Raw genomic sequence first — 72,089 nt, forward strand, 5'->3', positions numbered from 1 at the left:
TTCACTTTTTTTCTGGTCAACTGGTTTTTCTTGTTAACCCCTCAAGGCAGTGTCTTTTCCAGACGTTTCCAACGGCGAGCGACACAAACACTCCCAGAGCCTGCTTTTGCTTACTGAGAGACTGTCTGCTACCAGCATGTAGATTGTGCTGTTCCGGTGGATCAGCACGTCTTGCTGGATTCTTTTTATAGGCTAACTCAGATGCACCTGAATGTCTTCCTGGTGGGAGTAGGCTAAAGCACAGTGTCTAAAATGTCCAAATATCTGACTGCCAACGTGTGTGCAACGCTTCTCTGAGCCAAAAGCCCCTCATAAACAACCATCTAACTTGTCTACCGCCGCCTACCCTCTTCTTTTTCTTCCTAATTTGGGTTCATTCGCGGCTGGCAAACCATCATGGAAGTGCATTACTGACACCTAAATTTCCGCTTCCCTCTGCAACTTATGAGAATGTGATGTTGCATTGCCATAAAGTGGTGTGCACAGTATCAGGCAGGACACCAATACTGATACAGGTACTGGTATGCTACTACTCCCACACATCCTTTCGTGGAAGCGTTTATCTGAGGAGGTTTGTACCCTGCATAATTACAACGATGGGTCTATCTTTTATTGCCCCATTTCAAACATGTACATATTGTTTACATACTGCACTGAACCATAAAAGCTGCCAGACTGTCCCATGAAAGTGGGTCAAAAAGTGAGAATTGGAGTGATGATATGAAATCTGATTAGATGCTTTATGGGCTCTTTAGAGAACTGCCCCTGCTGCTCCTTGAATTCATCTGTTGAACTGTCAATATGTTATCATAACCCAGGAGAGACCACACAGCAAGGACACGAGCGGGCTATCTAATCATGGACAAGCACATAAAGGTTTACAGTAGAAAGAAACTGCAAAAGAAATGCCGGCTATCGATTATCTTCTCTGTTGTTTACTTGATACTGTTGTGTCGCTAAATACATACTGTACAGTGTGGAACTAGCCCAATGAAAATATAGATATTGGGAGTGGGGTTGTCACTGATTTAACTCCCAACAGCATGGTGCAAACTGTTCTATGCTACTGAATAAAATTAACACGACAACACAGGGCAATGTGGACCAAGTGCTCTTCAGGGTCATCTGGCTAAATTCTTATCATGTTAAATCCTTCCTCTGGTAACAGATTGGATTAAGGCACGCAGGGTAAACATGCTGTTCAAGTGTCGTATACAATGATAAGCCTGATCAAGTCAGCAGAAATAGCTTAGACAATCCTGTCACCTTGCTTGCTCCTGCTATAATATCAAAGGCTGCCAAGATTAGCCATTGACCATGTTAAGTACAACAAAAGAGATCAAGAAGTCACTTTTGTGGTCAAGTCTTCTGAGGTTATATGTCCACATAGCCACATAAGATAAGATAAAATAATCCTTTAATTTATGCCACAATGGGGAAATTTTCAGTGTTACAGTAGCATATAGTTAAAGGACAGAGCACACAGAACATGCAAACTCCACACACAAAGGCCCCAGTCGGCCTTTGTCGGCCTGGATTTCGAACGCGGAACCTTCTTGCTGTGAGGCATCAGTGCTAACCACTGTATGACTGATCAACTAGGCATTTGGACATTTTGGGAAATACAGTTATTTATATACTAGTAAATCATTGGTTTTCACCAGGATTTAAACATTCAATGGGTCTATGTTTTTTCATGTTGAACCACTGTGCAGTAGGGGTTGTGCAGAGTAGTCGAGTAGTCGGTTTGGCGACTTCACTGCTGGGCCGTGACGCTTTAAGCATCATGTCGACTCGTCGCCGATCACTTGACAATAACAACATGGACGCCTCTGAGAAGACAGGTAAGGTGCCCAGTGGGTCATTGCAGCAAACTAGCATTGGCTCATCAAGTGTGTGGAAACACTCCATTAAAGATGAAGCTCATACTACCGTGCCAGCAGGGAAACTACTACTGCAATGCACTCAACTGAAAAGGCATCCGCTAGGGTAGTTTTACAGAACTCAGTCATTTTAAACTATACCAATGCTTGAAGTTATGCATCATTTACAACGTGGTCATTTTGAGTGACAGATGGGTGCCATCACAGGTCACTGGGTGTCTGTCATTCACTGACGACCAAAACCTTCAAAACTGCTCTTCGTGAATTCAAAGGCTGACATCTTGGAGGGTTTGTCCTTCTGTATGTAAACCGTATGGTCAATGAGCAGTAGAGAAAAGCAAAATTCTTTGTACAGCTAATGGCATGTCAAACTAAGTTGTCTTAGGCAGTTTATCTGGCAACAATGGTGGTTCAGTGAAGCACACAAAACAGAAATAGAAGTGTCTGACATGTGACTGCCCCTACCACAGTTACAGTTCCATAATCATGACCTCTTGCTTATAAATGGAACCAAAACAGACCTCATAAGCGGTTCTTTGTGTGTTTGAACCTCCCGTAACCTTTATCATAGCATTTTCACATCATAATCAGATCAGGAGCAATTTTAAACAGTTCATGTGAGGCATGTCCTGCTGCTGGTACCCTCCTACGGGTTGTACCACAAGATAGGTGCAAATGACTTTGTGAGGTCATCTAGGTTGGAGGACTCGCTGTGTTTTTCATACTAGCACCTTCACAGTTAGAGGAAGGCAGAGTCACGCTGATTAGTAGCGCCTACAAACAGATTTATTGAGATTTCCTCAGGTAATAAGCTACACGTGACTGGGATGGCCCATTTTTAGCCTTGACCTGGTTCAACTAAGGTGTGAATCCCAGGCTAAATCCCGTGGCATCAGTCACATCAACATTTTACAACAATATTTCCACTGCAACACATATGAGCAATGAAATTCTTAACTTGATAAAAGCCAAACATCCTATTTAAAGAGCCTAGACAATCTGGAAACATGATACCTGAATATAAGTTGACCATTGCCTTTTTTTTGCAAGCACATGGTCTAAAGTGAAAAGTACATTTTTGCTGTCATGTGCGATACAGGGTTTCCGCGGAGTCTTAAAAAGTCTTAAATTTGATAATGCCAATTTAAGGCCTTAAAAAGTCTTAAATACGAGCATATTTTGCATTGTAGGTCTTAAATTACATTTCTTAAATCCTTACGTCCATTTATCGCTTCATTCGCATTTTGTGCAATGCGTCGGTGGCATTCACAGTTAGTTCCGTGTGTTCTGTGTAGTTCTTTATTAAATGTAACTATTAGTAGTACGTTGAAATTAAACTACAAATGAGACCTGGAAGTGGAATCCAGTGTTCAGCCCGGTTTGGAATGTGTTGCGGGTATGGCACGGCGCGGGCGAAACGGGGAGATTTTTTTCGTTACGTCACGTTTGTTTGCGTTATGGATTTTGGCCTCCTTTTGGATTCGAGACTTATTCTGTCACATGAACCTCATTGTCAACTTGGGAAATGGGCAAAATGTAAGTTTAAAGATGGCTTTGTAACATGAAGTTGGAGAGAAGCTTAGCCATGTTTGCTACTAGTAGTATGCTTCAACATGAAGTAATAAGGCAGGAGACAAAGTGGAGGGATTTATAAAGCGAGGTCTCACGGCATATTACAAAATATAATAACAGATAATAAAACGTTCGTGGCTTGTAGCCTTCACCAGCGTCCACATTACGGAGATTGAGGAAGTCAAAAAAAAAGAGACGATCCAAGAGTGACACCTGCTGAACTAAGCGATGAAAACAAAGGAGGCGTCGCCATGTGGCGTAAACTGGTAATGCTCCATGTAATACTCTGGCTGTTAGAGCTTGAACGAAATGATTTCGTTGATTAGCTGAAACGTGTGCCGAACAATCCTTATGAGGCGAACTGCAGACTCTGCCGATTCTGCTGCCCACCCCTCCCAGGCTGTTTCAATGCTCGAAAATAGCACACCTGGGGCATGATAAGGGTCTGTGATATATAATCTGTTTAAAGTGCGCAGTAAATTCTGATGGCCTGAAATCACCACTGGCTCTATAAAATTTTCCAGCCAATATGGCGGTGTCAACAAAAAAAGTCACTATAGAGCCCGGAGCTCTATAGCGGTCTACAGCGATGTGTGTCAAAGCCATTTAATTCCACTGAAATGCATTACAAAACTATGCATGGCACATTGGATGGAGGAAGTTGGAACATGTCTCAATGCATGTTAAATCACATTTAGAGAGTTGACAATACATTTTGTTATTCTGAAAGTAATTCTGGGTCTCTGATTTTCCTTATTTTTTGTACTTTGAATAGGTCTTAAATTTAACCTATAATGGCCTTAAAAAGGTCTTAAAAAGTCTTAACTTTCACTTGCTCAAACCTGCAGAAACCCTGGCAATAGTATCAACTGTTGGTAGGCAAGTATGTTATGGGAATTGTAATCAGAGAATATATACAGCACACACATATGCAGCATTTCAAGATATACGGTAGGTCAGATAGAATGACTTAAACACAAAGTGAAAACAGAAAGCATTTCAGAGAATGAGGTAATACTAAGTTCATCTAAGGTAAGTGTTGAAAGGGTAAATGCAGTGAGCCACACACTGCCCCAGATTCCCCTACTGAAATGCTGCCAGACCTATCAGACATTCGAGTCTGTCATGATTGTAATAATAATGCCTGTGGGTGAGTGTACACAGTTCCTATAAGTTTACACAAGTTCTTTGATTCAAGCCAGTCAGTGAGGAGTCATATGATTCCCTCCATAATTTCACTTTCGAGATCAGTGTGTGTGCGTGTGTGTCTGTCTGTGCATGTTTGTGCCTGTGCCTTGTTTGCCAATTCGGAACACCCCCTCCTGTGTTTCGACAACCTCAGCCGGTACATTTTGTATTTGTTGACGTCTGTTATGCAACCTCTATCAACCGGTAACTCAACCTCTTCTGGAGTTGCACCGTCGTTCACTATCTGCATACCATAGTGTTTGCTTGCCTTAGCTCACTGTACTAGGCTTGCCTGGAAAGGCTGTCAGACATCATGAGTGTGACATTACAGTAAGACAGGAAAAGCCCTGCATCTGACAAAACATGGTGGTTACGTTTCAGTCCTTTAAAAAAAAAAAAAATGTGTGCCTGTTTTTTTTTTCTTCTTAATATTTTTCAATTCCCTTTGAAGACTGACTGACTTAAATTATACTTTTGACAGTTGGCTCCCTGAGTGCTATGTTCCACTTTGGTTCAGTTCACTGATCATGTAAATATGTATGAAGTAGAATGACTTATCAAACTAAATACTTGTTTTAAAATGTCCACAGTAGCTCGCGGTGTTCTCTTGAGGGCAATAAACTTGCATAAAAACTGGACAAATCCTCCAGACAGAATCTCTCCAGGTGTGACTGCCCTATCTATAGCTCATGACACAGTTTTTGGAGTCTAGCTGAGGGACTTTAATGACCATGGTAAAACCTTTATTCAGTATGCACGCCAATCTTTGTGTAGATTCTCAGGGTTGCTTTGGATCATTGTCCTGTTGGACAATGGTCCATTTCAAGTTTCCTGGCAGAAGCTCTTGGATTTCTCTTTAATATTTTTGGTAGTAAACCAAGTCCATGACACCATGTATTCTAACAATATTTCCATGGCATTTGGAAGCAAAACACTCTCATGCCTCTAAAGAGCCAGACTCAAGGTTTATTGGAATATGAGTCCAGAAACAACGCATTTGGATTTCATAGTGTTACAGATAAAAAAAACAACAACAACAAAAAAAAACTTTACACGCAACTGGATAATCCTACAACCAGTCAGAGTCACTTCAACTCCACAGTGCTCAGATGACGTGTATAACTACTTGGAGTTATTATTCTGTCCATTGTCCATAAAGTCTGAACAAATGATTTGATTGCCCTGGCAACTCTTTCCTGGAACTTCTCAAAGAAGCAGTTGCAGATCAACTTTCCGCCACTGGCTTCTAGGTTATCACCAAAACACTTCACAGAGGTTGGATGTGCTTTTCTGCGAGGTTATCTTTTTGCCTACACCATTTGACGATGGTTGCCAAAAAGGTCTATTGTGGTCTCATCATAACGTTTAGTAAATTGTAGGTGCTTTTTGGTTGCCATCAGAGGTTGCCTAAAAAACTCGGAGTGGGGTCGATGGTGTCTGATGACAGTTTTGGAGATTTTTTGATCCCAGGACGGAGCTAAACTCTGCAATTCTACAATTTCCTGCTTTTGAAAGTTGGAGATTTTTTTGCCAGTTGAACATCCTTTTTCAGACTGCTTCTTCTTCTGTCACTTTAAAGTTAAGTTTAGTTAAGAGATTTCATTATCCATTTATCCAGAGAAAAAAATACATTTTATTTATTTATTATTTTAATACCATACATATCATCGCTTCATTGGCTAGTGTCTGATGACTTAGCCTCTGTTGGGCGACTGTGGCTCAGCAGGGTTAATGGTTCGAGCCCCGGGATCCCCACTCCAACTATAAATGCATAACTTTTTGCGCTTGTTCACTGAGAGTGCTAATATGTCCAGACAGGACTGCAAATTTGCATTTTGCTAATTTGCTAATGCTGTCTGTGCTTTTCTCTGACAGATGCCATACAGTATTTACAGTTTAGCCTGTTTGTCCAGCTCTGTTACCCTTTGAAAAAATAGATTAAACAATTTTTAGTTTAATGCACTCACAAACATTTCATTGTGTACGCTGGGCACTGTTCATTCATTATCTATAGGATGCTCATTACCTGGGCGTATCTCTGTTTGACCTTTTGTTAACCCAACATGTTTTCAAATTCTGTATCTTATCAGCGTGCTGTACAAACCACTATCTTAACGAGCAGAACGGGCAAAACACATATCTGGATTGTGGAAAGTTCCAAATCAGTCAAGAAAAGAAATAAAAGCAATAACAGTTCACTCACAGAGTCAGAGCTCAAGATAGAGCTGAGATGAAAGGAAGGAGTGTGACAAATGAAGTCTGTTTTGTTGGACTAAGGGACAAGTTGGAGCCAATAAGGAGTCACCTTTGACATTTGTTCTTATCTCTATTGAGTTACACACTTCAAATTGCTCTTGTGCAAGCCGTTGCCTGCGTCCATAAACAGACAAAAACACATGGTCCAGCAAAGTCTGCCACATCAGCAGCCTCCTTATTGAGACCTGTATGGTCAGGAAACAATAAATAGGTCTTGGATTTTATGAATGACTTTAAAGTAATCCAATCAATTGAAGACAACAGCTTGACAATTCAGGAAATGCACTAAGGCTGATACCACAGTAACATGCATCTGTTCCGTATGAAGCCAGAACTAGCAGTCAGTTTTAAAGACTTGCATGTTATATCTTTTGTTTAATCAATCAATCATTTGTGGATATTACTTTAAATTTAGTCAGGAGGACCCCCTGTCTTTACAGTATGCTAACCAGCCGCTGTCTGGCTGCTGTCTTCCAGACAAATATGGAACCAGTCTTTCTTTGACCAACTGGAAAGCAACATATTCCCCAAAAGGATCCCTTTCAGAGCAATTCATACAAATTTAAACCAAGCAGTAACCTCCTGGACTGAAAGTTCCTTGTAGTTCCTTGAAAGGCCACTTGAGGCTGGCTCCAAAAACGAATCAATCCCTACTGGTATAAAATGTGTTTTTCATCTCTATAGCTAATCTTGTTTAAACTAGGCATGGTCACTTTATGTGGCAGTTGTAACTAGGTGTCACTTGCCTCGGTGGCTTAGACCCAGTGAGTAGAACTGGTCTTTTGTAGTAATGCCTTGTCCCTTCATTGAGTAAGGATGGCCTTGAAGCTTCCCACACCCTTTGCACATGATTCAACTGATGCTGAATACTGCATGACATCTGGCTAGAGGCACTCTCTTGGGATGAGCCAGCCTCCCGGATTTCTGTGTAACTCGGAGTCCGGCTCAGACCAACGTTTTTGTGAGCAGCAGTCTTTGATGGAAAGTTTAAAGGAGAATGTAAAGGCTTCTTCACCTTTTATATAGACAGAAACTGATGCATGCATGCACCATAAACAACACACTGTGTGTTTCTTATACAAATACTCTGTTTATGTTACCTGTTTGGCAGCACTGTGACCTGTTAGCGAGGTAAAATTCAAATTTGTCACAATTTTTGTTGCTTGTCTGTTTAAGAGGAATTCAGGCTGTAGGGAAAACAGATCTCCATGTGCCAAATGAAGAGCACGTACAGCACTGTATAATTATAACCACTTTGAATGAGACGGACGGTAAACAGTGAGACGTTAAAATTTTCCAGCGGTGTTCAAAAAAGGTGTTTTGGAGATAAGGCAGCCAGTGAGTCATGGCATGCTTCAGACACACATTACAACACCCTCTGCCCCTGTTTTGTTGTGATCTTTATGAGAGCAGACGGTCCTGGCTTTGAGGACGTGAGATGTGTGCTTATTCATTATCACCGTTTGACCTCAGCTCACTCCACCTGCTGGAAGTAACTCTCTCACCCCGGTTGAACTTTATGGATCCCCTGAGCTCGAGCCCCCTCCCTGAATAATGGTGTGATCTGTAGCCTTGAACACAAAAAGGCTGTTAATGAACTGTGACATGAAGTGTCAATTTGTTGTTGCTCGACTACTCTAACAACTAATTAACAGCTGAGTTTGGGTGCATGTGAAATTCTCTCATATTACGTAATAGTCCTTTCTTGGGTGGGGGGTGGATGGGGGGTACCAGGTGGTTTGCATTGCACCAGAAAATTACTCAGCTGCAACAGCTATGGACAGTGTGGACATGCCTTTGCTTTTCTTGTAATTGTTTCTTATCCTCTGTCCTCTCTTCACCTCTCCTCCTTCTCCTCCTTCAATAATTAGCACCTCCACATACAGTCCTTTTCTGTCTTGTCCTTTTTTGCGCTTTCCTTTCTTATTTTGTCCTAACCTCCCGTTCTCTCCTTCAAGCTCCAGATGGTTAAACCTTTCCCCCTTTCTTGGGAACATAAATTTTGGCGCATGAATAATGGATTCATTCAAATGGAATATGTGCATTATACCGCATATAGTTCATTTTCTGGATACTTTGCATTTGACTGCTGTTCAAACAAGAGCCATTAAAATACGTGATGTTCTTTTGCAAATGAGATGAGGACTTGCACACGTTTTCTCATCATCTGCTGCCTCCCATGCCCTCTCTCTGCTGATGTTTCCCCACTTTCTCTTGAATCTCACAAACAGGCAATAGTTTTTGGACCCAAAAAGTACTCTTTGAGCCAATGGAGGGGACACGACCCCGGTGCTAATTCCTTTGTGGATGGTTATTGATGCGGTTTTCAAGCAGTGTCACCACAGCGGGCAAACAATTCACCTGAACTGACCCTGAAAACCACACAAACAAGCGAAGTGGGAAAACACTCAGATATCTGATGTAACACTGTTCTAAGGCAAAGACGTCATTGAAATATTTTGCACGGAGACAAGTCATTTAGAAATGATTTGCAGTGACACTACTGTGAATTAAACTCAGGGGCCGAGCCAAGTGTTGACTGAATTGTTAACCAGCAATGTGTAACAGATTATACTGCTGTCTGGGACATGATGATGTGACACTGGGTGCACTGTACTGGCTGGTAAGTGGTGACTGCCCCCTGCTGCAACGAAAGAAGAGTGCGACAAATTGTGTCGATAACCATTTCGCAAAAGTTTGCAACACAACTTTACGGCCATCCCCCTCTAATTGGAATCACTAACTGACCCAGAGTTTTACGTGATTCAAATTTGTGTGGGAACACGGACGATCTTGAATGGAATGACGACTTCAAGTGACTTGCTTATTTCCCAGTCTGTTGGACTGGGGTTTTCAGACATGCAGTTGTGTCAGTTTTGCACTTACCTTGAGAATATTCCTAAATTCACAAATTCTCCCAGTTTAAAGTTGCGGTTAACCGGGCCCTGCCAAGTCATTTTTTTGCCAAAGGGTCAGCAGCAAGTTTAATTGTTTACGCTTTCAATACTCTTTTAATATACTTGGGCACTAAATTGAGATTTCTGAGTTTTGCAACGATAAGTTTCTGCACAGCACTGATCATCCTGATTTGAGGATTTTTTGGTGTTTAATTAAAAACTGTACATGTAGCGGAAATTTATGGACTCTCAAATAAAATATAGAGCACTATATGTGAAATTGAGATGCCTTTGAGAAATCTTGACATTTTTCAAAGTCCCTACAGTTCAGCAAACTGTATACATGTAGCTTGTGTAGTGACGACTCAATGACACATACAGCCTACAGTATACGTCTGAGTATGTGAACTCCAAGTCAAGTATCTGTATAAAATACAATGTAGTAGAGTGTGTGTTTTCCATGCGAGTCAGTGAAGTGTATTTTGACAGCTGCAGCCTGCACAGTTTTGAAGCCATGATCCACCTCTGTTTCTTTCTGTTTCTTTTTTCCCCAGAACTACAGAGAAAAAGAAATACAACAAGATTGATGGAACTGATCATGAACATTTAAGCTGTAGTCACTAGCACTAATCAGAGGCATGGGAAGTTGTTCCACGTGTATTGATATGGACTGGGAGCTCTAACTTCAGACTGGAACTTGCAAACTTTGTTTATGCTTTTGCATAGTTCCTTTCTGGAGCAGATGGTTTGGGTTTATTTTTAAGATTGTGGAAATCAGGAGAAGTCTCCACACAGGAAGGAATCAAGCACAGGAACAAGACGGAATCAACACACGGAAGTAATTGATCCCTGGGCTTAGTGCAGATTCCTACATTGCCACAGCAACATGACAGTTTTACAACTTTTTAAACTGTCACCACTTGTAGCTCAAATTAGGTCTCAGTCATAAGCAGTGACCTAATTTTTGTATGCAAGCAAGTAAACCTTGCAACAAACCCTATTATTTCCACAGTAAGCAATTTGAATAGTTTCCCTATGTTGCCAACAACGGGAAATTTGGGGGTTTTAGGCCAGATTTGAAAGCAAGACAGGATTAGAAAAATACAGAAGGTCTACTGTACACAGGAACTTATTTTACAGACTCTCGATGGCTAATAACCTTATCTTTAATTCCCTTGTGTAAATCTGTCTGTGGTTGAGCAGCATTTGATCTGGGAGTCTGTGACATTTACTGACAAGCCATCAACGACCGCAGACAGGTTATACTTTCAACGTCTTCAAGCTACAGCTCTTTTTAGCATTTTACTGCTGTCGATGGAAGTTTTCTGTGCATTTTTCAAATGTTCAGACAGAATCCAGATATAATAATAATAATTGAAGGGCTTCTTGTATCAGCATTATATGTCAAATTAATGCTTCAGAGGAAATCTGTTTGGCCACACTCACATTGTTGAGTCAATCAATGGTGTTTGTATTTGGCAAAAGCCCAGCCTTCTTGTTAGTGTCCTTAATGACCTCTCTCACATGCACACACAAACACACAAGCAGAGAGAGAGAAAGGGAGAGGGAGAGAGTTAGAGAGAGTCACATTAAGGTTATTCTAACCTTTACATGACAGTGTAAACAGACTCTGGTCCCCATAACATAAGAAATACCCAGACCACACACACACACATACACACACATGTTTGTTTGTATATCTTTGTAATGACATTCATTGACATAATGCATGCCCTAGCCCCTTACCCTAACCCTAACCAGCTCAACTAAGTACTCATACCCTTACTCACACCCTAGTCCTAACCATAATCTGATTGTAACCTTTACCCTAAAACCAAGTCTTAACCCTCAAACAGTAACAAAGTGAGGACTGGCCAAAGTGTCCTCACTCCGCACAAATGTCCTCACTTTGATGGTGTAAAAGTCAAACTGGTCCTCAGAAAGTTAGCTGCACAAGAGCACACACACACGTGCACTACAACAAGAAAAATGTAGGCTATGCTTCAGTAAGTAATAGTTACATATTTAGACGAGTGATGCAAGCTTGAACTGCACGTAATACTGATTACAGATGGTTAATTAAAAAAAATGTTGGTCTGTCATTTGGACTGGTCAGAGTGTGTTGGCAATGTGCTCCCCACAGGGAAAGAATGGTTTTAAAGCTTACGGTTAGATTGGGAAAAGTGCGGTTGTTATAATAACATTTTTGTCATAGTTAAATGATCATCAGAAGCATCAGTGAGCCTTCAACTCTCCCAGCACCCACATGGTTGTTTTCTCATTTCCATTCCTCCGCATAATCAGCGGTTGTGATGTAAAGTTTTCTCTCTTTCTATGTGAAACATTTCAGACCGAAAAAAAAAAAGGATCAAAGAAAGAGATCCAGATCTTTCAAATTATGACAGCACCTCATGTGCATGGCCCTCCTAGGGTTACCCCTGCAGATTTTCTACAGGATCCAGGTCTGGGTTCTGTCTGGGCCCTTCCAAAACATGAATCTTTTATTGCTGTATCCATTCCTTTGTTGATTAGGATGTGTGCTTTGGATCATTGTCATGCTGAAAGGTCGCCAGAAAGTTCCATGCCAAAATTGAGTGGTACTTGGAGCTATTTGTGATTCCCTCCAACTTCGCTAAAGCCCCAGCTCCCGCTGAAGAAAAGCAACTTCAAATTAGGATGCAGTGACCACCATGTTTCACCGTGGGCATGGTGTTTTTTTGCTGATATAGAGAGACAAAAGCCAGTACTTACAAGAAAGAACTGCAGCTCTTTAATGTTGTTGCCAGCATCCTGACAGCCTCCCTGCACTTGTTTTCTCTTCGTTCTCCCTTCTCATCAATTTTGGACAGATGTCCTGTTCTTGGTGTAATAGTTATGCGGTATTTTTTACCACTTGTTTATGACCGTCTTCATTATGTTTCAGAGTATATCTGCAGTCTTGTTTTTTTTTTTTTTTTTTTTTGGTAGCCCTCGCCTCAGCTACACCGTTCCCATTGGTGCTTTGCGTGCTTTTTGTGGCTCAGTAGTTGAACGCAACCAAGACGATGTCACACAAATCCTTCAAGAGCGGCTGTGATTTATTTTAAGTTAATCGCAGTCACTTCAGGTGAGGGGAAGGAGGAGGAGCTTTTATGAGAATTAGGTTTTGACCCCATTAAGGCAGCTATTTTCTTTTTTTTAATCTTTTTTTTTATCAGAGTTGTTTCACAGTGGTTTTAGGTGTTACTGCATAGGATGTAATTGTTAAAATAAAGGTAAAAAAGTTCTGATATGATTGATCTTTGTTAGAAGTTTTTACATCACAAAAACCTACTGACTGAACTGATTATTTTTATACCCTCTCTATATACTAACTTCTATGGTCTGTGCTGCACCTTTAGATGCATGGGTTTATAGTTTTATAAAGCTGGAATATTCAATAAAACTCAATTATCATTATTATGTTCAGATAGTTTTTTGTTAACCTTTTGAAAATGTTTCTGTTAGTTTTGTCTAATAAACCGCACCACAGTTGTAACTAAACAGATTGCAGGTGAATTAGAGGCTATCACAACTGACCTTGAATTAGGCAAAGTATCAGTCTATCAGTAGGTGCTTTATTTGTTTATATTTATTAGGCTTTGCTGATTTCATCCAACTAACCATTTAAACCTGCTTAGTGAACCATGAGTTTATGTTGCGAAACCGGAGTACTGTAATCCTAAAAGAGATTTAAAGGCTAGAAATACAATAATCCGTGCAGGTGAAATGCGAAAGTCAGTAATTCCTCGGTACTTACATTTAAATGCAGACTTTACCCTTTTGCTTTTCATTTTTTTTTTTTACTCTTTCTAAAAAGTTGTGCACAAAAATGTCAGTGGGCTCCCGAGATACTGCAACGTGTCCTTCTTTTGTCATGTCTTTGTAGAGAACTTCAAAAGCCTCTTAGTCTGCTCTCTCCCTCTGATGTTTGTACGGATGCTGCCCTTTTCTGATTTTCTGTCTTTGCATTTGTGGTTTCTTTGATGTTAAATATTGTGTTTGACAAGTCGGAATCATGAGAGAGGACCCCGAGGTCCAGCCCTGCCCTGGTTTCACCTGAGTATGATTTTAGAGAGTTCACCACGCTCATAACAAAGTCAAAGGCAACTTCCAAATAAAGTGAGAATTTAAACCAAATTGCAGTGCAGTGGTTTTTCAGTGTGATCTTTGATCATCTTAAAGTCGGTTTGATATTACCTCTTTGGTGTCTTGGCCACTGCTTTTATTTTACTGGAGCCTCATGTTGCACACTTGGACACACAAAGGAACTTCCAGACGTGCATAAGTTTTAAAAAAAGATCTCCTTTACTTCTCTTTCTACACAAACACAACCACATGAGTGCAATGCGGTTAACTGCTGTACTCCTCAGGTATGCTACGCAGGATGCAGGCATGCTCCCATGTCCCACCCCAAAGGATCCCTGGGCTGCCTAATGTGGCTACATGAGCTCTACTCAGTGTAGCCCCAAATCCACATTTTTTTTTTTTTTTTTAAATTCAGTGAGAAGCAAGCAATTATTTTACAGCACAACCTGGGCTACATGAATGGGTATACTGCTGTAATGCCAGAAATATCATACACAGTTAAACAAAATATTAATTTTATCACTTCATCACTTCAAATTTGTCGCCCAAGACCTCAGGTAACGAACATAGCATCAGCTGAGGGGTTTACCAGTCGTTTTTCCCCTTAAAGGGGAATTACCGTTTTTTACAACCTGGACCTTATTTCTGGCATAAAATACGGTTGTTTACTCAGCCAAATAACTTTTGTGTAATTTGTCGGGAGATAATTAGATCAGCGTATATCCATATAGTGGGAGTGACTGGGGCACTGAAACGCAGCCTCTAAATAATGCATTATCTGCTGCGAAACTCAGTCATTTCACCAATATTTTGTTATGATACGCTAGTGCTATTCCCTGTTGAGTCCGGAGTTACCTGTTACCTGACCTGGACAATGTCATCTCTGAACGCCACACGCACCCGCCACGGCCGGCTTGTTTACTTGTAATTTGCTACTGCTATGGTTCGTCCACAACCTCGGAATAGGAAAAATATTCAGCCATGTTGCAAAAAACTAGCAGTAGCAAATTACAGGTAAACAAGCCGCCCGTCGTGGGTGCGCAAAATATTGGCGTAATGAACGAGTTTCGCAGCAGTTAATGCGTTATTTAGAGGCTGCGTTTCGATGCCCCAGTCACTCCCACTATATGGATATACGCTGATCTAATTATCTCCCGAACGACTACAAATTGCACAAAAGTTATATGGGTGAGTAAATGATCGTATTTTATGGCAGAAATAAGGTCCAGGTTGTAAAAAACAGTAGTTCCCCTTTAAGAGACAAAACATGTTTATTTTGGTTTTGAGCGTCAGACTATGGCTATGTTTACAGGAACAATATGTCTTAAACTTGAATGAAATCAGTCTGATCAGAGACTCCATCTTAACTGCTCACTCAGATGCTAAATAAAATGATCCATTAAGAATTATGTGTTTACATGTCGCAAAACATGAGTCCGATCATAACATTTTCGACATGCGCAAAGTGGTTCAGCTGACTGAGGAACGTGGAATTTGCAATATATGTGACTGAAGAAGTTGGAAGAAGTTGCCCCAATTTTGTGTTGCTCCAGGATGTTTAACCCCTTGTGTGGCCAGCATGCACAGAAAGACAGACAACCAGAGAGAAACCCGTACTGGAACAAGCTTTTACATGGTTGTTACTTTTTTGTTGAACAGATTATCATCCCTCTTAATCTGAAATTTCCTTCTAATCAGGCCGGGTTGTGCCAGTCCGTTCTGACTGAGGTGAGTTTAAAAGGAATTTATTTTTTTATAAACCAAATGGTGGCAGACCCAAGTTTTTTAACATTTTCCAGGGTTGTTGAGGGTGTTTAGTTCAATTACCACATTGTTTACAACGCAACTGGGTGGTTAACCCATCAGCCATCGTGTGAGTTGTTAGTTTTACCAGAGTCAATGACAGCCTGAATGTACTGTATGTGCGTATGCGTTGGTGCATTATTTATTTTTATCTAATTATTTTTCTCCCATTATTCATTCTTTTGTCGAGCACAGAGCCATCCATCATTACACTCTCTGACTCACTGGTTTAAAATGCACCATTAAAATATGAATGCTGTGCGAAATAGACACAAGTTAATCCCTTTGACAAGATATTTTGCCTCTGAAGATTTAGGGAGCGAGGACTTGCATGGCAACTGCCCTTTTACAAGGACAGCTCCCACAGAATTAAATATGTTTTATGCATGGTTTTAGCATATATATTTTCTGCGCGGCTTAACACAAGCTGCAGATCAAGCGTGACACTAGCCATGCAGTAATGCACAGCAAGTCTTAATAAATGGTAACTTGGTGGGACATAATATATTTTAATTCAGAATAAAAGAGAAATGATAAAACGGTCGCTGACAAAACCTCCAAATGATGCTCCATCGCCACCGGCATCCTCCTGTGTATCTGGGATGTTGGTTCCCTAATGAGGCTTGGGTTGGTGGTCTCCAAATGAAAAAAAAAATAAAAAATCTGAAGTCCCGTTGTTGGCAGACTGCTAGTTATGAGATAAAGCCCCGTATGTTCAAATACAGCAGCTAGACAAACAGGCAAATTGAGCAATTCAACAGAAGTTGAATCAGGTCAGAGAAACGAAGGTTCACTGAGCAAGTCTAATGCAAGTGGGACTAACCCCCAAAACAAATTAATTCAGTCAAAGTCAATCAGTGTTGCTATTTGTGTTTGGCCGTGCCAAAAGAGAATGATGATGACAATTAGTCATAATAAGGCCCCTCCATTTGTTCTCACGTCCTTATAAAGGGTAAAACAGAAAGCTACTACCGGCTGAATTTGTGAGAACACAATGACAGAGAGCTGAGGCTGTTGAGTGAAGCAGAGGCGGTTTTTAAGCCCTTACAGCTTGACATGCAAAGAACACCGGCATCGGTTTTATGATGCAAGCCTGCTGTGTCAAGCCTTTGTATGACTGGAATGTCTGGTTGTGTGACCTGTTTATTCTTTGACATGTTAACTCATTGGGAGCCGGCTTCAGCTAGAGAGACTTCAGCTTTCTCAGACACAGAAAGGATAAGATGTACATCAGTGTCAGCGGTGGTCGATATCATTTAAAACCATCACAAACAGTAAAATGTAAACCTCCCACAATAATGACATATAAAAGTTTGATGGTAGTTTCAATTTGAAAGGATCTAGCTTATCCAGCCTTAATAGGCCACAATGACAGAGAGTGATAGGCTCCAGCCCCCCCGCAACCCTTCACAGGACAAGCGGTTATAGAAGATGAATGAATGAATGAATGAATGAACGTTATTCAGATGCGTGACCACCATCATATCAAACTCGTTTTAATCTCTTGCATAGTCCAATATTGTCGGCAGCGTTATATAACAGGGTAATCAGCTGGATGCACACATTTGATTAGACCTTCTAGTTTGGAAAAAAGCTATAACACTGTCACTGTCTTTAAACTTTTTTGAGGATGTTAAGTTTTAAATAAATGTGCAAAGCTTGCCTATCACAGCAGTGACCAGAAGCGTTCTGGTTTTCATTTTGCTCGTTCATTTGTCAAGTTTCATACATGCGTCCACACCCTAACAGTGAATGAATGTCTTAATGGTATTTCTTAAATTTTGCCATGCGCTTGGAATCAGGGGTAGGACAGATTGGAATTTGGTGGTCAGAGGTCAAAAGTCACTGCGACCCCACAAAACAAGTTGGGGCCCAAGTCAGGTGAACGCCAAATCTCAAGAGCACCTTGAGGAATTCTTTATTTTTTGTTTAGTCACAAATGTCCACTTACTTGATCATCTGATTACATTTTGGTGATCAAAAGTCACTGTGAAACAACGTATGACCCATTCCCACAACTGCAACATCTCAGGAACATATAAAGCAATTTAATTATATTTCCATCAAATTGAGTACAAGTGCTTACTTGATAGAGATGTATAAACATCTGCCTGAGTAGTTAGTAATTCTATTTTAGTCAATGTACATGCACTCTCTTCCCACTTTATTAGGTACACTAATGAAACTGAATGCTGAATGTACTGTATGCAAATTGCATGAAATTGCATAAAGTGTGCTTAAGTGGCTGCAAATATTCTAGTCTTAACATTGCACTGATCTTTGGAAATGGCCAGAGTTAGCTAAATGTAAATCACAAAAGGCCACCTTCTTGAAAATAAACATAGGACAATGTGAACCTCTACTGCTTAGAAATCAGAGGGCATAGTTTTAAACCTCCAGATATTTAGCTCAACGCCAGCAGAACACAAACAAACCTTAGAGATTAAGACACAAACATAACTCTTGCGGTCTGCCCGAGCTGATGGCTCAAAGACGTCCTGAGGTGATGAACCAGTGGAGAACAAACACTCCCTCCGGCAGCTTCTACGCTCCATGCAAATCAGCCATCTAAACGCACCCACGCAGGTGTCCTACACACGCAGATCAGTATTGAGACAGTATGACATACTGAAGCATGGCAGCAGATAGCAATTACATGATTTCATGTACCCGAGATTCACTGTACAGACAAGACATTCATAGAAATGCATGCTGGTTAAAATTATCCTAAAGGTTATACAGTTGTAAACGTTTAAAATGCTGCAATAAATATGCAATAAATGTCCCATTGTCTGCGTGAGCTGACAATTATCACTTGCAGGTTTTTGGGGGTTAAATGACTTTTTAAGCCTGTTTAAAACCACAAAAGACTGAACAAAAACCTATTCATGCTCCTCTGCCATATTTCTTCAGTTTTTTTCATTATTCGATGTGACAACACACTAAATCATTCTCCTGTTGAACTTTGTGAGTAGTTCAACTGGATCACAACAAAGACACAAAAGAGAGCAAAGGTCTGATTTGTAATCAGGGCACCATTCTCCAAAGGAATGTCACCCCTTAACCTCGCCAACGTACACCATCCATATGTACAGTTCAGCTGCTCATGAACCATGAGAACTCCCCAGTGTACTGTGAGAATGACTGAGATTTGTGAAAAATTATTTGAAGGTTTTAGCGATCAACGTGATATAACTGATAATCCTCTCGTGGATTTATTTGTAGATGATTTTATGGCAGTGTTTCATTTTTGTCGCTTAATTAACTGTAAATGCATCATAACCATGTATAGACGTCGCAAGGGGCTAAACTGACACTGCCACAGACAACAATGATTAATTTAGCATTGCAACAAAATGCAGAAGATCTGATATATCCTGCAATTAATTGGGTCCAGCCTTTTATTTTGATGTTGAGTGGTGGTCTGTTTCAAACAGTTTGACGCAGCACTGAGGGAAACAAAAGGTTGAGGCCTCATACGGTCTTCCAAAAGGACACAAGGCTTCTTTGTCAAGAAGCCCAATTTCCTCCTGAGCTGTGTTGGAATTACGGGGTTCATGTGAGTGCAGCAAACCGCCGCTATCCCCGAAACACCTCTAGTGCTCCCTCTAGAACTCGTCCTTTTCCCACTATGATTATAACACTGTGAAACATGTTAACTGGTTTTTATTTATTTCTTTTATAACAGCCTTGACTATGTGTGGTTTATTGTAATTGCAATGAATTAATGTTGACAGGATTTGGCTTTAATCTACTAACAAGACTTTATTTAGAAGTTATTAAGATTACAGTGGATTATGCAGTTGTAATTTGCTGTGCTCTATGGCACTATACACTAACAAGTGTTGATTAGAGATTCTGTATATTTGTGTTTTTTTCCGTAATTCTCAATCATTTTCCGTGTTTAACAATAAAGTAAATTATTCATTCTGTTCAAAGAGCAAGTAACAGGCTTCCATTCACATCAGCAGAGTTTCCAGTCAGAAACATATCTCTGATTGCAAGTCAAGAGGGCACACAAAATAAAGGCCCTTCTCATTTTTCATCTCATTATAACCTACATGTTTTTGGCGTAGCCATCTGGAATGAAGAAAATGAAGACCAAATGATCAGCATTAGTCCAAAGAGGCCATGACCGTCTGTATAGATAGAGTTTCTCTCACACAAGTGCAGAATGTTTGTGCCAGTTGGTCGTTTCTGACTCGCATGACATGAGGTGACGCCACAGTCGCCCTTTGTTGCTGCTCTTTCTCTGACGTGTGTTTGGTATGTCTGGGCCTTCCATCTGGGAAAACCATGTAGATGAACGCAGGCACTTTGAAGAAAATACTTCCCAGTTGGTTAGACCAACCTTCTGGATCAGAGCTAAAACAAAGGCAACTTGGCTTGTTTGACGTACAATCCACTACAGTCAGTTAGAACTGAAGAAGCCACTCGGATGTGTGGTGAAATGTCCTCAAGAAACCCCAAACAAGTGCAGTTGCCTCTGTTTTGGCTTTGTTTTAAATATCCGATGACCTCGATGACATGAAATCCTCACAGACATCTGCTTACCACATCTACAGTATCACAGGCCAACTTCAAACAATCAGATGGACAAAGCATTTAACCAGACAGGAGAACACAGACAGTCTGAGGCTAGAAAGCAATCATTGTAGCTAGCCATTTGGTTAGCATGTTAGAAGACGACTGTTGATAGAAGACTGTAGCATCTTTGTATGAAGGTTTGCGCTTATCGAAATATTGCATCACCTGAAACACACTGTTCTACACAAGAAGCTGCCAGGTACACACCCCGCTGGATCAGCCACAACTATAGCTTGAAGCCCAACAAGATGCATTGTTGTGTGATGTGGTTATCCTAATCCTCTTGCAAGATTCCAACTACCTTCCAACTATCAGTGATGAGGACGCAGTGTCGCAACATACCTGGTGAATGTTGCAACGCTGCTACATAGAATGATGTTAGACAATATACAGGTTTATGCTGGCTGTAAAAACTATTAACTCCATTTCACAAACCTAGCTTGGATGTGTATTTCGAGCTGAGAGCAGAGATTCATGCAAAGCTCTGTTTAGAATGAACTTTATCTGCTCATTGTGGTTGCAGTAAACAGTGGTTACCTTATTTTGTTTATCCCTAGCTAACTAAAACCCATTTATCTAAGCTCTGTTTTGGAAATTTCTAAATAAGTACTTCTTCACTGCCTTGCTTGCTTCACTGCCTCTCTCCAGCAACAACAACAGGGTCTTTAGGTTGCAGGAAGCTACCCAGACTGTGAACATTCTGTTATCCATACCAGATAAATATCATTAGGCTGCAACAATCAAAAAACTAAAGGAGAGCACATTCAACCTTTTGCTCTTAAGTGTTGCTTCATAGTAAGGACCTCAACTGTCCCCTGGAGACATAAAACTAACTATACAGATCTTGGCTTTGCATTTTGCATTTGCACCTGAGATGTGTAGACCAGTATGGCAGGAAGGACTTTGAAATGGAGTCACATTATCATCTAATTTGTTTTCAGGTTTTGCACAGGGGCAATATTTTTTCCAGATATAATAGTGGTATGTTCAAGCAAACTGCAAGCATATGGTCAAGGTGTGCGTGAAACACACTGGTCACAATATGCATGTAAAATATAGGGAACCAAATGTCAGCCAGTGCTTTGCAGATACATAGCATGGATATTTTGTCAAAAATAATTATGCAACTAAGTAGTGTTGAAACAAGGAAACATATTTGGAAGCATTCAGAGGCCTGGTGCAATGTTCCAAATGAAGCCTAATGGCATAATTGCACAGCCAAAATAATAACATAACCAAAGTTGTTTTACTTTCCTAAGCATAACCAGTTGTTTTACTTGTCTAACCAAAGTCCCACTCAGGTGCTCTGTGAACTCGTTTTCACACTGTCTAGTGATGAGGCAGGTTGTCATAGTACTGGTAGGCCACTCTTGGTAGTACTGGTTTCATTGCTTACAAGTCATTGAATTTCCTGAGAGTAACTGGTAACTGGGCAGGAAGCAGATCCAGATCCAGGTACGCGTTTTGATGGTACAACATCGATTCTGATAGGCGCAGCCATCACTCCAAACTAGGACTTTTTCAATGTTTTGGTTGGCCCCTAGGACTGACTCAAAGTGTTTTCACTACAGATGGGCAAAAACCTTGCCGCTGAGGGAGCCCTCATGCTCCTCCCAGGCGTAACAATACCCATCTTTGTTACCCAGGTTGAAGCAAGTGAAGTTGTGCACCTGTAATTTAGTTTTATAATACATCGTGCTTGCTTTTGTCTTGGGGCACAGAAGAACACACTGAAGGTCCATTGTCCACACTGAGAGTTCGTCACTGGATTCCTGTTTATCCTTAGCTTTTTCAGCTTGAGCCTTTAATTTCATGTGAGTAATGAGGGTATCCTGATCTATATGTTTGTTCTATCTTGACGCCAATACATGCATCACACTGGTCTTTTTTTTTTTGGTACAAACACAGATTATGCCTCACTTATCACTTATTTTAAGTGTAAAGAGATTGTGTTGGCTAGAAGTGAGACAAATATTCTTGGTAAGATTTTGCTAGCATTATCTAGCTCTTACACTACTTAATCATACCTTGTCGCAGAAATGTGATTAAAAGTTTAAACACACAGTTCCTAATCCCTTTGATTGACTGAAAGTACATTTACTGTCTAGAAAGTTGAAGAAATATGAACTGGCTTACCAGATAAATCAAAGAGAAGAGCTAAGGCTTCACTTGTGGTCAGCAGAGCCCTCTTTCTCATGTGGTCCGCCATCTTTTTATGTAGTGTCATAAATGCCTAAATCAAAGAGATGACTAACAAGCGTTCTGATAGGCTGAGGACATAGGAAATAAGGCAGGGTGATGCAGCAGTGGTGGGAGAGTAAAGTTAGGCAGATATCACAATTTGGCCAAAAAATTATTTAGGCAATTATGCTATGAGACTAATGATATGGAACAGTAGCAAGATCATTCATTCCTAGCGCCTGAGAAATTTGAATAGGTTACTGGGGACATTTAGGCTGGAGGGAATGTTGTTATGGGTGTTTACTGCCCCACCTCAGCAATTAGTGAATCTCTAGAGAGGATTAAATATTTATGGTCAACTTATGGATCCTCTGAGCTGCTTATTGTGGGTGACCTTAACCTCCAGCAAACTGAAAGATTTCTGTTTTGAATTAAATGTATTTCATCTGATTTCCAAACCAAGAAGACCAATGAAGTGAATAATTTTGGATTCATTTCTAAGAAACAGACCGCTTGTTGTGTTTTCTGTTGAATATCACTGGCCGGCAGTTTGTGTCAGACGCCACAGAAAAATAAAAACGTCAGACTTCCACCTCTCCGGTGATTCATTGTGACTGTAATTTGGATGAATTATCATCCCTGACATAGTTTTCTGCCTCAGTGACGGATACAGTAGATAGATGTGTGGATGGTTTATTTGTCCTCAAGGAGAAAATTCTTTTCCACCTTGGGTGAATCATTAACACAGACATACAGCGTTCTGCTTGTCCACAGTATAATTTTGCACAATTTGCACATGGTTGTGTTTTGTTGTTAGTATAATTCATTTAATTTAATTACAATTTCATTTCATTTCATTCTAATATTCAGTAATAAGATCTATCTATCTATCTATCTATCTATCTATCTATCTTGTTTGTACCATGTACACAGCTGCATATGCTTTATACTGAGGCATGTATGAAATCATCTGCCTTTTCTGCTACCTTCTCTTCTGTCCCACCTGTCCACCTTTTTGACCTGTCTCTCTGCCCGGTCGGCTTGAAGCAGATGGTTCCCCACTATATGAGCTGGGTTCTGCTCAGGAACCTGTTAAAAATAACTTTTCCCTCACCACCGTCACCTCTCGGGGGTTTCAGGTTCTGAGTTCCTCAATTTGTGTATCTTGAGACAGTTTTAATTGTTATCTGCACTACATTAATAGAATATAACAGAACCTTAAATATTAACAACAACGATGTGATTAAAATTCTTTCTGGCAGAAGTCCCTCCTACTTGAAACCTGGTAAAGTGCTGTAATGTTACAAATGCACTGTGACACCGGTGACCTAAAATAACTGTTAAGATCTGTGCAGCAGTTTGCATTTAGACTTATTTAATCACAATGCTGTACAATAGGTTCTATCAAACATAGACAGCAGCTGTTGACCATTTTTTCAAATCAAACCAATTAGACAGCAAGAAATGTGTACCACAGGGAACACTATTGGGTCCCATGGCATTTACTGTATGGGCTAATCTGCTAGCTGGTTGCTCTCTTTGGTGCTGTTGGTTATTGCTGTGGGAATGTCTAATTAAATCTGACTGTGAAAGCACTATTGATTACATTTATTCAAGTTTGCAACTTCCCCCTATTAAAGATGAAGGCGTATGGAGCTGAATGCTATGCACTCTTGAGACAGGTGTCTAAAATTGGAATTACTACTTATGTCTTTTTCTCTTAGGATTGATTTTATACTTGCTTAGCCTTCGTTTCCCAAAAGCTGTTTAATCAAATAGGTTTCTAAGCGTGACAGCAGATCCTAGCGTACTAACACAAAACTGGGGAAGGCTGGTTTGCAGTACTATGCTCCTAATTACTCGAAGGAATTGGAATGCTGGAGAACTTAACCTACTGATATCTTTAATAATGCATTACTTATTTATTGTGACTGTTTGTGTTTGTTGACCGATCCTGATCTCAGTGAGACCAGATAATTAAAGCTGCAAAGCTGTATTGGATGATTAATAGTGTTTCTGTGTTTGACAGTAATGCTTTCATGGTGCGCTTTTTAAAAGCGATTTTGCATAGATTTTTTTCATTATTATTTTCAGTGTTGTGTTTTGCTTTCATTAGAAAGTCTTTGGTGCAACAAACAAAACAAGCTTCACACAAACACAGCATTTAAGACAGAATTTGCACAGAGCATCTAAAAGATTTGTTCCGTGTGCCCTTTCCTCCTTCCCTTTCCTGAGTATGAAGGACAATAGCGCCCCCAATACTCCTCCACCTATCAATCCTCCCTATACTTGTTAGTCATCTAGAGTTCATTTTTCCTCATGAACGCATCCTGCATCTCTATCTTTCCATGCAAACATTTATTCCTTTTAAAAATCTGATCAAAACTTTTGTTTTCCTTCTCTCTTTCTAAAATATTTTTTTTCATTTTGCGTATTTTCTATTTCTGCCGTCTCAACAGCATCTCTTCTTATTTAAACCCCTCTCATGCCCTAGCGTGTTCTTGCAATACTTGTATTTTTAATGCTTTCCGTCCAGTTCCTCCCTTTCTGTTCCTCTCCTTCTAGCATCTTCGCTGTTACCCTTCCTTCTCATCCCTCCCACCCCTACATTTGCTCCCGATTGATGCCATCTGAGGTTGCAGGCCCAAGCCGCCGGAGCTGCAAATTTACCCAGCAGCACACGTCACTAACAGGGGAGAGCAGAGCTCCCAAAATAGCCCAAACAGCAATTGGTGAAAGGGGGCCCAAGTGGTAGTTACCAAGGACCGTTTCTGACAACAAAATGAAGCTTTCCAGACATTATGTGAACACCCATCATTTAATGAGTCACCCACACAAACCCTGCTGCTTGATTTATCATGCGCTTTAACACAGCTTTGGACAGCTAAGTTCCTAAGATTTTGTTTGGATGCAATGATTCTGAGTGAATTATGTACTTCTACACAACCATCTCTGCACATACCTATTAATATTTAGGGACACTGTATGAGGGTAAACCATACAGCCTCATCCTTGAACATACCAGGCAGATACATAATGTGCACTGTGCACCTCATGTATTCAACTGCATAGTTGAATACACGAGGTTCCTGTCACATTAGTCCTGTGCTAGAACTCAACCACAGGGAGCTGTTTGCATGATTTGCCTTGTGCAATAGAAGTGGTGCTATTATGGAATCACACTTGTTTAATGTCTAAATGTCATCCAAAAATGTAATGATCCACTTCAGATCTAGCTGTTGCCTTGCCCATGTATGTTAACTGAAGAATGACAGCAGCGTTTATTAAAAATAACAGTGGAAAGGTGTCATTGACACTCTTGTCATTTCGCGTCCAACCAGCTCCTCACTTTACTGAATGAGATCTTTAGATGCTTGCATAATTGTGGGCTGTTGTTGCATAAGGGGACAAGACACGCAGAGTTTAATTAAAAGCAGCAAACAAAGGCAACATTCAAGAGTTTTCTAGCGCGGAGTGCAATTCCTAGAATTTCAGCTAGTATCCCGTTGTGGAAAAGTCTAGTTTATGAATCCTGGCACTGGCTTGGAACCGAAATAAAGGCTTACAGACTCTGTAAAGCCCACTCCGTGTTATGTATGGCCAAACTGTTAACCAGCTCAAAGGCTGTGCACCGCACAGAACCCCCCATTATTGTTGTGTTAGGTCACTCTTAACTAATTAACTGCAACTGCTGTGTTTTCACGTTATTAATCATGTTGAAGACTTCTGACGTAATGAGTTGTGTGGAAGTAAGCAGTGTGGAAAAGTGGATTTGCAGATGCACCACCATAAATGTTAAATGACGCACACTTTGTGTTTTGTTTGCTCTTGTTTACAACCTTTAATCCCAAGGCCTGCCACAGACCTGACTGAAAACACAACTCCTGGGGTCTCACCCAAAATGACCCCACTTTATCCACTGAGTAAATCTGTCATTCGTAAGGCAATCAAATCATTACAGCTGAGTTGTTTATAATAGGTCTTTATTGCACCCATTGTGGGATAAGCATGAGCCAATTACACATGTAAAATAGATGAAATCATTATTTTAACACGTATGTCATGTGGAGTTAATAATCTTCGGTTTACAAATCGAGTACAAAAGGGAGAGGGAATGATAGATGAAGTTACAGCAGTAATAATATCTGCAGGGTGGTCGGGTGATGTTTCATCTAATCTACACATAAAATGCTTTCAGGATTCCACGTGATGCTGCTTATAGGATAATCAGAAAGAGCTATTTTTCATTAAACAATAGTCTTGTTTGTCTTCTATGGGAATAGAAAAGGTGTCTGCTTCATTCAATAAGCTTTTGGAAGGAATGCAACACAGATGGCGACTCTTGGGTCCTGTTTATTTTCCTTTCTCCACAACTAAAACTGAAACAGCTGCTGTACCAATCTTTAATTTACATCACAGGAGTCCCAGGCCATATCAAAAGCATTAAATCAGAAATAGTGATCAAAGCTTCTCCAGTAGTTTCTACTTACAAATCTGTTTGAGGTTGGTGAGTCTCAGTCAGCATAGTTTATCACACTTTGTAAATTAAAGTCGAGCCTGTCTCAAATCTAAAGCAGTATTTTTGCACACTGGACCGCAGACGAGATGAAGTTTTCCAGATATCATGCAGCATACTCGCACTGCAATAACCTTAACATGACTGTTAGGGCAAGCCAATTATTTTTGCCGTGACTGTAATACTTTGTAAATTTAAAATCTCCATAATATTCTTCATGCATTCATATTTAATGCATAAATCAATGAGTCACAGAGGATGCGTATTATCTGTACCCAGACCAAACCAATGGGCAACATTCAAGTACACAACAAAAACAGATAAATTATCATCAAAAGTTTGCACTTTGCTAAAAATGACCACAATTAATTATAACAATATGACTACTACTAATAACCAAGAGCAACATTTAAAGAAGTTTGAAATGGAACCATATACGAGCATGGTGTTGGTTGGAGCATCATTTGGATCGTTCAGTTATCCTGGTTAGAAAATATTACAAAGACGGTGTCCTACTCACACACTAGATGGCAGTACATCTCAACAGAACAGATACAGGGTGCATTTTAACACGGGCTTCTTTGCCTGGCAGCAGTGTCTGTGGGCTTTGTGAATTAAGCCAGTAGTTACTATAACAATGATTATTGTGTTGCGATGGTACCAAGTTCCCTCAAACCTACATTTGAGATGGTCAAATACTTTCTTTTGACTGTTCCGAACAATCATTTGTTCATACACTCAACCTCTTTCATTCAGTTCTTCTGTATTATTCATTTGAAAATTTACATTAAAAATTTACATCTGCGATATGCGTCCTGTCATACAGTGACCGAGCGACAAATACATGACAGCCGGGAGCTCATTCTTTCTCGAGCATAAGCTACATATCTGTAACCTTGAATGTTGCTGTTACATAACGTGTTGCTGTTACATGACGTCCAATGTCATGTTGTATGGAAATATTCAGATATTCCATATCAATTTCTAATTAATTGCAAGTACATTCAGTGGCTGTGTGGCCTCCTGTGACAACATCGGTGTCAGAAAATTACCACTTGCAGGAGATGATTTTGGTTCACAACAATGCCAGAAGCAAAGGCCATGAAGGAAGCTCTCTTGATATGAGAACTAATCTATTTTAGCATCTGCTTGTTAACATTATGGATAAAGTTGCAAACATGACTTTATTTGCCTTGCATGTTTTTTAATGTTCATAGATTAACAGCGTTTCATTGATCAACCTTTATTGTGGAAGGCACAATGAACATTTTCGTCGCATTTATACAAATAAATTACAACAAACATCATTCATATGTTATCCCTGATTGAAAACTATTCACTTCACTGCTGAAACTTAACCAGCAGTGGGCATTATGTGTTGTTTATTACTTGAAAACAATTCTGAAAATGTTCAAGAGGAAGACAAAAAAATATAATGAGTTCATATGTTCAACATGGTTTGCAGTGTTAATATGTTTACTTTAATATGTTTAAGCCTGATTTTCCAGTTGTAACATTTTGCTACTGGGCTAGATATAAGCGATGGACGCAATGATATGTAAACAATATCTCCCACATGGGTAACACAGTTCTGGACAGAGACCTCTGAGGATATTCCTGGAATCTGCTAGAGCCACTCTGGACGTAACAGCCCCTAAAACTCCAGTTACCACGGGGAGCCTTTTGGACTCCAACTTCCACATATTTTTTAGTAGTTGTTTCAGTCTCCGGTAGACCACTTCTCTATCTTCTCGTTCTCTGTTTCCCATATTCAGTCTACAGAGTGGATGGTTAACATGCTTGTTGAACTGTGCGTACTGCAGCTCATACTAAAACCTAAAAGATCTTAAATGACCTTTAATAATATCAGATACACCTTAAGTTGCAGTTGTCTCAAAAATGTATGAGGTTTCTTGGCACACTGCACTTCTAGTGTCACACAGACTGTTAAAAGCAGTGTAAGGGAAATGTAACAAGCTGGTCGGGGAGGCCATCTAGTGGTCAGATGGATCCCAGCATCATCTCTGGTGCTAAAAGTTTCATTTGCTGACATCCAGTTCTTCCCCTTCAAATACTGTATTGCATCCTATTTACCTAAATCTATTATATATGTGTTATATGTAACAGAAAGCACAGATGAGGATGGTCAAAACAACCCCTTGTAAATATTCCAATGTAATGTTAAAACACAGCAAAAAAAAACAAATATCAACCTCAGGCAGACAAATAAAACACAATATGAGGCATGGTGACTGGAGGTAGTCAAAACTATTCAAACCCCGAAACGGGGCGGTTCAACACTTTCAGGTCCAGCTCGGAGAAACCCAGTGAGGACCTCATATGTAAAAAACACCACCATGTTTACAGGGAAAGCACGCAGACAGTTGATACCTAAGCTCTTGAAGAAAACACCGGCTCCCTCCACTCTCACAGTCTCGGTGATGCAGTGGAACAAGCCCTTATATCGCTTGGTCCCCTGTGTGCCGTCCATCTGCAGGCGGGCTTTGATCACGTCCATAGGTGTTCCTATTGACCAGGCTGCCATTCCCGCTATTCCACCAGCCAGCATCACATCACTCCAATCTGGAGGAGGTCAAAAGACACAGAAGTTAAAGAACACAGAGACATTTACTCTTTGATCATCAATGAATTTGTGTCATAAAGAGGCAAGAGCTTTGGCATTTCATCTACTCAGTTAGATGCTTGCACAGAATAGTGCATCCCTCCTTTAAAGAGAGCTTGACATTTGCTTGAAATGTTCCTTTCTTAAAGGAAGACTGATGCTAATGCGCAATTTATAGTACCCCAGCACTTTGACAGCGTAGCTACGAGGTTGCTCTGGTCCCTACGCTGTAACCTGTGACCTCCCCAGAAATGTGGCGATGTGGACTGTAATGGGTGCAATTAGACCGAAATACATTTCCTTGTTCACATGACTCAGTGGTGAGGCAAGCACAGAAAGTTCTCCTCTGTCCAGGCTCATACAGCTCATCTACTCAGATGTCTTCTCTATGTTGTGCTCTGCAGTGATTTCACTGAAACTAATTGTTGATCCACATTTATTAACTTCAACTCCAACATGAGCAGTTTCACTCGTCATTGTGTGAAGTGCAGAGTGAAACGCAGCTGGCCAGTCGCCGCCTAGTGTTTCAGTGGTGTAATTGTACAGACACAGCAGGTATAAATGGCCTTAGACAGCGTAAGAACCTATGTCGTAGCTACGCACTTAACATGCTGCGTTACTGCATATTAAGCTTAACCCAAAGAATGTGAGCAAATTAACAACTCATTCAATACTCAATACTGTAAATTAATATTTGCTGTAATAATAACCATGCTTTATCTGCAACAGATCTACAGAGTCTACATTGTGGCTTATGTGTTCTGAGCTGGTGGGATTGTTCTGTAATTACTCTAAGACCGTAGTTGGCAGTGTGATTTCTACGCGACTATAGTGAGTTTCTCTGCTTACTTCAAACAATGGCGACTGAAACTGAGATGACATTTTTACGGAAATCACTGCAACACACAAAAGAGTAGAGACATACAGTAGATGGTGTGAACGACCATAGAACCAACTGAGGCAGAGGTAGGGTGAATTTTCTCTGTTCGTCGAGCTACTAAGAGACAGGAGGAAATTATTTTTGAACCAATCACAGCTGGTTTGGACTTTGGGTTGGGTTTGGGCAATTCTGGTAAGAAAACATAAGGTACAAAACTACGCTCGATGTAGAAGCATTAATCTTGCCTTACAAAAATAAGTTATGGTGACTACACATTTTTTTTTTTTTATTATTTTTAATTTCAGGAGTGTTGTATGTTTAGTGGATACTTTGGCATAATTTGGACTGTAGCAATTTTCTCATGGTTGAAAACTGTTAGAGGAAGTACCCCTTTTTATCTGTCTAAACTGCAGTCAGTGGTAAAAACCGTAGTTAGTTTTTTTGCCCCTACTTCAGGGTAGGACTTTCCCAGGAGAATGAGGAAATACGTTGACTGGTCCAGGCGTGAGTGTATGTGGATTGGCTGAAGACATGAATACATATTATATTTAAAATAAACAGCGTTATTATGGGCATAACTTTGGACATTCAAGTAGCTCTTAAGAGTTGCTTTAAAATGGAATATAACACTAGATACGGACCAACAGTCCAAGCTTTTCAGCCTATTTACAATGTTTTTGTATGTTAAACAAAACTAAATGACATTTCTCTCGCAACCACCAGCCAGTTATCAATTCCCTTAAGTTTTCCTACTAGCGTTGCGAATGCAAACGAAAAAAATCCCCTGAAAGTATATAATTCTCAGGGGAGTTCCACAGTGGGTACTAACACTCAGAGAGTTTTGGTCCAAAAGCAACTAATACGTCTTCTTCTTTACAATTTATCGCATGACACTTAGCTGTGATTGAAAATATGACACACATAAAGAAAGAGATCAAACTTTCCCCCTCCTTCACTCACCTAATTTTTTCATGCGTCTCTCTCTCAGCCTATCACAGATGGTTGAGTATGTCAAAAAGTATGTGGCGTAGGATGGCCCATCTCTTAGCATGAGCGGGAGAGCTCCTTTGTAGAGACCCAGGAACCCCTCCTCCTTGATGATCTTCAGCAGACAGTGAACTGGGCCGTGGTACTTCGGTTTGAGCGTGTCGGCTCTTCCTCGCTTGGGCTCTGTCTGACACTGCAGGCGTACTTTAACTATGTCACCTGGAGACATCACTGAGATCTGGAGGCAGACAAGAAGAGGAAGACTCAGAAGCAGGTACTGTATCTACAAACGTGGTCAATTAAAATGTTGGTGCTTTAAACATCTTAGAATAGAGAGGGAGGTTTTATCATTTGTATCATCTAGGTAAAGTATCCAAATACGCACATGAATATAAACAATGCCTCCAAAAAATGAGTTGCTGGTAAAATGTATAACGCTTGCCACTGTTACCTGAGCTATACCGCCTGCCAGTCCAGACAGGAAGACTTCCAGTTTGGTGTTCGGACCACAACCACCTCCCCGCGCCTGGCTCAGACATTGCAGGCAGTTCCTGTACGTGCCAAACACCACAGAGGAAGTCATGGAGACTGTGGCAAGGGGTAAGAACATGCCTTTGAAGAAGCCATGCACCTGAAACAAACAAATTACGTAAGCTCCAGAATCCACGCCTCATCTTTCACTCCATTCCACTGTGTTTTCAATAATTAAACCTAAGCTTGTTTCTAAGAACTGAGAAGTGGCAAGGAAAGTCCAAATGCAAAATGAGGACAAGCAGGCACCCAGAGTGATTTTTAAAATATTTAGTTCAGCAGTTGTTTAATCTTTGACAAATCTGTGACACATTTACCCCATGTGGGCTTTTTTTTCAATCATCAGTGGTCCTGTTGATCCAAAATAGTTCTGGGGAGTGTAACTACACATGGGGAAGCTCATCCAAGAACTACATACAGTGGTTTCAAACGTTTTTTCTTTTGTGTGTTTGCATTCACTCTGCCAATAGGAATGCTGATCACTCTCTCCATGTTTCTGAGTTTGCTTCTATTTCTAGGCCAAGTCTGCACAGTTTTTCATTTTATTTTTATTATTATTATTTTTTTTTTTTTACAAACGTTTACATGTCTTTTGTTTTTAACTGTGCTTGCTGGTGCTGCATGCATGCATGTGTTCATCATTCACTGTACACTTAAGTCAGTCAAAGTTCCTCCTGTGCTGGGAAAGTAACTAACCGGAGGCAGGAGCTAAAATGACCCTGCAGCGTGGACACAAAAAAGGAAGACACAAGAAATGTCTCCAACATTATGACTAATCTTTCTGCGCTTTACAAGCCCTCAAGTATGGTTTGAATGTACGCATGAATCACAGTAGCTTGACCTCTCTACCTACTCACACACCTGTTGTCCCAAGTTAGGGTTAGGGTCATTTGTATCAGTTTCTTAACTTACAGGATCCTTTCCAAACACCCAGTTGTGTGTTCTTAACTTCTGAGATACATATGTGAATATTTTGTCATACAAATAATAAGTCGGTAGTTGCTATAACAATGATTCTTAATACCTAGTAGACTTACCCCTTCTTTTGAAAATGTCGCCACAACACACTGATATACTCCAGTAAACTGTTTCTGGGTTTGGATCCGGACCTAGAATGATTGAGAATACCCTGTAAAAATGGCGTCTACTGCATGAGTTATTTTTCATACACTTGCAACTTACTGTACCTTCACAGTGTCCATAGGGTAGCCGACGGCAACTCCACATGCCCCTGTGTGTTTCCAAAGAAAAGAGAGCATCAAGGACACAACAGCCACATAGTGGGGTTCAAGGCTTTGAGCTTTCTATGCTTTTAATCAGCAGGCTGACAGGAAGGTCAAATGTGATTATTTACTGCTTTCCTATTTTAGTGAATTTAAGAAGTAAGACCTAAAATGAACGGGGGAATGGTATACTCAATAGCAAAGCTAAAGCAAAGGCATCTGAGTTTGTTGGGATTTCCTGAAGACATTTCACAACACATCCAAGTAGATATATCCGTCCTTGACGAAATGACTACTGGTGAGTTTAGGGTTTTATTTGTAATATCTGGACCAGAAATCACCTGAAACTCACATGACCTGGATATGTAATTACTCACATGTAACTGGAGGAATTTGTTCTGAACGAGTTTTCTCCCCTTAATGAATGGTACTATATCCCCCTATTAATAACCAGAAAGCGTATCAGCTTGGAATGGAAATATAAAATTGCTGTTAACTAAATTGTTCCACTTGCAAGGTAAGCAGATGGCAGGTAAGAGTTGTCAATGTCTTTATAGTGAAATACTCATGACGCTTAGCCTGTCACAACCAAGTGGCTGGGGTTCGAGTCCCGTGTGACACCCATGTGCGTTTTCATCTTATTTTCTTTCTTTAGTTCTATTTATTTATATTCTGTTTTCGTTTCGTTTTTTCTGCTAGGTTAAGTTCAGGGAAATGTAATTGTGGGGCTTAAAATATACAATTTAGACAGACACCACATATACTGCCAAATGGCATTGCTCAGTTACTAATGATGATAAACACATTTGACATTTGCCTGGTTTTGTTTCATTGTGACAGTATTAAAATCAAATATGTATCGTTCGAAACGCTCGATCAACCAAAATAGAAAGCGACCAATATAGGTTGTGGTTAACTTCATCGCCTTATGTGCGGTTATATAGTTATCGCTGCATTGTACATACAGTATATCAGTTAGCTATGCAGCAACCAACTAATGCTAACGTTAAATAAACCGGTTAGATTAGCGTTTTCGTTACCTGCAAATGATCCCGACACAAAATCAGCGATATGCATCCTGTCATACAGTGCCTGAGCGACAAATACATGACAGCTGGGAGATAATTCTTTCTCTAGCATAAGCTACATATCTGTAACCTTGAATGTTGCTGTTACATGACGTGCGGCAGTGGAACGTCACAGCCTACAGCCGAACACCGTCGACAGAAAACATTGCTTCCGACTTTAGCCGAACATAGCCGAAAGGTGAACTACACGCACTGTACACTTTAAAACCCTTAAACGGGCTCTTTAAGCTTAGAGCCACATTACTTCGTTAATAACAATAAACGTCTATGCACTTAGCGAACTAAATGTGCTAGTGATAAAACTGCGTGTGACCAGTGACGTTAGTGGACAGTCCATTCATAATGAAAACATTGCGCCGTACTTTCCACACATTTCCACAATGACAGCCCAATAAACGAAGACTGAAGCGGGGTGTCGGCGTTATCCCTTCGCTCTGATTGGACAGAAAGGCCGGTGTAAGACCCGCCCCCTACCCGTTAGTTCCTGTGACGCTAGCGTGCCTTGCCACAGAAATAATAAACGTCTATGAAAAAGACAGCACAGAGGGAGTGCGCATTGACAGTAAACACCGCAGCGTTTCATGGAGGGCGTGTATGTCAACCGGACAGGTTTATGATAACATAGAACGAGCCATATAACCGGTCAGGGAAAATATATTTGTCGGTTTTTGGAGGTCGTTGAGAAGGGACTTGCAGCTAGCTAGCCAGTTCTAGCTAACACAGTGTCATTTAGCTTTGGCTCATCAGCTACATTAAACAGCTAGGGACAGGTACTGTCAGGTGACCCTTAAAGAAAACGGTGTGTGGAAAAAAACAGCAGGTTTCGAAGAGCCTCCCTCGTTAGAGAAGACGTCGTTCAGCGAGGTGACGTTGAGGATCGGTGATGGACTTCGTTGCGGGATGCATCGGAGGTAAGTCAGTGACAGCTGCACTCGTATCGGCCAATTGAGTTATCTTGTCAATTATTTAACGAGTACAGTTGCCAGGCAGCCACTGTGATTTGAGATGTCACACCTAGATGAGCTGGGATCAGTCAATGCTGGAAAACCCACAAACCCTGCATCGCCTGTCACACGCATGTGATGCAACCCTGTCATAAGATTTAAGAATTTCCTAAATTTCACCGCAGGTCGGCACACCAAAGCCAGTCATGTAAATCCCAAATGGCGCTTATTTTAGTTACACGATGCGGAAGTCAGCCTCTAGGTCGCAGCTTCCGGGTGGCATCAAGGAAAACTTCATTTACAATAGTTTCTATTTTGAACCCCTTACTGCTCAGTGTCTAAGTGTGATAGGCAATAGGTGGTTCATGCCGTTTTAGCATTTTTATTACTTATGTTTTTGACATATGAACCTAATAGTGCATTGCATTTTTTTTATTTTTTTTTATTTTGCATTGTAATCCTCTGTTGTATTCGTGAAAATGCTATAAATGGCAATTTCACATTTGCCCCACATATTGTTTAGAACACACTGAACCAGACAAACTGACATGAGTTGTTAATAAAGGATTGTGAGCCATCAAAGGTTGTCACACTGGCAAGTTACTATATTCACAAATACAACAAAGAGTAGATTAACATGAAACTGTGTTGCGAAGAGTTTTTGACTTGCCTTTAATGAACTAGTCCAGATTTGACGAGTCTAAGTAGTGCTTTTGGATCTGGGCAAGGTCATGTAGTCCATATGTGAAAAATCTGAAAGGGAGTTTCGTTAATGGGTTGAGGCATTTACCACAATGCGTAACTTCCTTTCACGGCAGTGAGGTTAATATATAGATAGTCAGTTGTTATTGTGAGTAAGTTAAGCGTAATGTCCCTGAACATTAACCTTAACTGCTGTAGCTAGCTTTAACTCATGGCTGATCAAGTAAAATGCACCCCTTTTAAGTGCCTGGTTCTTGTTGTTTTGTGCCCAACAATGAGATAAGATAAGAAAAGATAGAAGTTTATCATTGCCAAAGAAAATTCTTGTCCCATGAGATTCCTATCAAGCAGTTAATAGTAAACCGAGCATAATGGCAATACACATACAATTTATATTACTACACTTTCTTTACTACAAATCTTTGTATTAACATGCTGACATAAACTGACAGAATCAATTCATTCTCCAGAAGGTGCAGTGTAACTACTGTACAACTGTATATTTCAAGGTTAATGTGGCAATGAAATGTTTATGTCTTTGCTGCAGGGGAGTGCTAGCTCACAAAGGGTGCTCCAACCTTCCGCATGTTCTGGTGTCACTTGTTCACCCTGCTGAGAATAGAAAGCATGAAACCACCACACAAGCACAACCCAAGTCCTCAAGCCAGTATGGCTTGGCTGGTTAAAGTTTCCACACACACACACACACACACCATACGCAGATGGTGTGAAGCAACACACACCTCTTCACAGACCAATCCCCGACTTTCTTTATTTACAGTGACTGACGTGACCGGCCATGTGGCTTTCTACATTCAGTGAGCCATCAACAGTCATATTAGGAGGCTGGTTGGTGCAGTTTGTTCTTAGCTCAAAACTCAGGCATGCAGTGACTGTTCACTCACGTGCTTAGATATAAATAGGTGTATACACATTAAAGAGATTTCTTCCTGAAACTGTGATGCAACACCTCGCTGTGCTTGTTCTCAGACCGCCAGCTCATTGAGGTCAACGACCGCTTTTCATTGGGTCAAACCCACCGGCTTGTGTTCTTTTCCTGGCTTACTGCTGGGACTCACTTCTGATAGGCTCTTTTTACAAATGGGTCATGTGACAAAGCAGGTGCTTATGTAGGATTAGCTTGCCGTGTTTGTTTACCGTTGTGACGTTGATGGGTCAGTGACTTATAAGTCTATTTTTTTTCAACCTTGTATTCATTGATATTATTACATTGCGTCAGTTGTTATGCTTTTCAACCACAAAACAGTGTAAATCCTCACATACATGTTTCAACAAAGATTCAGATGAACTGGCATCACAACATGGGCATGTGCTACACAGGCCCGGGTTACGTAAAATTCAAAGGCGTGCTACAGAAAGTTTTAGAGGGTGTTGATGCCCAGCGAACTTGACTCTGTATAAGGCAGTTTTACCCACGAGGTAATTGCAGCATCCACTAAAGTTACACAACAGCAAGGGTATTGGCCTCCAAAAAGTGGTCAAGTAGGCCAGAGATAGGTTACATAGGCCTGGTGTGTGAGTGGGTGCAGATTTCTTCGAATAATCCTAAAAATGTAAAGCAGTTTTTAGAATAATAAGAGGCATGTGCACATGAACCGTCAGGACTTTGTTAATGTTCAGAGTTCACACGGTGTTCTTATGATATAATCGGTGCTGTAACTCTGGGTGATATCTAATAAGGGTGAAGTGCAGCGGGTCTATGAGTGGGTCACAGCAAATATATTATGTGTCATATGTTTGATTAATGGAGGCCAAATGAGATATTTATGGTAAAGCAGGCAAGAACAACAACAATAAAAACGGATCTTCCTTTGCTTACATGACATGATGAGCAATTCCATTTTTCTCCAGGTGCTGCTGGAGTCTTGGTTGGACACCCATTTGACACAGTGAAGGTAGGCAGTGAAAGTTTTATAGGCCTTTATCTGCAGTTTATTCAAACTCGCAGTATTACGTTATGTAGTAAAACATCTCAGTACATCATATGTCCAAAAGCATCTACTTCATGCTTCTGTAATAATTATGCAGCTAACTGGTTTCAGCAGTGCTTATAATTTGTAAACCAATTTCCTCTGTTATACAGCAAGACCAGTCAAGTGTCATTGGTTCAATTGTGAGTTTCTTCTCTTTCAGGTGAGACTACAGGTTCAGAGTGTTGATAAGCCTCTGTACCGTGGGACCTTTCACTGCTTCCAGTCCATCGTGCGCCAGGAGTCGGTACGTGAACTTCTCTCATGTTCAGATCTAATGTTGATGTACTGTAGTATGTAATAATGCTCACAAGTGTTTTTGGTTAGCTACTGTATGTTTGGTTGGTTAGTCTGGCTCTGATGTATGGGCGGACAGCGTGCAAGCTGTCAGTTAAAAGAAGCTAAAGGCCGCTCACAATGTCATGTGTGCAATATTTATGTTTGACAGACCTATCTTTACCAGCTCCACCTACCGTAGCTGTTACAGTCTGTTTGAAGTCAATGAGTTCGAAGTAACCTGATAGGTAGAGTTACGTCAGGCGCTCTTGGTCTTGTGACTGAATGGAACATTTTAAGTTGTGAGTTGTTCATGTTCTAGCTCACACAGTTTCTCATGGAAAAGAAGCTGGCCTCATCCAAAATAAAAATGGAGAAAATAATTACAATAAAGTGCAGATAAGTTTTTTACTTTGAAGAGAACATAGATGAACAATGCCGTGAGAGCATTTGTGACTAGTGGATTTAGGGCTGTAGGGTCGCTGGTTCAAATTTCCTCTACATCCATGACTGAAACTGCTCCCTGGGTGACTTGTATGACTGCCTACTGCTCCCAGCGTGCTTACTACCAAATGGATGGGTTCAATTTAGCGAACAGATTCCATGTTAATTATGTGTATGTGTATTTGGCCTACAATGCTGATTTACATATTTATTTGTAGCCGCAGGTATTGTATCATGTTGTTCTGGAAATAACACAGCACAAAAACAAATATGAGGAAACTTGAGTGAACAGGGCGATCATAGCCCCAGTCGGAGAGTAGTGAGCCAAGGTGTTTGAAATTATGCAACTGCATGACAGTAAATGAGACATGTGATTTAGTGTGAAGTTGGTGACACAGTTATAATCAAAAGTTGCTGGTGATTTAATTTTATGACATGTTGCCTAATGTGATGTCTCTCACTCTTACCACAGTTATTTGGTTTGTATAAAGGCATTGGATCCCCCATGATGGGCCTGACATTCATCAATGCTATAGTGTTTGGTGTCCAGGGAAACACCATGCGCCTGCTGGGACATGACACCCCAACAAACCAGTTCTTTGCTGGCGCTGCAGCGGGTGCCATCCAGTGTGTCATCTGCTGCCCCATGGAGCTGGCCAAAACCCGCATGCAAATGCAGGGTACCGGAGAGAAGAAGTCCTCTAGGAAGCTGTATAAAAATTCCCTTGACTGCTTAGTACGCATCTACAACCGTGAGGGTGTGCGGGGTGTCAACAGAGGTATGGTTACTACGCTTATCCGCGAGACACCTGGCTTTGGAGTGTATTTCCTGGCTTATGATGTGCTGACTCGTAGCCTGGGCTGTGAGCCCGATGACCGCTACATGATCCCCAAACTGCTGTTTGCCGGGGGCATGGCCGGTATCGCCTCCTGGCTCTCCACCTATCCCGTAGATGTGATCAAATCGCGGCTCCAAGCAGACGGGGTGGGTGGAGTCAACCAGTACAGCAGCATCGCTGACTGTGTGCGACAGAGCGTCAGGAGAGAGGGCTACATGGTGTTCACGCGAGGCCTCACGTCCACGCTGCTACGAGCCTTCCCTGTGAATGCTGCTACCTTCGCTACTGTCACCCTCGTCCTCATGTACTCTCGGGGGGTGGAGGAAGGACCTCAAGACTGCGAGCCGGCTCCGCCAAGCCACCACACTCCGATACAGCAGCAGGCCCAGCCCTCCAGCCTGTGACTGCACAGAGGTCTCACCCTCAACATGGGCACTTTACAGGAGCATGGAGACACAAAATATACATATGAACTATTTATTACTGTCTGAATCAGTGTCACATCAGACCAGCCATTCCCAGTTTTGTGTCAGATATAAAACTGCTTTATATAAGCATTTGTTTTTACCCCATGTATAAAGGAAAAAAAGAGGAAAAACATATTTATTTTTAGCAATATCTGAAGTTTTATGCAGATGTGTAAGGGAGACAACATTACCTCTAAATAGATGAAAATTGGAGCTGACTAATTTGTGAACTTTTAACGGTAGCTTTTATCTTTATTTTTAGAAATCATTCGCTGATCTAGACTTGTTATTGAGCCACAAAACTGATGGTGTGGCTGGGTAGTATGCAAAAATTAGGACCTGGAATTTGGTATCAGTGACATACAGTATATCCTGAAACGTGTTAAACTCCATCTGTATATAGGATTGATTTTGAATAATTTGTTTTTTATGTTTATTGGAAACCTTTTTCCTGCCTTACAGTACTTATATTTTGTGTAAGGTAGCTGAAGCACATGTCTGTACCTGAACTGTATCCACTGAAGAGTCCAGGGAGCAAGAGGGAACCGATGTAGCATGTGAAGTATGCAGAACTTATCACTTTTGTCTGCTTTCACACCAAAAACCATTGCAGCTATAACCTGATCCTGCCTAAAGCACTATTAGGCTTCACGGCACATGTCAGTATCCACTGTGGGAAAAAAAAACAACATCTGGTCTGAAGGGCTCTTCAGGGACCGAATGAAAAGTGTCTGTGTGTGAATCAAGACTGTGGAGGGCATTTTATTTTTACTGTATGTCTTGTTTGGTCGTGTGTTGTGTTCTACCAAATAATGTGAAGTTTTATTATTGTAACTAACTTTACTTTACTTTACTGTACTAAAGGACTAGTCCAGAAGTGGAACATAGTGCCACATGTGGCACTGTCCTCACCCCACTTTTATTTTATTGGACTTTTTTTTTTTTTTTTTTTTTACATAATGGGCACCTTTAAAGTTTTACAAAAATATTTAAAATTGAGGGTACATACTAATATATTACTGCATTTACGGCAGTTTGAGAGTCTTTGCAGTGCAGTGCAGTTTGAAGTGCTCTGTTTGGCAACAAATTATGGGAATTATATGTGAATATTAAATATGTAGGAAACACTGAAATTTGGAGTGCAGAATTAGAAAATGCCAATCAATGACAGATGTTAAAAACTCTGAATATATTAGGGGTACAAGCTTGAATGGTTGAGATAGTCTTCATAAAAGCATCTAAAATTCCCCTTTGAATAGGTTATTGCTCATTATTGATCATGATTGTTTGGTATAAAGACGTGCGTTATGTGTGACTTTAATAGAATTTATGGGTCTCTAAATGTATATTTGACTGCAGGAATAGTTGATATACTGTACCTAATCTGGACTGTGGCTTTTATCAGATTTATTGATAAGTTGTCCCGCTAGCTTGATGACGTGTACAAGTATTGCTAATGAGTTGGAGTTGTTGGCTTTTTTGTGACTTTTGTTTGTATTCAAGCCTGAATGTTGCTGTGAAGAAGTCGCATTTTCTTGCCGACAAAGCCGGGTTGTATGTGTCAGTTCCGGTCAAAGCAAAGCACCACCAAATGAATTGTTGAGAGCAGGGAGTCACGCCTGCACCAAAGTGCGTATGTTGAATGTAGCACACCTGTATTCACGTACAGCTGTTCTGTCTGAAAGCCAAAATGGTTTCTGGGAATCCTGTTTGAATATAATTGCCACTGCTCAACACTTATCTTGAGTGCTGTGTTGTGGTGTAATGGTGGGCGACAATGATAAATGAAAGTGTTCAGATTGCTTTGTATGTAAAAGCTGCTTGTGCTAAACTGTTACTTCCACCTCTCAAACTGCGACTGTTATCTCCAGCTATATTCCATCTGAAACGATGATTGCCGCTAGACAAATCCAGCTGATGTGAACGATGCAATATGTACAGGATGTAACTGTAAAAATGTGAGATTGTTTTTGAACTGATTGGTGATATACAGTATATAAATACATATAACATATATTTTTCATTCTAAAGTAGTCTTGTAGCGTGGTTCCATGAACGTCTGAGTTTAAGTCTGATCAGTTTGAGTTAGCAGTTCTACTGGAGACATTTGAACTGAAAAACTGAGACGTGATATTTTTGTGTCAACAAATGGGTTAATAAAAAGGCGTCATCAGCTATCTGTGTCTTTTTCATCCAGTGTTCTCTTTATTTTTGATAAATACGGCACACTTTTCAAAAAGCACAGTGTCTGTAATGATAGTTCTTGTTCCTGCAAAATTAACATTTATTGAAGCTATATGAACATATATATATATATATATATATATATATATATATATATAAGCTTCATTAATAACAAGCCTCTCTCTGTATAAAAAATATCCAAATACAATACTGGTCAACGGTATTGTACTTCATTTGTTTTCCCACTAGAAACATGCATCTTAAACATCGGTATAAGCCTCAAGACTTGTTCTTTCGAAATCCAGTATGAACTCTTGATTTTTTTTCCCCCAGACAGATCTATTAATAAACCTACTTGAGCGGGCGACACAGGCGTGTGTGAATATTCGTGCTCTCTGTTAAAATCCGGTGAATTTCTCATTAGGTTTTTGCTGCAGCAGAGGCCTCCAGCACCGCTGGATCTAAATGTGGAGGGAACTGCAGTCAGATTTAATTATCGTGTCATAAATTCTTTAATTGTGCGACTAAACTATATATATCAGGGTCTAATAAGCTGGCACCTGCATGGGCTTTGCTCTGATTATCCTTCTGTGGTCTGCTCTGTACAAAATAGACCGTAAGCTCCTTTAGCAATTAATGTAATTTTACTAAATATCTTTGTTAGAATGAAAAGAATTTGTGAAATCACTCTCATTGCGCTCAAACAAACAAAAAAATATGTATATTTCCTGATGAAATTATCTTGGAAACACAATTACACAATAGCTATTGCTCTAGTACTGTAGTACTCAAATTTACCGCCATCTACTGGCAGGCAGTGGTAAGTACAACGACAAAGTACCTTTACTTCTGTTGACTGATGTGAAAATCCATTTTAAATCCAGTTTGAAAGGCAGGATAATAGGATTTTTTACATATAATTTATACACGCACTTGCCAGTTCATTAGTACACTATTAAAAACGAATGCATTCTGTTTTATCAGTCCTGCACTAAAAGTATTCCTGAAGGCTTTAGTGTTTATGCATCTGTTTAAACCACCTCAGAGAGCTGTGATGCAGTTGTGCAACACAAATCACACCCTCATATACTTTGAGTTATATTTGCATATAGCTTGTTTTATATCTGCACATTATATATATCGTATATTGTATTTTTATTATTCATTCAGTCATCTTCCCCCCCTTCACAGGTCAAGCGGTTACAGAAGAAAGATTCAGTCATCTTTGATTTCATACATTTCCATGTATGCCTGTACTTACACTTCCTTGTCACTAGAGGACCAACTATTGTGTCTACAAGAACTGCCCACTGAGTTGGCTGATCTACCTCTACATCACTGAAACCAGTGGTTTTGAACTGAACTCCACTGCAGTTGCTGATTTAATTTTGCATCAGAAGGTCATCTCTCCTGACAGAGGGGAAACAGCCTTCAACCCAGACTTCTTTTTGAAAACTGTCAACTTCAAACAGAAGAAGCCAGAAATCAAATTAGCACTGCTGAACTTTGCTTTTTGTTTAATAGTCACATCATTACAAAGACTCTGACTGACAGAGCTTTAAGCAATTCCCATTGAAAACAGGACACTGTTTATATCTCCCTTAATAATTACATTGTTTTTGTTGCCTATATAGTGCCAGGAATAATAATAAGGAACTGTTATTCTTGGCATTATATAGGCACAAATATTTTTGGTCATTTCTGGACAAGCAAACATTTGATCCCCTTCCAGTACAGTGCCTGTTGAAAGTGGTGTTCACTAATATATAAAATATTTAGGCCACTCTACAACCCTGCCTATGTTCTTTTTGGATTGTTTCTTGCTAGATTTCCTTTTTTGGTTCAACTTTAATTTTCCGACAGATGAGATCCTAGAACACTCTTTGACATGATGCGAAATCTGTGGCTGAATCAGTGATTGTAAAAGAAAACCCTACGCTTCCACCGCCTTGCTTCAGAGGTGTTAACTTCTCCTTTAAAGCTGTCTTTGGTTATTGCTCTAATGTTCTGTTTGGACAGCTAAGGCCTTTTCCTGGGATGCCTCTCATGCAAAATTTGTGCAATCTCTTTATGATTGTAGACTCACGCACTTCGGCAGCTACAGCCGCGAGGGTAACCTGCTGATCCCTGGGATGAAATGTCCGGGTTCTTGGAGACTTCTTTTTCTTTAAGTCAGTCTTGCTGGGGGTCTGTCCAAGTGAAATCACTTCAAATTGACATCTTTTTAACCCCTTTTTATTAAGGCTTGAGATTCATCTTAAAATCTCCAAGTGATGACCCCACACACCTCAGATGCTGAGAGAACAGCACATCAGCAACTCCCTGAGTCGTGATCTGAGCAATCTGAACCTCTGATTAATATGGATTTGAAAGTTTGACAAATATGCTTACGTTTTGTCTGGATGTTTTTCTGGATCAATCTCATCTTTCTTCATTTTTTAGTGTGTTTATTACTTCTCTTAAGCTGGCTTTCTTACTTACATTCTGTTTTGAACCCTTTGAAAAGGCAGCGTCACAAAACACAGTTAAGATCAAACTAGGCTCCAAACTGCACACATGTGATCCATGCGTAAGTCTAGAGACTGTATGTGGATGAATCTTGTACTCTGACAAACACTAAGCCCAAAACCTTGTAAGATTTTCCTGCGAGCTGGTTGAGGATATTGACAAATGCAGGAAGTGTCATTTCTGTAAAACTTTAAAAGCAACGGCAGTGAGCATCAGTTGCACATTTTCCCCCGAAACAGATTCAGACACAGGATGGCTGCAACAGTTTACATGGTAACAAATCTGCTGCTGCTGTTATCTTATATCAGAACAGGTAAATAGACATATTAGCACAATATTATCTTGTTATTTTTTTAACTTTTGTTTCTTTCCACGCCAATAATCAGATCCTCTTTTCTTCTTTGTACAGGTATAAATGGAGAAGATTTTCTGATATTTGCAGAAAGGAGTTATGACATTACATTTCCATGCCTTGAAGACTTTGTCTGCGTTCACATATGGCATTTCAACACAGCCGAAACAAGTGAATACACTGCTATAGTCACTAACGGGGAGATCCAGACGTCTAGATCCCAGGGTGACGACTCCAAATGCGCTCTTCAAATCGAAGATCTCACAGCGGAGCATGTTGGACGGCATCACTGCCAGCAAAGGCCAGGTGTTGACTCTCCTCTGTATAGTGACTACTGTCATGAAATGTACTAAGAAAGCTGTGACAGCTCACAAGGAAAAATCTGCCATGAGCCCAATATTTTTTTTTTCTTCTTCCTTTCAGTCCCCTCAGCTACCCCGGAGTCAAACTACATGCCTGGCAAGACGGTGTCACTGCAGTGCATTCTCCTCACCTACGTGGAGCAGGGGCACTGTTATACAGAGCAGCAGCAGCACGTCAGCCTGATGTGGGTGGATGAAGCCGAAGCTCAGATACAAGAAGACGCACAACATCACATAGAACAGCGGTCTTATTGTGATGTCACTCTGACTGTCACCCTCCAAAGCCCCGAAAACAAGAGGTTTAGGTGCCAAATGACTGTGGAGGAAGAAGTCCAGACTTCAGTGGAGTTTCCTTTCAGAGTGCCAGGTCCGTTCATGTTTGATCCCGTTCCAGCAGGTTCCTAGAAACGCAAAAGAATTAATAACCACAAAACCTGTTTTCTTTGTAGGCCGCAAAGGACGGGGAGGAGGATTCATCTTAGAACCCGGGCCTGAAGAGCAAGGTATGTGCATTATTCTTATGCAGTTCATATTTCGATTAATTCAGCTCATTCTATATCACCCTCTGGGCTTATTCTGGAAAGCGTAGTTTGGTTAAACTAAAGTCCAAATAGTAGAAGGCACTCAAACCTATTGTTTCAGCTGTGGCATAACATCATTTCACCAATTTAATTCAATCATAATCTTCATTTTCAGGTCACAACATGGACATGATTGGGGCAGCTGTCGGGGTGGTGGGTTGTATGGGGCTGACAGCTCTGGTTGCAGCTTTTGTTTTGCGGAGAAGAAGAGCAAGTAAGTTCTCCTAAGCTTACTTCCTAAACTTACTAGAGCTTTACAGGCAGGGTGCTGGTGAAATCAGCTCTATGGAAAAATTGTCACATATACCTCTTGACATGTGTCCACACACATATGTCACCTTGAGCAACTGTGCAACTTTGTGGTCTTTGAGGCAATCACTTACGTGAGATGCACTGTTGTCCTATAAGTTCAACATTCACTGTTCCTCTGTTCCTCCTGTTTGCAGTCATCAACCTATAGATACACATTGTATTAATCTGATTACAATTCTTAGGAAATCTACACCATGTCTTTGCATTTAGTCAGAATAATTAATGAACTCATCTGTATTTTTTCTTTTAGGCGGACAGCTGCCTGATGAGTCATGTGACACCATCAATACCATCAGTGTAAGTCCTTCTAGAACATACAGAGACAAACCTTATTCTGAATTTCTTTTGAAGGCATTGGAAGTTAATGAAAGCTTGTGTCTGTCTAGGTTGTGAACACAGATGAAGTGATCTACGCCGATGTTGTTCGCTTCGTTGGCTCTGACAGAGTGAGGGTCGAGGAGTGCGATTCCACAGAGTACGCCTGCGTCAGATACAAATAATTTGCTCTTCGTCTTCATCTGTTTGAGCTCTAGCTGTTCTAATGCCATTTAATCCCACTGCATTTAACACTGTGATACAGTCTGCAGTTATTCTCTATACTCTAACTGCTGCTAGTCAAAGATTAAGCCAGTGATTTGTCTTTGTGTGTTTTCCAGATCTCTGTCAGATATAGAGTTTCACAAATGTAATATCAATATTAATTGTATTTCTTATTGGGCTTTGGGTATATTTTGGTAAAATTGTGTTCAGATTGAAAATAAATCAAATGACAAGATGACACATTGTTGTTAATTCATTCTATAAAGCTGAACCTTAAAATAGCAGTTGAAATGACAAAAGCAAGAGTGTGAAAGTTTATTATAGACCTTGATCTAAACATTATCTTCTCTCTTTTCCTGTGGACGAAGAGCTTCGGGATCCTGTGTAAACATTTATTTTGCCCACTGAATTATGATAACTTTTCTCAGCGTCTGTGTCTGTTAAAGTAACTGGAGCAGTCAGCTAATTACACTGCGGTTTCTTTTGTTATCATTGCTTGCACTACCAAGAAAACATACTGTGCCACTGCATCCTCTTCATAATCCCATTAAGTACACAAACTAGGTGTGGGAACTTGAAATATGAGTGGCAGGCTTAGTAAGAAAAACACACCCAGTCCAGTCTGTGAATGTAATTATTTACCTGCAAAGTTTTTCTCAGAGGTGATTGAGTACAAAAAAAAATATGTGGCCAAGCTGCACAGCCAAATGTAGCTCTTCCCAGTGGGCTGAAACAAAGCCAGTTTACCAGTGCAATCATGCAAAATGACATTTTATGTTGAGTACTTCAGCTGTCCCTGCTCTCTCCAGCTACTCTACACACAGTCACACCTGCACACATGTGCACACAAACACACACAGCCACAGCAGGTAAGAGACTGCCGGAGCCGGTCCCAGCGTTTCCCTATTTGCATTTTAAATACTTACAGCCAGCCCACTACTGTGTTCACAGTGCAGCGCAGCACAGCTAATCTACACACCTAAGGTGTGTGACTGGCTATAGCCAGGAGTCTGCGGGGGTTGAGGAGATTGGTGTAGACACAAGAAAGGGGTGATGAATAAAGACGTACCCGGATGAGTTAGACCCCCTTGTTGCATACTGCATTTAACAGATACATGCTAATCAGAATATGAAAATGTTCACTTTCTTGGCTTCATGTTTATAAAGCAGGATGCATGAGTACAATTTAAAATGATGTGACAGATATCACAGTGTGCTGCTCACACTGCTCAAAGTTGAGGAACGTAGCATACAGTATGAAATTGTACAGGACTGAGAGGCACTTCTATCAGGTCTGTGTAGTGAAGCTAAATTTATCTTTTTATCCATTTTTATGTGTCACAGGTCCATAATAAATGTACAAAAAGGAAATCTTATGAAGATTGGCTACAATAAAACCACTGACTAAAAAGTAACTTTTAAAATGAATAAGCCTACAGAAACAGTTCACTGTGACCTCTCTTCCACTCCACTGATGCAGACACCTCTTTGACCTTTCATTACAACACAAGCAATCGTCCTGGCCTTTTATAGAAATATACTGTACTTTTTGATATCCTGTTTGTGAATTTGATGCCTGTACAAAAAAAAGTTTGAAGGAAGAGAAAGTAATCCACACATACACCTACTGACCAACCTTTTAACAAGTTGCTGTCTGTATGCGTTATCTTTATTTGCTGGTGGTCGGACATACAAACCAAAGTGGTGAAAATGTACCTATTCTTTTGTGAACCCCCAACGCGGGCAAGCACACTCACACATTGTCCAAACAGCTGATAAGGTTTAGGTCAAAGCCTTGAACCTCAGTGAACTCAGGCACCAGCTTGTCTGCCAAGGCCTTGGGGTGGACTGATCAGTGGGGGCCAAATGCTCTTGTCCCCTGGTGTGTGAATGTATGTAGGGGTAAAAAGCCATAGGGTCTACAGTAAGAGGCTGTGGGGGTTGTGCATGTGTGTGTGTGTATGTGGAACAAAAGGCCTTGATTACTGAAATCCTGCAAAAGGCAGGAGAGGAGGTGTTAAAAGTGATACAGTGGAGGAACAAGCAGACATGGAGCTCAAGGGCCTTTCCCTAGTCTCATGTCCACACCCCGTCTACACATATTCCCTCTAATCCACAAACTACAAGTGCACACTGAAGTACAAATGCATCTATTTATTATTAATATAAGAGGTGGAAAATGTGTTTTTAAATCGAACACTGACCTGAATAAGTTAAAATAAACAATATGGACATATTTTTTACGCAGCATGAACATGAGGAAAGTTCATTTATGAAGCAAAAAGAACAACAGATAGCACTGAGATGCCAAGAGCACTTGACAAATAACCTTGAAAGTGAACTGTTGACATCTGGAGTTGACTTTGACAAAGAAAAGAAAGAAAAAAAAAAACTAAAAGCCACCGATACCTGCAAACCCACAGGGCTGCCTCTGTGTTTCTGTGGCCCCTGACACGTTGGCTTTTGTTAACACTTCACATTGAAATTGACCCTGGCTCGAAGTGGGGAGGAGGAGGGGGAGGGGGAGGGGGAGGGAAGAGGGAGGTGTTTCACAGCGCCGAGACAAAAAAGCGAATCGGCGATTGTCAATTTCCTGGTGGGAGGTGCCGCCTATCAGTCCCCCAAACCTCCACTGCGCACCGGAGGACAGGACACTCAGGAGCTGCACGCAATGGACTAAAAACCCTCAGAGTGGGATCAATACATCAGCTGTGAAACTCTCTCTGCGAGCACGGTGACTCCCCTGCGAGACTCATTCTAGTCTCTGGACGCCCAGGTAAAACTTGTTTCCACTGTTGTTTTTACTGCGTGGTGATTAACTGGAGTTATTTTTAGGAAGACGCGCGTTTTATGTTCCCTTTAGAGAAATAAACGGGGCATAAACATTAAACTGGAGATGTGGCAAACTTTTAAGCCAACAGCTAGAAATTAGAGGAACGGACAAATCAAACAGCATGACTCCAAAAACATTATTACGCAGCGCAAAGTAGGCCTCATTATGGAAATGAGTTTGATTTGAGCCAGATTGATTTTATTTAACTAAAACAGCTACGGGAATAATCGGATATGGCAGACTTTTGCTTGAAAGAAATGTATTTTTGGGAGTAAGTAAAAAGAGCCATGATATCGCATTTACAAAAACAAACCTAAAAGTTTAGATTTGGGTCAACCAGGTGAGTAACAGAAATAATTCAGGAACAGGAGAAGTGTTTTTTTACTTTTGAATCCGCATCAACAGCCTTTTGAATGAGTTGCAGATGTTGCTTGTTAGTGAAGTTTTTCTTCACTAACAAGTTTTTCTTCATTTAATATTTGCCCTCTCTTCCTCCTCTAATGTCTGTACTCTGTCCTTCCTGCAGCCCTCATCAGATCCCCAGGTATGATTCAGAGGAACGAGGTCGTGCTGTCTGTTCTGGCAGAGCTCCAGGAGGCCACGGAGAGCTCTGGCCTGGATGCTCTCATCACGGTGGGTCGGGAGGTGGACCAGGTGCTCGCTCCCTTCCAGCTCCCCAAGGCCCCCTGTCAGGATTTCCCTGAGTGGGCAGGCGTAGACGACGTAGCTCATGGGCTATATCCAGGCGATGCACCCGGAGGCCTCCTGCCTCTGAACTGTAATGGAGAAGGCAACTTACTGTTTGATGCAGTTAGCATGTTGTTGGTGGGAAACACTGGACTTAGCTTGGAGCTACAGGTAAGCAGGATCTTGATCTTTGTGGTCTAAATTCGTACTATTGCACTTAAAGCACACAAACAGAGGTTTAAGTATTGTGATGCTAATTTCATTATTATTGTTCCTCACAGGTACGAACCGTTGTGGAGATGGTGCTGTGGAAGAGGTACTACTTGTCCGGGATGATCGATTCTAAGATGATGCTCCAGGCTGTTCGCTTCAGTCTTTGTGCTGAAGAGTCTGAAGACATGCTAAACCTACCTGTAACAGTCTTGGAGGCCATCTTTGATGCTGATATTAAAGCTTCCTGCTTCCCTGGCTCCTATGCCAACATGTGGCATGTGTATGCGCTGTCATCAGTTCTTCAGTTCAACATCTACTCTATCTACCCCATGTTCAACCCCAAGATCAGACCCTATTTCAATAGAGTCATACGCCCAAGGACCTGGCCTAAAGACTTTGAGCCACAAACCATCCATGTCATGTGGTCTGGTGAGTTGTCGGAGTCGTTGTTCAGGCCAAATCATTTCGTTGCACTTGTCCAGGCAAGAGACCTCACGCTTGGAAGCCCCGACAGCGAGCAGAGGGCGTCACCCACAAAGAGCGAGGAACTGCTGAACCAGGACTTGCACCTTTCTTACCCGAGCCTCAAGGACAAGTACAACATCACCAAGAGGACTTTCTATCGCTGGAAGAGACAGACGCAGGAACACTGCAAGAAGTCGGCAGCCAGGTATGAGGCAAAGTATTTCCTGCAGGCCTGCTACTTGGAGGGAAAGCTCATCCCTTTGCACCAGTTTAAAGAGTTCTTCCCTGAGATCTCAAGATCGTCTTACTACAACTGGAAGCACGAGCTTTTGAAAACTGGAGGAAACTTCTCCACCTCATCTTCAACTGGGGAGATTAGCCCTGGAGAGAGCACAGAGCAGGAGGCCTGGTCATCACCCGAAGCTAAGCAGGACGAGCCAGACCATCATGACAGCGTGGCCAGTATGTTTGGCCTCAGCCTCGGCAAGCTTGATGCAGAACGGGCTCAGAGTTTGTCGCACATGCAGGAAGCAAAGCGCTGTCTGCAGACTTGCATTGCCATGAACACCTCCTTCCCCTTCAGGGTGTTCAAAAGAAACTTCCCAGGCATCTCAAGATCAACCTACTACAACTGGAGGAGAGATGCCATGCTGTTCAAACGAGGTTACAAGGGCAGTGCTGGCAGCAGTGAGGATAGCTCCGACGCTGACAAGAGCCAAAGCCCAAAAAGTCTGTCACCAGTGCTGCTTAACATCAGTCAGCCAGCTGTGCCAAGAATGAGGATCTGCAGACGGAAGCACAGAAGTTTCGGGCTGGCATATATGGGCAAAAAGCAGCTCAGGGTAGCTGCAAAGTTGCATGTGCAGAAGTCCAAATGGTCCCTGACGAGGTTCAGGCTCAAATTCCCTTCCATATCCCCTTGTTTCTACTGGCTGTGGCGTAGCAGCCAGAGCCGCAAGAAAAAGATGGTCAACCAGAGAGAGGCTGAGATCAGCGTCCCCGAATGTCTGGAGAGCACAGGAACAGAAAACAACATTATGGAAAGCAGGATGGAGAGCCAGAATGTGCTTCCTTTGCTGGATCGTCCCCCCATCCTGTCATTTGAATACCCACATTCAATGCACACCTTTCACAAAGAGGCACCCATAGAAGAGCAAATGTTCGCGATTGATGTTGTGACTCTGGCCAACTTCAAGGCCAAGGCCAAGCTCTTCCTGCAGCAACGCTTCGAGGAGAAATCCTTCCCCACGTTTAAAGAATTCAGGTCGTACTTCCCGTTCACTCCTCGCTCCACATACTACATGTGGAAACGAGCTCTGCATCACGGGGTGTCGCTGGTTCATGGGTAGACGCACAAAGCTTTTTATTCCATTAAAACCGGGCATTCAGGAGCAAAATGAAAGCTCTGCTGGTGAACTTTTAGGCCCCAACGCATTCACATTCACACCTCTGCCTCTGTAAACGAACTACCTACACATAGTTGACTTTGTGTTCGGCTTTCCTGAAAGACTGTTAAGTACATCAGCTTAGCATCTAAATGCATTGTGTCCTTCCTCTGCCCCCACCAACACAGATCATTCCTCCCTCCTGGACATTTGCACGTGTGTGAAAAGAAACTGAGTTGTGGGTTCATTTAAACTCGGCATGTTGCCCTGCAGGCAAAAGGCAGTTCAAAGCTGTTGTTTAGTGGCATTTTGTTTGAAGCCCTCTATTCTGTTTTAATCCCTGCTTTTGGACTTGGGGCCCATATTTTTTTTTATTATTTTTTCAGTTTTCATTGTTGTATTATTGTTACTGCTTAAACTGTATGCTTTTTGTTGCCTGTGTATTGATCTGGGACATTTGTAGTGGTTTGGTCTTTTTGATTTTTGATTTTATTTTTTATTTTTTTGAAAGAAAAGAGCAGACAGTTTTCAGAGAAGATTACTGTTTTATTTTATTACAACATCCTCCATAAACAGAGTTCCAGTCCTGTTTCTACTATGGAATACACAACTCTGGGTTTGTCTTGGTGCACTGAGGTTTTCGGTAGTTGTATGTATAAATATTTTGGCAATTTAAAATGCCCCTTCCTGGGAATCGCCACTCTAAACTGTGAGTTTTTTTTTGTGTATTTGCACTGAAATGTTTCCCACTACACTGTTGAATGTACCATCTTGGCCGTTCCGCACACTCTGGTTAAGTTGTAACTTCAGAATTGTCTAACAATTTTTCTTGAAAATAGGATATGGATAAAGATATTTTATTTTTGTACACTCCCTTGTTTCCAAACTACCTATTTCCCTGAAATACTGGGATGTTGTGGGGGGTTTGTCTTTATAAGCTACCTTTGTGTACTGCTCTCCACGCAGACTGATGTGTTTTGCAAAACTGCCTCTTCTTGAATAATTGATTTCATTTGACATTTGTACTCTTGCATATTTATTTTTTTTTGTATTCATCACATATCTGAAAAGGGTACTGTTAACAGTAGCAGTTTGCGTCATGTTCAGTCAGTTGAGCTGTATATCAATAAACAACCAGCATCAGACCTTTGCTTCATTTTTTTCCCCAGCCAGCTGATCAGTTCTGATGTCATGGTCAGTTTTTCTGGCCTGTGTCGCTCAATTTCATCATCTTATTTTATGCTCCACAATATCCGAGTACAGGCAACAGTTAAACGCCTCTAATTGTCCTGAATCACTGAAGTGGTTCCAAGTCATCAAACTATTGTTCATGGCGATACCAGTGTCCCCTCTCAAAGCATATCTAATCTCATGCTCCATCAGCCCCATCTTGATTTGACTACACTGTTTAACGCTTGAAATCCATTTTAGTGGCACAAGTCTGCTGTACATTATGACCCAAAAGGCCCGTGAGGCCAAATCAACCATATCCGTGTCAACAAATGGTGCACTGCGCAAAAGATAACCAGAGCAAAAACAACAAAATCACTTCTTTCTTTTCTTTCTTTTTTAACAGCAGACAAGCAGGTTAAACCCAAGCAAGTCAGCAATGAGCTTTGAGACTGGTTTTGTGTTTTTTGCTCACCTCCTCTTCTCTGTTTAGCTATTGTGCTTATGCTAATGTTGTTAATGGTCAAGACTGAGAGGGAGAGAGGGGGAAGGGGCTAATTGTATGCACGGGGATAGAGGTGTTTGAGATAAGGCCAAGAACATCCAAGAGATTTTTTGGGGGGAGGGCTAGAAAAGGAAAAGAGGGGGATCTGTACCTTTTTGTCTCAGACATCTGTATTGAAACCAGTGTACTGATCAAGTGACACCGCATTGTTCTCTGAGTAAGTGGGGATTTGCGCAGCTACACATTTGGATAGAAAGCCTCCGAAGTGGTCTTCATTGTTTTTAGCTGCTCTGCTTTTTGTACTGTGTGTGTGTATCTTTAATGACACAAACACTTAAACAACATGCCCAGATTTTGGACTACCGAGTGTCGAAGCATTGATGACATAGAAATTTACTTTGTTATAAGATTTGCAGGATTTTCAAAACCATCCTCATCACTGATCAATAGTAGTACTTTTTACACCGTGCTTTTTATTTTAACTTGCTAGATAGGTTGAACTGAACTCATCAGTGTTGCATTCACAGCTCTATCACTTTACACTGGTCAGCTGCTGTCCCACTCACAATCTATTGCAGGATTTCAGAATGAATCACTTCTACAAGCAAATGATTAAGAAAGAAAATCATCTGATCAGAAGAAGATCTAGGGGAGCCTCTGAAAATTAAACCCCAACATCCTCGATTTGAGATCAGCCTGGGACATCTGTCTACTGTCTGTAATAAAAACTCATCCAAATAGAAGCGAGCGCCATCAAATGAAGACAAATACCTCCCATTTTGCTTGAATCCAAGTTTGAGTTGATAGCTACATTCATCCATCCTTCATTAAAATCCCTTTTCTGTATCATGAGTTTCTTCAAACTGTCTTATTTTAAGGCCCTGATTTAATTTGAATCCAACATATGAAGTGAGATTTGATAAAGTACACATCATTTGTCATAAAACTGGGACAGCTACAAGAAGAGCCATATGTTGTTGAAGGTAGTACGTCTGTTATTCTGTTTGAATGAACATGCAAATTTGAAATTTTCATTAGAAAAAAAAAAAAAAAAAACGTGATCAGTGTCTCAGGATCTCAGAGGTAAGTGACCTTGGCATGAGCAAATATTGATGAAGTGTTAGTCTGCTTCTCTGCCGGTGGGCCTGTTTGCCAACTCCATCTTCATTACTGCATGATGGAAGGAAATCTCACCAGCACTGAGCTACTCTACATTGTTTATCTCAAAAATAGCATGAAAATAATGAGGGCTGGCAGGTGGGAGCTGAAGTCTTCAAGGATTAGCATACTGCAGTTGCTTCAGAAAGACGGAGCGATAAAGCAGAGAGCCGTCTCAAGGATGCCAATTTTTCTCGGTAAACAAAACAGACCTGAGAGACTGCTCAGGTCTGTTTTATGCCACGGTGTGCTGCCAATTACCCTCTGGTAGGAGCGGCGATATGAGCTCGGAAGAAACCTGAAACTTGACCTTGGTGTTGAAAAGGTGAGGAGGAAGAAAGGTGGGAAAGCTAAACTGTTTCTGACTGGCAGTCCTGAATTCAGGTGACACTTTGAACTCGCAACAATCTCAGTTCTTTACTTCCAGCTGAGCCATGTCTACTACACCTCTTGTTTATGACAATAACAGTTCTGATCTCCAGTTACAAAAGCATGCATGCCATCAGTTTGTCCACTGGGTGGCAGTGGTTGGCTTCACAAAACAGTTTCCATGGTTTTGGTTGCCTTTATGAAAAGGCTCACCACAAACACACACACACACAAACACACAGTTTGGTTTGGATGCAAAAATCAATGCGTTACTGCACCGCTCAGGATGCTCGGCGCAGATTTCTCTTGTGATAACTCTATTAATAAACATAATCCCACACTGCAGCCAGGTAATGCAGAACCCAGATAGCGTCTTGGGGGAAACAAAAAGTTTCACGCCAGATTAATACAGCACAGACAGAAAGAGTGATTATTCTCATGCCTGAACACTCGATTGGTTCTTTGTCTTTGTTTATGAGACAAATCCGCCTCCTTTCAAAATAAATCAATGAAATTAATTTGAATAACACCTTTGCCTCAAATGCCACGGGCTTCTCAGAGAGATACAGGTAAGTTAGTCAGCCACAAAGCTCACTAAGAGAACAATTCACCTGCCTCATAGAACCTAGATAAATTGTTCTGCCTCCTATAAACAAAGAGTGAAGCTGTAAAGTTTTTGATTTCCCAGCTGTCAAATGTATATCAAGATTAATAAAGGTAATGCAATGGAGAAAATGTAAAAACAGACTATAATCCTCACAAACTCATATTTATGTCTTCTTTAATGGCAGCAGTTCCCAGTTTCTGTTTTAATCACCAGAAATAATAACCATATTTTGGTCACGGCCAGCTGGCACAGCCCATTGTGATTCAGCATCGTGTCACATTAGGTGGCAAAAAAAGGAACAGAGGTCTTTCTAATGAGAATATGCATATTTTGTCAAGATTAAGTGGTATGAAAACCAAAGAAGTTTTGCCGAGTTTAAACCGGGGCGCTCACAGAGGGACTGGGCGACTGCATCTGACTTGGTAACGAGGCTGATAAGAATTCAGTTCTGTCAAGGTGCATGTGTGCTCGTGTGGTGATGTTTTGCATTGTTCATGTCAGCCGAGGAGACAAGAAGCCTTTTTGTGAATTTTCCATGAGTAATGTGCAATTTTCATGCTTAATTATGCATAATGTTGTGCCTGAGCATGCTCAGATCTCGGGGGCAGCCAGAGGAGGATTTCGTTAAAGCAAACCTGAGGAGGGAAGCTTCAGTTAATTCAATAAGAATGTTATTTACTTACTGCTGCTTCTCGCATCAGTTTCCTCCCACATTTGTTTTACTGATTTACTGCAGGGTTGTTGTTGCTGCTGCTGCAGGACCTCCTATTTCATCTATGAACACAGTTTCACACACACTGTAGCTACTGATCAGAGACCTGCGCTGACAAGTAAATCAATGAATGACAACCTCTGACTCGTTCTTCCTGCATCAATAGTTTCGTTCTTTGTTTGCTCCGAATCAATAATTCTGTAATGCTTCTTTGCTGATGAATGGAGAGAAAGTGTAAGTCTGTATGCATGAGAGACATGAGCGATTGTGAGTGCAGAGTACAGTCAGCAGAAGTTCCTGCATCTCTGATCCTGGTTTCTCCTAGTGCTCTAGCCCTCACGACGACAGATGTTAATCAGGGCCGTAGGTCAGATACATAAAGGCCTTGATGGCCAATCCGTATTTGCAGGCACGTAATCCTTTGTGTATGTTTGTTTTGTGCTCTCGTAAGTTCTACCACCTGTTCAATTTTTATTCAGTGTAAGCCGATAAAAGCAAAAGGCTTATCCCTCACTGCAACATCCAGACCGTGAGTCAGAGAGCAGAACAGTGAAGTTCAATAAAAGTTGGATCCAAAGATAGGAAACATTTATCATCCACCTGTGTATCCAGCCATGCATCTAAACTCTTACCTCTTGGGAAAACCCAGTCTGAGTGGGTTTTCCCTGTTTTTGGTGAAAACAGGTAATTGTCTCTCCCCTTGTTTTCTTGTGTACTACACTATAATGATTTTGGTGCTATAATGCTTGAGTAAAACTTTAATTGGTTAGAAATCGATTTTGAGAAAAAAGTTGTCTCCAACAGTTGGGCGAAATGATCAATATCACTTGCTCAGTGTGAAGCTACAGCCAACTGCTCTTCATATTAGCTTTACATCAAGATTAGAAAAGAAGATGAGCGGCTAGCCTGACCCTACCCGAAGCTACCAAAATCTGTAGCACATCTAACTTTTTTTTTTTTTTAACACTTTTTATCCTCTACAGAACAGGAAGTGTCTTTTGGAAGGTGTAACCCTGAAGTCAACCAGCTGAGACTCTGCTACAGTCACTAAGTCTCACACATAACGCACCTTAAAACCCACACTGAGCTCCCTTTGGACTAATCAGAAGATACAAGATTATTTTACTGTTTAGTGCAGTGCAATGAAAATGTTCCTTATTTTTTATTTTTTTTGTTTTGACCACAGCTTTGTAAATGAAGTTAGATCTAAGCATCCTGAGGATTAGGAATTACTTTTTGCACCATTGTTGAATCAGATGGTTGAAAGTTTTAATGTCAAAGATTATAATTTTGAATAAATGGTGTCTGTGGTTGATAAAAGGGTGGTTCCAGTGTCTTTTAATGTGAAGCTGCAAAAGTAGGACCCATCAGCAATGCATATCTATAAATAAACATCTGGATATGAATGCAGAAACCGCGATTGTTGTCAGACAATAGGTGATGGGTCCTGCTGGTGCAGCTTCACATTAAAAGCCTTTAACTGGCAAAAAATATGTTGACTTTCATCATTTTTAAACATCGCAGGCAGTAATGGAACATGAAGGAGCAGCCGCAGTAATCTGTTAGATGAAGAGCTGCAAGACAACAAGTGGCATACTTTTCACTGTGCCCTGCAAAGACTCATGCCATGTGAAGCATAAAATCAGATCACAGTCCGGTTTAGGTTTTAATCAGTTTCTTGAAAAAATCATCTGTTGGTCTCTAAATGGTAATGGCCTTGTTTTTGTATAGCACTTTTCTACCTATTGGTTCTCAAAGTGCTTTACAGTCACTGTGATACATCTCCCCATTTGTTCAAACAAGCACACACACGTTCACACACCAGTGACAAGTTCTGGGAGCAACTGGGGGTTCAGTGTCTTTCTGAAGGACACTTTGGCGTGTGGCACGTTCCGGGGACTGAACTGCTAACCCTCTGGTTCGTGGACAACCCGCTCTACCTACAGAGCCTCAGCCACCCATTACAGAACATTTTGAAAATGCTGTAAGTGGTATGATTTTAATATATGTCTCAATCTACTTAATACATGATCCAGTTGCTATAGTTACCTGTGGTTCGGAATAGTGTTAAAAGAATGATCCATGGATTTAAGGGTTAATCATGCTCTCACTGTATGTGTTCTATTGTCAGGATGCAAGGCATGCACAAGGCCTCCGGTTCCTGCAGGGCTCAGTGTTTGTGTGCCGTCCTGAGTGTTGGCAGAAGGCCGGATAACGCAGCTTGTCAAAAAGATGTGAAAACTATCCTCCATATCCTCAGCTAATGCCCTCTTTTGACTCCACATGTTAATAAGAGAGCCTTATTAGTAACCTCAGCCTCGCCAAATGAACCTCCCATAATGACTGTGTGGGCTCCATTGTGAGCCGGGCGGGTGTAAGCACAGCTGTTGCTTCCCCTAATGGCTAATGTCCAGGGTTGTGATTAAAAGTACCGCGGCCATGAACCATGAACTCATTTCGGCGCGAGCTATTGTCTGCAGAATGAGAAGATAAGAGCTAATTTCCAGATTTTGTTTCAGCAGAGGAAAGAAAGAGCGACACACAAAAGGAATAATAATGCCGAAGAAGGGAGAGAAAATTATAGTTGGGCTAATAACTGCCGCTCTGCATTAGTAACTCATGGCAAATACTTTAAATGGGAGCTTCTGCATTTGTGAGTTTATCTTCACGTGTCGACGCATTTTTGTTTCTGTTCTTTTCCTCATGTGATTTTAATGGAATGTAGAAAATACAAATTAGATGGTATTTGGAAGGGGAGGACATGTTGAGTGAAAGTCTAATTGTCCTGTGGCAGGTCCTCTGTACCTTGCATTGACTGACTGATTGAGTCAATGCAAGTGACACTAGTGACTGGTGACACTAGTCCATTTTTGTTTTTGTCGCTGGATTAAATCGGCTGAAGTAATTGTGGACACCTCTGGCCACAGACTAGAATTTACACTGGGCGCCATGATCAACTCTACAGATGAAGTTATTCTAAGATAAATTCCGAATCAAGACCACACCCCATGCCATTCTATTTCCAACATTTACCTATAAAGGTGTCTCTTAACCCTCTCCCTCTTCCTGAGACATGCCCCCACCCCGAGTCTTACTACCTGGGTTCCTCTACCTTCATCCATCTATGCATTCGGCTCCTCTCATCCCTCCATCTATGCCTCTCACGTCCTGTCTACCAATAAACTTCCTTGGTGTGCTCTTTGTTAGTGAATTGTAGGACTACAAAAGAGATGGTGTGAGTTTTCACCTCAGCATGGCAAGAGCTTCTATTACAGGAATTTAGTGAGATGATTCCAACTAAATGTGATTTTGCCAGTGTCCTGGGAAAACTATGGACTTTTCAGGTTGTGTGAGCATGCTTTGGATGAGTTTGACTCCTAACATGGGGTGCTAATAAATTACTTGAACCGACTTAAAAAGTAAAAAAAAATTTATGCACGTAGGTAAACTCCATTTTCCTTGCATAGAGATGTCTGGTGAAAGTTATTCCCTCCAGTTATTCCCTCCTGACTCAAGCTTCTCTAAAGGTAATGAGTCAATGTACAATGAAGGATCTTGATGATTGTGTAATATTCTCTCCACCAGCGTCTTTGCCGTCTAACCGTGTTGGATAAACCCGCTCCAGAGTAAATCTGACCTCACTGATGGGTGACTGAGACGACCGATCCAACACGTGATGTGAAGAACAAGCATGCACTGAAAATCCTGAACCACCTCTACTCTTTACTAGGGTAATAATTGTTGTCTTTATCTAGGCGACCTCGACATTGTAATGATGTGATGTTGATACGTCTTCAAATTATTCATCTTTGCCACTTCTGATGTGTAAGCTTTCGTCTTTAAAGAAGACCCAGTTGTACTTGGAGAGTGTTTAGAGCATCAGCACACCATCAGGACACGTAATCCAAGCAATTGCTTGGGGCCCCGTGAAAAAAAATGAGAAAGCTCCCAGATGGCCACCTATGGGCATACTTTGCAATTACAACCTATAAAAGGCCTACAGTACATCGACAGTATTCCACAACCTCCCTAGGGACCCCCTTCTATCTAACATATGACACATTTTGCTAGTTTAAACTGGAGGGATAATACACGTAAATCTTTGCCTGGAGCACCAAAGGACCAGGGATTGGCACTGGTTTAGAGCAAAGATCACGCCCAGAAACATTAAGGGCAGTTGAGTTCAGGTACCTTAATTGCGGAGTGTGCTGTTCTGAGCGCAGCTTATACATGAATATGTATATAAAAGCTTGACAGTACTGAAACTGTGCAAGAACACTAAAGTTAAATAACGTTTGTAAATCTAGCTTGAGCAGACTGAATCAAATCGTCCCTTGCGTCAATTTACCTCCTTTGGTGAGAATATTAGGCTGAATTATGGCTGCTGCATTAGTCGTGCAACCTTTCAAGCTTCAGTCAAACGGCTTTAGGGTAGTAATAATTAAAGAAATTTACAGAACTAAGATCTTGGATGTGTGCTCGGGGGAATGTATTTCACCAAACAAACCGAGCATTTTACAAAGCTTCTCTGGTGAGAGCTTTAGTCCTTAAGAGATCAAGCTGCCTGTGTGCGAGGCGCTTTACTGCATCCAAGGTTATGGATTATTTATACTCACGAAAAATGATAATTTTATACTCCTTGCTACATAATCCATAACCACGTAATGAGTGGTCCATTTCACAAACTAATTGATCCAAGGAGGTTAGAAGAACATTAACCTCAAGTGAAAGCCGTTTTCTGCATTGCTAATTATGAAAATCAACTGATATACGCCTGAAGACATGCAAAGTACATTTATTGCAACTCCAGTAGAAAGCTTGCAGCACAATTCATGCTTCATTTGTGAGAATGGAAATTTGTCCCTTTTTTTTAATTAGAACTCAAATTAATTCCAAAGTCTTACTTATAAATATGTGCATTTAAATCAATTTTGAAAATGTAAAATTCTAATTTGAAGATAATAAGGTTTTATAAGCTGAAGCATTTGTGTGTCACTGCATACTGTAGATGGATCATGAACACAAACTTCTTTTCCTCTGTTTGTTCAGGGCCCCAAATACTTATTTTTCCCAAATGTTTAAATTCAGCACTGAACCTAATCTATGCCGCCTCTTTTACTTTTGTGTGTACAGAATATAAGCTGTATATTAGTTCTTATTTCCATGCGCTGTCATCCTGCCAATAGGCTGTAAAATTACAGATGATGTGATTCAGCAGCTCTAATAAGTATGAAGATATACAGAGTGAAATAGGAGAAAATTAGCTGTGCCTTACAAGTGGCCATATGATCCGTGTGTGTGTGTGCGTGATTGTGTAAGATTGTGCAGGAGCAAAGTCTGGTTCCTCTCACCATGCTGAATTATAGCTGTGTCACTTCCAATCAAGTCTGTAATATTTCACACAAAGGCAGAGGAGTCCCAAATCCCTCTGTCTGAGTGCATTTGCTCATCTGCCTGCTCTAAAAGCAGAACTCTTTGATTGTATCTAGAGAATTGGACCATGTTGTTTCTTAAAACCACCGAGGAGGAAGAATGTCCTTTCTATGTAGTGCAGGTAAATGCAGATATAATATCACCCTACGGACAACCTCGGATGTTTTTGATGTATTAAAAATGTGCTTCGAGATAGAGACCTCTGAGATGGTTTTGGATAGAAGCTGCTTGCTGGTAGGAGTGTGGGCTGACAACGAAAAAATATTTAAAGATGAGAGTCAGGGTTCCTCTTGGGTAGGCCACTTGCTGAGCACATTATGTTCTCACTTATAGAGAGATCAAGGTATTTTAAGGACGTGCAAAAGTCAAGATGGTGCATGTAGGGTTTTCTGCGTCAGCATTGGCGCAAAGTTCCGCTGACTTGCTGTACTGCACACAAGAGAAAAACTCATGGTCACTCAGTTAAAATGATCTGTGTTGGCCTCACCAAGCCATTTCAGGTTCAGTCATAAGGTGGAAATGCTGATGTGTCTACTGCGATCTTTGGAAGTTCATTTTCTGCCAACATGTGGATCAAACCTGCAACAAGTAACATCTGCAGCCACTGCCATTACAGTTGGCAAAATTGACAGATACCAACAATAAATTAGAAGCTTGGCCTTGAACCCATTGTAAAGTATGTGCCATGAGGCAAGAAAACATTTGACAGGAGTAGCATAAGCAACTAAGCAGACCAGGGTTTAGCTCAATGCCTATTGACTAGCCATCTTTTGTAAAACACAAAGCATGACGTAATATTGTGTTTCAACTTCATTTTCATGCATGCACCACATAAAGCGTGTATTTTTCATCAGTCCATGACCTTTTCCATAAACTTAAGCAAGATTTTTTGTTGCCTAAACCTTCCCAAAAGAGAGAAAAGGCCGACACCATAAGAAAGAAGACAGCATGTGAAAACAAAACTAAAACGTAATGGCCCAGAGGACTTGAATACAACTCTGCTTGATTCTGTTTGAGACTGCAGCAAGACTGTGTTAACACCTTGGTGAAATCTCAGTACTCAAGCTATTCAGTGGGTGGGTGTGTGTTTGGTATTTTGGATGTGAAGCTGCCCTGTTATCGATGGTAAACATGAAAACCTTAACTTTCCTAGATGTCCAGCTGCTGCACAGATTGTAAGCCCGTGTCCAAACATACAGAGTGAAGTGGATTTATTGCAGGATGCAGGGTGATATCAGAAGGTTCAAAGGCCACGGTGAGCAAACAGTCTTGTTGAATTGATTTTGAAATGGATCTGAAATAAAGTGAATGAAGGAAGTGAGAACGAAGGAAGCCTCAAAGTTTCTGCTGATGTTGGCTTTTGTGTACACACATTTGAGCTCCTTATAGTTGGTTTCAACATGACTTATGTGCTTTTCATCTTTTTTTTTTCTGTGGCTTTCTTTTGCTCTTTGGAAGAAAAAACACTAAACCAAATTGCGTTGCATTGTATTAAGCCACAGTTGAATTTTAGTGGCCTGTCTGTGGGTTGAAAATTAATTATTTATTTCTTTATAAATACTGTCACTACAGTTCCGAGTGAAGAGGGGAGAACATTGAAGAGGAGAGAGTAGCTTTGTTTTCATTAACTCTGAATTAAATGACATCCCCCCCTGTGGGCTGGAACTTCAATCTGTCCAGATATATTAGCTTTGGAAACAAACTCTGGGAGCCGTGCGTCGGATGACCAACGGATCCCTTGGGCCAGATCCTTAATTTGAAGCAAGCGGCTGCAGTGGCGCTGCATCGCTATGCGCCCGGTCCGAACGCATCTTATCTGTCAAGAGAATATTGACTGCATTACTCATTATCAGCCACCAGTGTCTCTGCTACTCACGCTCAGTGAAGTCAGCTATCAAAAGCAATACTCGGGAGGATGTCTGGCCACGAGGAGGTGATCCCAGTGCAAGCATATATCTCTCTCTCTGTCTCTCTCTTTGTCTCAAATAATCTCTTCCCGTCTTTCTCTGTCCTTCCTCTTGCTCTGTAGCTTTATAGCTTTTTAATCAACTCTTCTCAGCAGCACTCACGGCTCTCTTCTAGAGGCGGAAGGCAAGGGACAACAAGATGAGAGCCTCAACATTATGTTATGGTGCAAATTATGGTTGCATACCCGTTAAGATGACTCTAAGGAAGATCACTGATAGAAAGTCTGTACACGTAATAGAAATCAACAGCAAGAAATGATTAAATAAATAATTATATGCTTCACAGGCTAGGGGGTTACCATATTAATCCGAAAGGTCTATTCCCCCCCGCTTTAGGAAGAAAATGAGGCTGTTTTTATGTCTGTTTGAAAAGTGTAATTTTTTCCTCAGTTGTGCAAAGCCAATATTGAACATAGATCAATACACACGAAGTAAAGTTAACAATAGTTCTAACTTTAACAAGTGGTGAAAGCTTGAGTGACAATATTGATTTGCTTTCAAGCCAACCCAGTGGATTTAATGAAATACGATAAAGCTCAACTCATTAAAAGTATATGGAAGCTCTGTTCGTGTTTTCTGTGTGAGCTGCAATTGTGGGGAAGTTATATATAACTCACAAGTTGGCGTTGAGAAACTTACCCTAAGTCGCAGAGTACAAAATTTGACTTCTGGCATTTTCTTTTCCCGAGCTGGGCAAGTTAGTTCCCGGTGGATGGCGTATAATTCGCTTTCATGCTGAGATAAATTCTGCCTTTCAAATGCAACTTGTGACTAGTGGTTATGACAAGTGGCAGACACAAGATGTTTGCCATTCAGCATAACAGGAAACTTGCAAAAATGCAAAGATATAATGACAGGATGAGGCTGTTGGGAATATCAGTGCTTGCTCATGCATACCGTATACTGAAGATCTATTCTACTCTCATGGCTGCATGCTAACTGTAGCTGCTTAGCTCAGCAAAGCATGAAAACTGAAAATCTGGAAGCCCATATGTCCAAATGTAACAGAAATTCAATGCCTACTCCTCCATCGCTCACTAATTTATGAGTTACTTATCATTTTTTAATTTGCGTAAATTTTGTTCACCCCTGTTCAGAGCGGTGTTAGCTGTCTATTTTCAGTCTCTGTGTAGTCTAAGCTAACTGGCTGCTATCTCCTTACAAATGTTCTCATTTAATTCTTCTCAAAAAAGAAAATCAACATATGTCCCAAAATCTTACAGTCATCAGTTATTGATGATGCTGGTACTTAGCAGTAAAAGGCATCTACCACAGATTTGATTTAAATTCAGCACTGCATTGTAAACCTTTCCCTGCCGCCTTTTAATAGCCTTTTCCTGTATCCAGTTGCTCCAACGCTTAATAAAGACAAAACAAATATGATGCATCTCTTGCTGGTATTTATAACCTGATTTCCCCACAGAAATTATTAGGTGTTCATCTCGTCGTGTCTCATCTTTCACCTGCTGAACTAAATAAACAGTCGAAGTCCTGGAAATGAGCCATGAAGCACTCTCAGGATTTTCACACACACACACACACACAAAAAAGTCTTGATAAAGTTTTTATTCATTCAGCTTGTTTTCTGCCTTGCGACTGTGCCTATCTGGTGCTTTTGTTTACAGTAAGAAAGTATGATTTATTTGTACTGCACATCCACCATGGTGTCGTCATCTTCGAGACAACACAGAGGGAAAACAAAAGGAATGGGTTGTGATACGTACAAATAATAAAGGGGAAAACTGTAATTGCGTTGTCTGTCAAATTCAACTAAAAATATGTTTATTTAAAAAAAAAAAAATACACGTCCAAAGTCTGCGCCTTATAGAAGTATCACATGAACTGAAGAAATGCAAAGTCTTCATGAATACCATCCTCCAAATGTCACTTAGGAAGGGGAGATGAGATACACAGAAAGCTGCACGGATCATCAAACGAGAAGGGGAGCTCTTGAATGAAAAGGAGTCTTTTGTTACAATCTGAGCTGCAGTGCGGGCCGCCACAATGACTCCTTATGAGTAAACCAAACAACCAAAAGGAGAGGGAGAATGTGTGAAAGATAAGCAGGCGCCTCTCGTCCTCATCCGCTCCACAGAGCTCCACTCACTGCGAGAAAGCGGGGAAGACCGGGGAGAATGAAGAGTTTCAAAATGTTCCCATTTTCCTCCATTTACAGAGATGCTTTATGCTATTCTATAGAGAGAACTGAACCTGAATACAATGGATTCAAGGGTATGATGTGGCTTACAAAACCATATGTTACATTATGAAACAATGTCATACATATTGAAATGATTTTGGTCTTATGCCGTACAATATACCGACATGTGACATTTGTGATGCATTCATATAAATTAAATGACTTAGGTTCAGGAACAAGACTAGCTATAAAGGAATGTCTTTTTAGTTAAGCGAGGTAATCTCAGCTCTCCATCTATTTCCCTCAGGTCCTGTCAACCAATGAACTTCTTTGCACCCATTTTGTTTGATGGCGAAATTAAGTATGACAAAATACAACAACATGACACATGACGACAGAATACGGTGCAAAATGCAATGCATATATTTAAATATTACACATTGCAATCATCCTTTACAGTACGCTTTGCTGTATGTCTGTGGCATTCTGAAGTACAATATGGCGCAAAAGCTAGCAAGAGCTAAAACACTGTTTAGCACTTTTGGTTTACAAAAAATAATGGTCCTTGCATTTGACGTTCACTGGGTCTCATTGCTGAGGTGTCATTCTTTTCTAAAATGTATGATGGGGTGGGGATTACTACTAATGGGGATTCACTTTTTGAGTTTCTCATCAGGTGTTGGAGCATAGCTAAATCACTTTTTGCAATCCTAAATCTAACTTCCTGTTCGTGTTTACTGCCTTTTTGATTGCGTATTTGTGCTCCATGTGCGTCACCTGTGTCTCTTTACCATTCTTCATAGTGTGTAATGCTTCCTTCAAATGGGGTGTCGTGTTTACCTTGTGGAAAGTTCATATTAACAGCCACCTTGTGTGGTAATTCAAGTGGTAACAAGTGGAAATTTCAGGCCAGAGGTCATGTGTTATAACAGTGGCAGGTAAATTAATAATTTAATCATATAGAGTTTTATTTGTAATTGTATTATATGTCTGGGAAAATGGTGTTATTCTCAACATCCTTCAATTACGCTTTTGCATTTCCTACATTGAGTTATACGGTATTTAGCTTGATAAACCATTGGCCTCTATACTTTCTGGATACAAACAGGTGCCTAGCAGAGGTGATCTCATGACTTACAGCTGATGCTACTGTTAGAATGCCAAGCATTTTCTGTACAGGACCTCCCATCACAACTTCACAAGTTCCAGAGTTTACCCACGCCATTCAGCATATGATAATTGTAGGTCTACATGTAACACTTCTTCTTGATGTTGCTACTGCTAAGTGGGCACTGATCATTGTAATGACTTGTGTTTATTGTATATGCAACCGTGGCAAATCAACTCAAGTGTTTTCCTCATGCATTACCCTTTAATATGCTAAGTACAGGTTTACGATGATAACCTTTTGTTCACTTTAAACTGGAATTATGTTATAATGTGATGCTGTGAAGTGCTATGAAAGCAATTAAGGGCTGTGTGGTGCAAATAACGAGTGCACTGTAAATCCTGGAGTATGCAGGGCTGATTGAGAGGATTGATTTTTGTTTATTCATAATCACTACAGTGTAGAAGCATATGGAAAACAAAGAGTGAACATGCACACAAACACACTAATAAAATTTGCAAATACTCAAATTGACCAATTGCATGTTACATCTTTATACTCTGTGAAAGAAACAGCAAAGTAGCTCTCCAAATATTGGATGTACAGTTGGATGTCCCATTGGCCCCTGGAGAACCCACTCCTTTAACTGAGGTTCATAAAACACAGTTCCTCAACCTCCTATGGGATCCTTGAATATCCTACCGTGCTCCAGCCAACAGTAATGGACCGACACTAGGCAACTGTTCTTTCATAAACTTTTTTGAACTCCCGCAGCAGAGCATGTATTTTGCAGGTTTCTGTGTTAAAGTTAAAGTTATTTCTTCCTTCATAAGTTCTTAATGCGCCGTCTTTGGCCTTTAAGGAACTGGACAAAAGTAAAAGCCCCAGAGTCTTAATTCTGCTTTTCGCTCTCAGATGGTGGATGCTGGGTGGGGCACGGAGGTAAATGGAGCCCAGATTTGATGGAAAAGTCCTCTGTTGCTCAGGGGTATCAATCCACTGTCGCCTTTTGAAGATATAGCAAGGCTGTTTAGCATTCAAAAAGCAGCTCCTTCAGAGAGAACAGAGGAGTGCAAATAAGAGAACGGTTCATTTCTATGCCCCGATGGTAACACAAATGCACCCTATCAAAAAATCCCAGACAAAGCCAAAGCGAGACAGCCTGGGGCGTCAATACCTGTCCCTAAATCTGAACCAAGAGAGGGCCGTCTGCTTATCTAATCTACCCACACAGAAATCTTGAAAATTGAAGACCTTCCTCTCCTTGTTTTCATTATTGTGTGAATGTCTTTCAGTGAAAGAGGGAAACGACACCACTGCAGATGAGGATGTTATTAAAATTCACTCCTGCTAAATACTGCACCACAGTGTTTTGACATAAACATATTAGTATATCATGCTACTCTCAGCTATACCAGTGCACTCTGTTTGGTTGCCCCACTTCAACCAGAGACTTTATAAGCTTTAATAATTAATGTGTATTTCCCATCAGGGACATACGATGAAATGTGAGATAAATAGATAAACACAACCCCCCCATTTCCAGCATTAAAAGTGGGATGCTAAGCCTCTATCACCCTGTGCTGGATGTAAGGGAGCTTAGTGGAGCCACACATCTGGAGTGGAGTGAGAAGCCCCAGAAGCAGGGCTTAGGAGCAGCACGCAACCTCTGCTCTAAAGCCAGGAAGGTATTGATGCTAATGGGGCTGGGGCAGCCTTGCAGTCCGCCACCTGTATAATCTCCTCTAATACTCTCACCACCCGCAGCTGTTTACTTTTCGAATTCCAATAGTTATTCCTCCACACATGCATCACGCCTGTGAGATGACTCTCTGCAGCCACTTCTGAGAAACTATTGACACTGTTCAAGTTGTTGTAGTTTATGAGAAAGACAGAGGGAGGACAGTCTAAGCATATACCTGTGTGTGTGCACGCATGTGTGCGTGCATGTGTGCATGCGTGTGTGTGTGCGTTTCAGTGTTACCCAGGGCCTAAAACTAAATAATCTCAACCCAATTTTTTTACTGCTGGCTGAGGGGATACTGATCCTCTAAAATGTGCACGCAAACTGGCTTGTCCCACAAACATTTTGAGGATCAAAATAAATGCTTTGACACTCATACCCAGGAAATACTTTGAAACTGAAAACTGGACCAATCCTTCGTGACGCCACTTATAGCATTCCTTTTTTTGAAGCACAATGTTGTGGCTTTGCCGGTCGCCACCTTGGCAGTGACTGGCTCCACCACTAATTCAAAAATGGGCAAATAGTTGGAGTGTGAGCAGAGCTGATGCAGACAGAAAGCAGTATGAGGGTGTCCACCTGTCACTAAAAGTGGCTACACCATTAATTTACATAACTTGACGCCTGAATATAGTTTAAACAGATGACTTACATAAAAATGTACAGCTGAAACAATTACAAGTACAATTTTTCAGACCAGGATGTAAACATATTTATATCTGCCCTCAAGTGGCTTACAATGAAAGGCACGTGTTAGCTTCAGTTGGTGGCTTTCAGCTTCTGTAACCGCTTATTCCTGTGAAGGGTCGCGGGGTCTGCTGGAGCCTATCCCAGCTGGGTACACCCTGGACAGGTCGCCAGTCCATCGGAGGGCTAACACAGAGAGACAGACAATTCACACTCACACGCACACATACGGCCAATTTAGAATCACCAATTCACCTAACAAGCATGTCTTTGGACGGTGGGAGGACCCAGAGAGAACCCATGCAGACACAGGAGAACACGCAAACTCCACACAGAAAGGCCCAGTCAGCCGATGGATTCGAACCCGGGACCTTCTCGCTGTGAGGCATCAGTTCTAACTATTTCAAATTAGATGAAATTATTTCTGTATCCTGTAGAATGCGTCAATCTGAGTGGTCATTCGAGGAATAACTAATGGGGGTTATAAGAGGTGACAGGTCATGTAAAGCACTGCCTGCTTTGTTTAGCAAATACTGAAAGTTACCTGCATGTTAAAAGTGTTTCCTATAGTCATGAACCCACAGAGAATGTATCTCCACTCTTCAGAGCACTGTAACATCTTCTGACTCAGGCCCCGTTTACACGTACATGGTTATTTTGAAAAATGGAGACATTTACCTTCGTTTGAGCCCTTCGTTTACACGCAAACGGAGAATTCGCCTCTGAAAACGATGCTTTCTAAAAACTCCGGCCAGAGTGGATATTTTGGAAAACTTCGGTTGCACGTTTGCATGTAAACTGACAAAAACGAAGGTTTAGGCAGCCGACGTCACAGTATGCGCCAGAATGTGCACCTGCATGCTCCAAAAGTGCGACCTATGTTTATGTTTATTCGTCGCTTGCTTTCTATTTTCAGGATTCTGATTGGCTAACGTGGGCTTGAGCTTCTCGTTACACTGCCACCTACAGGGTTGGCATGCTCTTGACGGCATATATACACGGGTTCGTGTAAACGAAAACTTTTCTGAAAACTGATAGGTGTGCACGATGTTATTTTTGAAAACGGAGAGGGTGAAATGTCCATTTATGAAAATAACCGGCCACGTGTAAACGTAGTCTCAATATTCTTTATTTTCTTGGCCTGGTTACTGTGTTAACTCTCATATCAGGTTGTTTCTTTCAGCACAAAAAAAAACTAAAAAAACTGTTGACATTTTGGATTATTCAGAAACTAAATAGTCAAATATTTACCTCAAGAGTCAATGGAGACCAGAAAAGATTGATACTGGCCTTCTACCCAGAAATAGGGTTCTAAATCAATGGCTATATTGATCTTATCGGCTATATAGGTAAATAATAACTGTGTCAAATGTCTGCTTTTCCCATAGGCAATTTACTGGCAAAGAGTATAACAATACAAAACAACTTCCAGAAGCATAGATGCTTGTAAACGTGCAGATCTCAAGCAGAGCTAAAGTGGCCTGCAAGTATCACTGAATCTTCGCATGGCTGATTGGCCGACCAAGCAAATCAGGAACCTGCCCAAGGGTCCCAAAAGCTAAAACAATACCATGGCCGGTGAGTGTAGAGGCACCCTGCGTCAAAATCCAGTTTCAATAGTTTCATTTCATGTTGTGCTCATTTTTTTTTTTTTTGCCACGTTGCGCGTTGTCAAATTGCTTAAATCTTTCTGTGTGGTAAGTAATAAAAAGAGAAAGCCTCTGGCAAGTATTATTCCATCACTGCATATATGCATTGCAAGCTGCAGAGAAAAACTGGAAACATTTGATTTCAAGGCAGCAGCAGGGAACTTTGTCGCAATGAAATGAAAAAGGAAGTCAAATTTTACATGGCAGTTTGAGATAATATTTGATGTGCAGGCCTACATTGTAATTTTAAGCAGGTTACAGATGTAACAGGTTAGAGACATTTATTTCATAATGGCCAACATTTTAGCAGTGAATGCTGAAGTTTTTCATAGTTGCAAGTGTTAGTTTTGCTTAATTATTGATCATAAAATAATCACCATAAACCAAGAATTTTGTTATAAATCCTGTTCACTAAGGTTGTACACTGATCAGG

General features: G+C 40.9%; 3 protein-coding genes across 6 annotated transcripts; 2 read left to right on the forward strand and 1 right to left on the reverse strand.

Annotated features, from left to right (window-relative positions):
* Positions 1-26,131: 26,131 nt before the first annotated feature.
* Positions 26,132-34,459, reverse strand: slc25a47a (solute carrier family 25 member 47a). Its single transcript, XM_084559997.1, has 6 exons — positions 34,275-34,459; positions 33,199-33,242; positions 33,049-33,120; positions 31,932-32,111; positions 31,454-31,718; positions 26,132-29,573 (listed from the first exon to the last, which is right to left on the reverse strand). Exons 1-6 carry the CDS (start codon positions 34,372-34,374, stop codon positions 29,263-29,265), a joined length of 972 nt encoding a protein of 323 aa, XP_084416123.1. The 5' UTR covers positions 34,375-34,459; the 3' UTR covers positions 26,132-29,262.
* A 133-nt stretch (positions 34,460-34,592) lies between these two features.
* Positions 34,593-42,245, forward strand: LOC311499267 (mitochondrial basic amino acids transporter-like). 4 transcript variants are annotated; one of them, XM_084560192.1, is made up of 5 exons: positions 34,593-35,233; positions 36,516-36,817; positions 37,841-37,884; positions 38,123-38,206; positions 39,152-42,245. In XM_084560192.1, exon 5 carries the CDS (start codon positions 39,185-39,187, stop codon positions 39,920-39,922), a length of 738 nt encoding a protein of 245 aa, XP_084416318.1. In that variant the 5' UTR covers positions 34,593-35,233; positions 36,516-36,817; positions 37,841-37,884; positions 38,123-38,206; positions 39,152-39,184; the 3' UTR covers positions 39,923-42,245. The 4 variants fall into 4 exon arrangements, with proteins under 4 accessions (XP_084416318.1, XP_084416316.1, XP_084416319.1 ...); XM_084560190.1 differs by lacking the exon at positions 36,516-36,817; XM_084560193.1 differs by lacking the exon at positions 34,593-35,233 and having other exon boundaries at positions 36,329-36,817; positions 39,171-42,245.
* Positions 42,246-49,497: 7,252 nt separating this feature from the next.
* Positions 49,498-53,552, forward strand: vrtn (vertebrae development associated). Its single transcript, XM_084560827.1, has 3 exons — positions 49,498-49,600; positions 50,184-50,515; positions 50,626-53,552. The coding sequence occupies exons 2-3, from the start codon at positions 50,204-50,206 to the stop codon at positions 52,369-52,371; spliced, it is 2,058 nt and encodes a 685-aa protein (XP_084416953.1). The 5' UTR covers positions 49,498-49,600; positions 50,184-50,203; the 3' UTR covers positions 52,372-53,552.
* Positions 53,553-72,089: the final 18,537 nt, after the last annotated feature.

The sequence above is a fragment of the Chelon labrosus genome (genome assembly GCF_963514085.1).
Source record: "Chelon labrosus genome assembly, chromosome: 14".
Lineage (NCBI taxonomy): Eukaryota > Metazoa > Chordata > Actinopteri > Mugiliformes > Mugilidae > Chelon > Chelon labrosus.

Coding starts and splice junctions, on each gene's coding strand:
- slc25a47a (XM_084559997.1), bottom strand. CDS start 34,374: ATGCTAGAGAAAGAATTATCTCCCAGCTGTCATGTATTTGTCGCTCAG. Junction 33,121..33,198: donor ACCCTATGGACACTGTGAAG/GTACAGTAAGTT, acceptor CAATCATTCTAG/GTCCGGATCCAAACCCAGAA. Junction 32,112..33,048: donor CGACATTTTCAAAAGAAGGG/GTAAGTCTACTA, acceptor TGTTTGTTTCAG/GTGCATGGCTTCTTCAAAGG.
- LOC311499267 (XM_084560190.1), top strand. CDS start 35,206: ATGGACTTCGTTGCGGGATGCATCGGAG. Junction 35,234..37,840: donor CGTTGCGGGATGCATCGGAG/GTAAGTCAGTGA, acceptor ATTTTTCTCCAG/GTGCTGCTGGAGTCTTGGTT. Junction 38,207..39,151: donor CCATCGTGCGCCAGGAGTCG/GTACGTGAACTT, acceptor CTCTTACCACAG/TTATTTGGTTTGTATAAAGG.
- vrtn (XM_084560827.1), top strand. CDS start 50,204: ATGATTCAGAGGAACGAGGTCGTGCTGTCTGTTCTGGCAGAGCTCCAG. Junction 50,516..50,625: donor GACTTAGCTTGGAGCTACAG/GTAAGCAGGATC, acceptor TGTTCCTCACAG/GTACGAACCGTTGTGGAGAT.